The 72089-nt window shown below is 38.2% G+C and overlaps 3 protein-coding genes and 1 long non-coding RNA gene across 4 annotated transcripts in view; 2 read left to right on the top strand and 2 right to left on the bottom strand.

Moving 5' to 3' along the window:
• Window positions 1-3949, bottom strand: part of LOC310736685 (solute carrier family 25 member 53-like) — a 7415-nt gene extending 3466 nt beyond the window's left edge. The window contains exon 1 of the mRNA XM_083560447.1: window positions 1515-3949. The gene's annotated coding sequence lies outside the window, so the exon portion shown is untranslated. The remainder of the gene's footprint in view (window positions 1-1514) is intronic.
• A 1760-nt stretch (window positions 3950-5709) lies between these two features.
• Window positions 5710-8554, top strand: LOC310736733. The gene is made up of 2 exons (XR_014536637.1): window positions 5710-6739; window positions 6853-8554. It is a non-coding gene; the product is annotated as an uncharacterized lncRNA (long non-coding RNA).
• Window positions 8227-22925, bottom strand: prps1b (phosphoribosyl pyrophosphate synthetase 1B). The gene is made up of 7 exons (XM_083560446.1): window positions 22529-22925; window positions 16526-16709; window positions 14185-14283; window positions 13959-14083; window positions 13368-13541; window positions 12073-12232; window positions 8227-8990 (listed from the first exon to the last, which is right to left on the bottom strand). Exons 1-7 carry the CDS (start codon window positions 22648-22650, stop codon window positions 8898-8900), a joined length of 957 nt encoding a protein of 318 aa, XP_083416572.1. The 5' UTR covers window positions 22651-22925; the 3' UTR covers window positions 8227-8897.
• Window positions 22926-30755: 7830 nt separating this feature from the next.
• On the top strand, window positions 30756-34121 carry kctd12b (potassium channel tetramerisation domain containing 12b). Its single transcript, XM_083560453.1, has one exon. It carries the CDS (start codon window positions 31423-31425, stop codon window positions 32263-32265), a length of 843 nt encoding a protein of 280 aa, XP_083416579.1. The 5' UTR covers window positions 30756-31422; the 3' UTR covers window positions 32266-34121.
• Window positions 34122-72089: the final 37968 nt, after the last annotated feature.

Genomic DNA, 72089 nt, shown 5'->3' on the forward strand with positions numbered 1-72089 from the left:
TGGAAGAGTCGGACCACTTATGTCTTAGGCTACCTGAACCAGTTTTCACAATTTGAGCCCAATGAATCCTGGCATTGTCATCTTGGAATATGCCTTTGCCATCAGGGAAGAAAAAAAATCATTGATGAAGGAAACTGTTTACTCAGTATATTTAGATAGTCAACTGAATTATTTGACATGTAATGTTACTGAACCTAAACTTGGCAAACAGAAGCAACCTCGAATCATTACCCTGCCCCACACTGCTTGTATAGTAGTCAATAGGCATGATTACGCTGATCACTCTGGAACAGGGTAAAACTGGACTCATCAGATTACATGACCTTTTCCATCCTCTTTATGCCCACTGATTTAATGCTCAGTGGTTTTCCTTAGGCTACACAACCTAATCCTTTGAGTTTTCTTTGCTTTGTGTGTAAAAATACTCTTAATTTTACAAGTAAACATAATTCGACCCTTTTGAAAGAGAAGACATTTGTTCCATGACCATAGGCTATGTCTTTTAAATGAGTCTCCTGGCACTGCATCAGTCAGGGGTAATAACTTGTGGCCAGATAAAAATAATCACTGCAGTAACCCAGTAGAGCTCTTACCCATTTGCTTATTTAAATCCAAGTGATGGCTTTTTTTTGGCCAGACAGTGTATGTTGTTCAAAATTTGAAGAGGTGTGTTTACTTCTTTGAAAGCAACAACTGCAACATGTTCTTCCTGGAAGCATTCTGCCTTTTTTTCACATTGTGACTGGTCAGCGTGCCCATGCTGAAGCATCAAACCTGAACTGTGGAGCCATGAATAAAGGGAATGAGTCCCTTATCAGGGCAGAAATGACACCAAGTTTCATTGTAGAAACAAGGCTAGCTGGTGAAGGCAATGTGATGCTCTTTTGCTTGTTCTTATGGACATGGTTTATAAATGATGATGCAACTTCCTATACCATATATATCATCATGCTCAGAGGAAACCGGTTTTATTACAGGGTTGTACATATTAAATGGGGCACAAGTTGGTTTATTAATGGATTGGTAATTAAAAGAATAATCAGTAGTAAAGAATAATGTTTTTATCAGGAGATTCAATGGGAATTAATGTAATAATACTGTTATGATGGGAATGCAATGAAATTTTAATTATAATAGAAAGATTCAATAGCAGTGCGATGCGACTGTCTGGTATTTGTGGCCTGTGTTTAGATGGGTGATCATCTAAATTCTATTAGTTTTATTAGTATAAACCTTTCACAGGGTGAAAAAAGATTATTTATTGCCTTTAATGAGGTGATGGATTAAATTTCACTCATCACAAAATACAAAAACAAAACATACAAACAAAAAACAGCAACATAGGCCAACTGTTAATAAAAAGCAATATAACGTTTTATTATGATTATTTTTTATTTTTTTGGTACAGTAGATAATTGTGTACAATAGATAACTGTTTAACCTGTTTGATAACAATAGATTCACTGATTTATATTTTATTAAACATGTTGGATATTATTTTATATTATTCCTACCTTCAAACAAATGTCAATGAGGTAGACAATGGAAGGGTGGATTTTCTTGCAGACTGTATCGACCGGGAAGAAATTGAAGAGAGCACCTTATTTTTTTCCCTATCCCCTGCACTGTTCCAGTATTACTCCTTTCGGTTTTATTGATAATGGCTTTTTGAAATTTTTATGTATTTATTTATTCATTTTTACCGACAATCGATTACAATTTTAGCCGTAAATCGAACACGTGCTAATATAAAACCAGCCCTGGTCCTTTTACAGCCGCACACATCCCCCGAACAGTGCAACAAATCAGCGCACCGCACAGCCAATCATAAGAGTGTGACGTCCCTGACACGTAATCCTATCATCATTTAGTGTATATTCAATATGCATGGAACAGACTGCAAAAAATCCTCTATTTTCGCATTTTGAACCCTGTTTTATTTAATCAGGGCTGGGTTGCTTAGTTTTACCGAGTTGGTGTTGTGATGTTTGTTGGTGCACTCCGGACTCTATAAAGGGTGACACCAGTTTAGTGGTAACGCTAGAAAGGACTTGATGTGTCTGATCAGAAATAAAGAATAGAATGAAACAGTTGCCTAATATTAAACTAAAATCTATGACCAGTTCTGTCAGATATGTGTGCCATTCTATTCATAAATATCACACTCTTCCTAAGTGAAGTGTGGAGTCTAGGAGAAGACCCAGAGCTGTTGCAAAGTATTTGGTGGCAATAATTATGACACACATATTAAATAAATAGATAAATATATATACAATGTGATATAAATATATATGTATTGTGCTTGCAATTGTTTGATATTGGTATTCTTTGTGAATATTCTAAACAAAATATAAAAATATAAAGACAATTTTTAACTACATATTTCTTTGATCATATTATCATCATATATTGAGAGCCGATATAATTAGAAGGCACTGTAGGTAAGTGTCCCATTTTGAAATCTCGCTTGTCAAACATGTCATACACTATATTGTCAAAAGTGTGCGGACACACCTGTTCAGAAGTATGGGATGTGCTTTTTGAGCATCACATTTCACATTTAACATTTAGTTCCAATTTGCTCTTATAATTCCCTCCACTCTTTGGGGATGATGTTCCATGAGATTTATGCTCATTCAGACACAAGGGTGTTAGTAAAGTCAGGTACTAATGTAGGTGAGGTGAGGTGAGGTGAGGTGAGGTGGCCTGGGGTGCAGTCAGCTTTCCAATTCATCCCAAAGGTGTTTAGTAGGGTTTAGGACAGATCTCTATAGCAGGAGATCATCCAATCCAACCCATGCAAAGCATATACTCATAGAGTTTTTCTTTGTGCACAGGGGCATTGTCATGCTGGAACAGACAGTATGGGTCTCCTCGGTCAAGTAAAGGGAACATTTTATGCTACTGCATCCAAACACACCCTATACAAATGGTTGATTTCAGCTTTGTGATAACAGTTTGGGGAAAAAACACATATGGCTGGTAAAGTCAGGTGTCCCAACACCTTTGTCCATATTGTTTACATTTGGCCCTGTCACTATAGCCATCATTCTGAAGTCAGTGAACATGACACTCAAAAGACAACTCAATCTGGCAAACCAGTTTTATGCTATTCAGACACATGCTGGTAAAGTATATTACAATAAATAGGGATTTTACAATTATTATAATTTTTGTGAAAAACACATTATGATGTCATTATAATTGTGTTTGTAACAAACTGCAATCAACAGTCCTCTTTATCATGAAATTGTTCATTTTAGGAGTCCAGAATTCCTAAATTCCAATCAGCCAAGCATTTGGCAGAAGCAAAAGGATTAATTAAAAGAATATCAGAATAAGAAAAAGGGTGACCTCTTTAACTTGTGGCATGGATGCTGGTACCAGAAACAGCTAATCCCATTTTTTTCCCCCCACAAAGTGTTTATACAGAAAAAATAAAAATAAAAATAAAAATAAATAAATAAAAAGTGAATAGGGTTTGTGGAATGAAGCACTCTGTTGATGAGTGAGATCAGAGTAGAATGACTAGTAATCCAAAAAAGCACTCTTTACATCTGTGGTAAACAGCAAAACATCTCAGAATGAACAATACATTTACCTTGAGGTGTTTTTTTGTTTGTTTGTTTCTTTGTTTCTTCACACCATTTTGTGTCAACTCTAGAGACTGTTGTGTGTGAAAATCCATATTAGTAGTTTTCGAAGAACTTGAACCAACTCCACCTGGAACCAACAACCAAGTCAGAGAGATCACACTTTTTCTTTATTGACCAGTTTTTGCACAATTTTTGCATTGTGTTGCCACCACATGATTGGTCGATAAGTTAAGTGCATGAATGTGCAGGTTTTCCTAACAAAGTGGATGCTGAGTGCACGCTTTAATGAACACCTTTACAACTCATTCATGCAATTACCCAATCATCATGTTCAAGCAGTGTACTATGTACACTATTCACAGTGTCACTTTATGTCACATTATACTGCATATGGTCAATATGTAATATGTAATGCTGTTTTACTGTACTAGCGCTGCATAAAATTTATAGCTAAATTGAATTTAAATTATTAAATATATATATATATATATATATATATATATATATATATATATATATATATATATATATACTTAATAGTTATACTTTATACTTAGTTATTTACATTAATTTTATCCTTACAGTGAGGAGAATAAGTATTTGAACACCCTGCTATTTTGCAAGTTCTCCCACTTAGAAATCATGGAGGGGTCTGAAATTGTCATCATAGGTGCATGTCCACTGTGCGAGACATAATCTAAAAAACAATTAAAAAATCCAGAAATCACAATATATGATTTTTAAACTATTTATTTGTATGATACATCTGAACACCTGTCTATCAGCTAGAATTCTGCCCCCTCAAAGACCTGTTAGTCTGCCTTCAAAATGTCCACCTCCACTACATTTATTATCCTAAATTAGATGCAACTGTTTGAGGTTGTTAGCTGCATAAAGACACCTGTCCACCCCATACAATCAGTAAGAATCCAACTACTAACATGGCCAAGACCAAAGAGCTGTCCAAAGACACTAGAGACAAAATTGTACACCTCCACAAGGCTGGAAAGGGCTACGGGGAAATTGCCAAGCAGCTTGGAGAAAAAAGGTCCACTGTTGGAGCAATCATTAGAAAATGGAAGAAGCTAAACATGACTGTCAATCTCCCTTGGACTGGGGCTCCATGCAAGATCTCACCTCGTGGGGTCTCAATGATCCTAAGGAAGGTGAGAAATCAGCCCAGAACTACACGGGAGGAGCTGGTCAATGACCTGAAAAGAGCTGGGACCACCGTTTCCAAGGTTACTGTTGGTAATACACTAAAACGTCATGGTTTAAAATCATGCATGGCACAGAAGGTTCCCCTGCTTAAACCAGCACATGTCCAGGCACGTCTTAAGTTTGCCAATGACCATTTGGATGATCCAGAGGAGTCATGGGAGAAAGTCATGTGGTCAGATGAGACCAAAATAGAACTTTTGGGTCATAATTCCACTAAACGTCTTTGGAGGAAGAAGAATGATGAGTACCATCCCAAGAACACCATCCCTACTGTGAAGCATGGGAGTGGTAGCATCATGCTTTGGGGGTGTTTTTCTGCACATGGGACAGGGCGACTGCACTGTATTAAGGAGAGGATGACCGGGGCCATTGCAAGATTGCAAGATTTTGGGGAACAACCTCCTTCCCTCAGTTAGAGCATTGAAGATGGGTCGAGGCTGGGTCTTCCAACATGACAATGACCTGAAGCACACAGCCAGGATAACCAAGGAGTGGCTCTGTAAGAAGCATATCAAGGTTCTGGCGTGGCCTAGCCAGTCTCCAGACCTAAACCCAATAGAGAATCTTTGGATTCTCAAACTCAAACTCCGTGTTTCTCAGCGACAGGCCAGAAACCTGACTGATCTAGAGAAGATCTGTGTGGAGGAGTGGGCCAAAATCCCTCCTGCAGTGTGTGCAAACCTGGTGAAAAACTACAGGAAACGTTTGACCTCTGTAATTGCAAACAAAGGCTACTGTACCAAATATTAACATTGACTCTCTTAGGTGTTCAAATTCTTATTTGCAGCTGTATCCTACAAATAAATAGTTAAAAAATCATACATTGTGATTTCTGGATTTTTTTTTTTTTAGATAATGTCTTTCACAGTGGACATGCACCTACGATGACAATTTCAGACCCCTCCATGATTTCTAAGTGGGAGAACTTGCAAAATAGCAGGGTGTTCAAATACTTATTTTCCTCACTGTATATTTAAATTAAATTTTTCATATTTACAGGTTGGACAGTCGCGAAAAGCATTTCACTGCATGTCGTACTCAGTATGAATGTGTATTTGGCAAATAAAGTGTTAATTTTAATTCAATTTAGCTATCAATTTTATGCAGAGCTAGTACAGTAAAACAGCATTACAGGATGACAGTTTGGTAAAGCAATATGGTGTGAAAGGTGGCTGTGTTTTAATTGAAAGGTTGAGACATTTTCACACAGTTGGTGGTTTTCCACCTGACATAATGCATGACCTTATGAAAGGTGTTATCCCCAATGAAATGTCTATGTGCATTAAAATCAATCTTGAATCCATTAATCAAGCTAAACGGCAATTCCCTTACAAATTCTCAGACACAGTTATTCAGCCTCATATCATTACAGCTACATTTGCCTCTCAAAGTAATGCCTATGAAAACTGGGCACTAATTAAACTTTTTCCTCTCATGATTGACTTTGATATCCCTGAAAATTCTGTTGATCCTGTACTTTACCACTTTTTTCTTTTTTTTTTTTAAGTTTAAAATGTTTCAATAACAGAAATTGATATTTTATTTGTTTTTTTGTATTTTATTTCCTGAGTGCATTATGTGCAGGTTTTCTTAGTGTTTTGATGTCATGATTTAAGAATTGTTAAATGGAATAAATAAATATCCAAACGACTTTGAGTTTTGAGTACAACTTGAGAAAGATGACAGTTTCCACACATTTTTCAAGTAATGTGAACAAGCAGACCTGTTAGGGTAACTTCTTTTTGAAAGTTTAACTTAACTAGCTAGTCAAATGATAAGCATTGCAATCTCAAAATCCAAAATATCACAAGTACAGGCAACATGCTGGAATTCTTACAGCCTGCACTGAATCTGTCATGCCAGCTGGCAGGAATGAACCACGGTGTTAAAGCTGATTAGAAGTACACTCCAGCTGGAACCATGTATGTTCTGTTCTTTCGGATTTCCTGTATTTAGATATACCTCAAGATCCCTAGATTTTTCTACTGTTAGACGATTCTATTCTCCAGCTTGAACCTTTTTTTAAAAAAATGAGGACAATATCAGCTGCAAGTACTGCCACCAAAAATTTTTACATTTTGAAGCTCGTAAATTTTTTATCATAATTCAGAGATATTGTCTTGTTAAAAGGTACCACTGCCAGGCTTAGCACGCAAAGGACAACACTATTTGGAGTTGGACGAATATTGCTGTGATGTTGCTAAATAGGCTGGAAAGTACTACTATACCTAGATGACTTTTGCTTTTGTTTCTATCTTTCTTTCTTTATTCAAGTGGTCGGCTCCATGGCATCTGTCTGTACTTTTGAATGGTGATCGTTGATATGTTTCTGCAATAAAACTAATTTTGAATAAAAATGTTGATCACAAAAAAAGAAAGCACACTCAGCTGTATAGGACACTTGGCCAGGATGCAAGGTGACTTTTAAACCAACTTATCTTAGATATAACAGCTGAATTGTCAGCATTTTCTAACAATTCCATGAAGCATGCCAAAGAAAAATGAATTGCTGATACAGGATTTATTCACAATGGTTAATATGTGAAGTGGTCTTGAACACAGATGTTTTCTAATGATTGTGTTTCCATGGCAGGCTTTCTAATTCAAAATTCTACCCTTCAGTCTTTCTCCAGCAAAGAGAATATGCATGTGAAGCATACAGGCAGAGTCAAAAGGGCACTGCTGTTTAAAGATGATTGGCTTATGTTTTCCCACCAGTACAAAAGCCACCTGAGACTCATCCATTATGAGTGCATGGTCTCAATGTTAACAGGAGGAAAAGCCCGCTTGTACCAGCGCAGTCCGCATTAGCATGGTGCTAGATTCCTTGAGAACACCGAACACTCTGTAAAGTCACAAGGTTAATGAAGAATGTTTTGAGTTCATTAATCTGATATAAGATCAGTCTATGTTTGACTTAGCTATTAATTGTTAACTAATTTTAGTTAATAAGCTATTAATAAAGAGTTAATGTAACCTATATACTTCTCTAATTCTGAAAAGACCAAACACTTAGCTATGGATGAAGACTTTTTAAAAAATATTAACGTGTCAAACTGTCACTTTTAAAATTGTTATTTGGTGATGAGAATTAGTAAGTGATTCATTTATTTGACTGGTGCACTCTAGCTCAATACTGTGGACATTAGTTACATCATATAAAAACATGGCTCCTTTTTTTTTTCTTTTTCTTTTTATATATACACTGCACATTATGTGTACAGGGTCAATAAGTAAAATGCTCTGGCCAAGTTAATTAATAGATCTGAAACACATTTCTACATGCTGTTACTCAGCACAAAACTACATTTCAATGAGATTTTCCAGAATTGTAATAAAATATTTACAAATACAAAACACAGCATTTACTTTATAAAGTCAAAAAAGTAACCCAAACCAATGTCCTCGCTCTTTGTCACAATTCTTTAATAAGAACAAGTTTAGCAAATTTGAAATGAAAAATAATAGAAACTCAAAATATATAAAAGTGAAACAGAATTCTTGGTGGATCCTAAGAAAGTATGGCGAAATTATTTTTATAACAATACATTTAAAATTAAAAAAATAAAATAAAGAACATGGAAAAAGAAAACTACCAAGGAAGCTCCAGCCTGCAGAGACCCTAAGTTACGATCCCCCAGCATCTACTAAAACAAACAAAAAAAAGGAAGAAGGAAAGGAAACAAACTCACTCAACTAACTTGACTTTCTTGCCTGTGTAGATACATGTATTCCAATCAACTTATACAAATCAAACCCAAATAAATTAAAATGTAACAGATTGTCACCCGAATGGTCAAGCATCTAGTCGAGCTAGTCGCAACCCGTGTAAGGTACTAAACAGAATGCGTTTAAGACTAGGAACTAAATGTTCACAGTCTTTTTAAAGACTTGCTAGAATCCTCAACTAGAGATGTACAGCTCAGACAGGTAGACTGGGTGCCAGGATTTCGCAGAAGGCAAATTTTCTTTGGGGTCTCAATCAGCTTACTGAGGTCTTAGGGTCAGGCTCTCTTGTTTCTTTCTTTCTTTCTTCTTTTGGTAATAAAGCACAATAAAGGGATATGCGCTGAGAAGAGGTTACAAGGGGACATGACTGAAGAGATACGAGACAGACTCGCCGTTGTGGGTCCTCCGAATAGCCTCTGCAAGGATCATTGAAATGTCGATGACCTGGAAAACAGAAAACAACACAATCATCTTTGATTAGAAGTAAAGCATTTTCATAAATATAGCCTTGTTATTGAAAGGTTTCTTGAGTCTTGACTATCTAGTAAAGTTAAAATAGACTTAGTATGCATCAATACTATACACATCAACGACAGTGTATAGACAAAGAACACAATGTTCAGTTTTATAGACAGTGGCCAAACTGTTTTAAATAAGCCAAAAAATAAAAATAAACTTGCAAAAATTGCATTCAATATAAGTCATATGACAGGACTGAGGTGTAAAACACAATAGCAAACTTAAAAACATGAAATTCTATTTTGGTATATTTTACTGGTGTATATATTGATCAAGGACATGGTTCATCAACTTATTATTTATCATGTAAAATGACTTCCATGTTGTTCTACAGTCAAAAGGATTGCAGCAATATTAGATTATTATTAGTCTAGCCAAATAATGAATAAATTTTCCCAAACAATAAAACAAGCTAGCTAACTTATACTGTATACAGTTTCAAGACCTGTCAGAGTGTGGAAACGGCTACTTTTTTTTCTATCATTGAGACACGTGCATGTTCCTTTTGTTAATATGTAGCAAACTGGATAAAAGGCCAAAACATGCAAGAATTGGTTGCTCTAAGAAAGGCACTTCTGTAAGACAGTAAATAAGAAAGAAAATGTTACCAGGCTGCCTCACAGCCAAACATAGAGAGGAAAGCTTAATGGTTTGGGGTTGTTTTGAGGCAGGGAAGGTTAAAGACTTGTTACAGCTAAAAGGAATACTGAACCAACATGGCTACCGTTCCATATTTCACTCCTATGCAATTTTATCTGAATGATGGTTAATTGGAAGCAACCTCACCTACAATAAATCCGTGACCCGAAGCATATGGGCAAGTATGTAAGTGTTATTTAGAGATCAGACAGTCAGCTGGAGTGTTATCTGTTGTTGAATGGCCAGCCCAGTCAACAGACTTAAATCCTATTGAACTTCTCTGGGATGAACTGTATCGCAAGATCACCTTTGGCATGTTTGACTATTCCAACCGAATAAAACTTTCTTTCGGCTTTTCCCATTAGGGGTTGCCACAGCGGATCATCTATATTCATGATCCGCATGTTCGATTTGGCACGTCTTTGAATGTCTGGAGAAAACCAATGAAAGATTAGGTGTTTTTAAACTTTTGACAGGCACTATATCCCCACTTTTCTTTCCTTCTGCCAATAAACAACATTTTTGGACAGCGTTTAACCTGCACCAGCTATAACAATACACAATAAAAATCTCTAATTTTTCATTATAAGAAAGTAGCTGTAAATATCCAAATTGTAATTGCTTTCAGTGCTTCTCTGGTCTAAACACAAACTAAGTAGACACAAACTAAGTAGAGGTCGACGGAAATGGGTTTTTCTCTGGCCAATGATGATGCTGATATTTGGAAATTGGCAGCTGGTGGGCAAAAATCTGGGAAAACTGGGAAATCAGGGCCCCCCCATGTCATAAAATCTAATTCTTATTAAGACATGATACAGAAAATTGTTTAAATTAAAAATATATTGAACATAACACAAGCCTCTCTAATCAGTGCACTAGTTACCAGGTTTTTGTAACAATACTGTTAGCAATACTAATAATAACAATACTCTAAATGTTATTCTCTTACTCTTCTCAAATGTTATAGTCATTCTCTCTCCAAAAGTAGAAATTATTTAACCAATAAAATATATAAGGCAAGATTAAGTACGAATGATATGAATTTTGAGTGTCGGTCGACTTTAGTTTTTTCCGCACCGTTGGCTATGGTCAGACGGCATCAGCTGTTTCTGAGCTGATTCTGCAAGCATCAGCGGCGGAGCTCGTCGGCGAGAAAGAGAATACGATTGGCTATTTAGCTTAGCGAATAAGCACACAATAAAAATTTTAATTCTTGCTCTTGTCTTTGCAACTTAGAGGACATGATTGAAAAAAGCTGCACAAGTCCATTAGTAACGATTACAGCAGGTGAAAATGCTGCTTGCTTTACATATTTACAGTTCTAGCTCTTTTCCGGTTTCCCTGTTTGGATGCTGAATACAGACTACTGCCACCTGCTGGTAAGGGAGAGTTATGTTCTCTCATCCAAGCTCAGAATGTAAAAAGCATAGTTGGTGTGCCACCTAATAATCGGCCTAATTTGCAGCACAATCAGCCGATGCATGAATAATAAAAAACCTGCAAAAATCTGCCTGATTAATCAGCTGGCCTATCAATCGTTCGTTACACGTTCGTTACACAGTGTAACGGGTGAAATATGTTGTGGCTACTTTAAGAGCAGAGCGGCATTTTGGGAATAGCCTGCCAACGGCTTTTTTCCGGTATTACTGCATTGTGTGCAAGACCGAGGAATATGTCCTTATTATTTTCTGATGCTCATTTCTAAGTTTCTTTGACTAACCTGTAATGCTGTTGCCAAGAAAAATAAAAAAGCACAAGCTTTGGAAACCTGTCTGTGCTCATATGATTTCTGTTGCAACTGGAGTTTTAGTGAGCTCTCCCTTTACCCAGACTCAACGCGTTACAACGGCTTGTATCTAAACAGTAGCCGACCAAGAAAGTTATTGTTCACTGTCTTCCTCCTTCCTTTCACAACTATTTATCTCGGGAGTTTATCTTTTGGCATTGTCGTGCGTTAAAAAAAAAAACTTTTTTTCTCCCGATGCCATGCAGCTCAGAACACAGGTGAGTTGCGTTATTTCGTTTCCGTTTGGAAATTTCATTGGTCTAATGTTATGGGGTTCAGTTTTTTGGCTTGAAGTTTGTGAAACCGGGAAAAACCTAGGAAAAATTCATAAATAAGCCGCTTCGTTGTTTAAGCCGCGGGGTTCAAAACGTGGGAAAAAAGTAGCGGCTTATAGTCCGAAAAATACGGTAACTTGACATGCTTCAAGGGTAAACAGCAACAAAAAAGGTGTAACTGTGACCCTTTAACAGTGTATTTTTTTTTTTTTTTAGGTGCCATCATGTTTGCTAAATTGTTTTGTCGAATCACACAATTGTACACATTTGTACATACATTTTAATATATGTATGTATGGCATCCAACCTGTATTTTAGGACAATGCTTCATCTTCTCTTCCTGTGGAATGGTGTTGGTCACGACTACAGCTTCAAAGCAGGCATTGTTGATGCGCGATATGGCAGGCCCTGAGAAAATGCCATGAGTTAGGATGGCATACACCTTGGTGGCACCAGCTGATAATAGCCTAAAAAGAACAAGAGAGACAAAACAACTTGCTCAGTTTCTATTTACAGTACACTGTTCGCATTACATGTAGACGGGTGTGCACATGTATACTGATTGACTCTCTAGTATACAATAAATGTATGCAGGATTGTCCGATTCGTAGGATTTAGTTGAGTGTACTTTATTCATTTACTCGTTGGGCCCTATTCATGGAAGATATGAGTCAACATGGAGCAATGAGCACGGAAACTGGACCATCCTGTAAACACTCCTCAGAATTCACAAATGATTCTTAGATCCCTCAGATTCATTAGTTAGGCCTGTTTATGTTAATCAATTTCAATCACTTTGCACACATGCTCACCCATTTACAATTTGCATAATACCCTCGCATAAGGTATAACAACCTTTATAAAGATATCACCACAGATAAGCAGCAAATTTTATATATATATGTGTGTGTGTGTGTGTGTGTGTGTGTGTGTGTCTTTTTGAGGTGCAAAACAAAACATTTCTTTTTCAAATGTACTCAGGTTTGTATCAGTCAGAAGGTAATAGGATGTGTAACAGCAAATGACAATTGTTAGCACTCTTATGCTACTTGACCAGTCCAGCAGGTTAAAAGTAAATGGCTTGACATGAAGCTGGATTGGAAACATTAGCCCATAAAACAAATGATGCATTAGCTCACAAAAAAGGTTCACCATCATCAAGGTGACCCAGCTGCATGACCAGTACAACTGGTGAAACCTCAGTCAATTCCCGATGGTGACAGTGATGCTGTTCCCCCTAGCAACCAGTCATTACTTAGCAAATAAACCTTTACTCTAAAAACACATTCATCACACAGAGCTCTTTCTGCCACATCATGCAAAAGCACCATCAGTGCCAGTAAATGTTCAATATTACGCAGACTTTAGTCTTTTTTATAGTTAAAAAAATAATAATTAAATAAAACAAAACAGAATGGTTTTACAAACCATGGGTAAATAAATGCTTAATAAAATATAATACTTTATATAATATAATAAATAAATGCCTTCTCCCAGTCATGATCATTTAAACTTCTCACTTGTTTACATTTTGGGAAATTAGTCAACAAGGTTAGTCAACCCAATCTTCGTGTGCAGAGGAAAAGAAAAAAGGTGAGTTACTTGTCAGCGGCATGGCAGACGGTGCCACATGTGTCAGCCATGTCGTCGACTAAGATAGCCACGCGGTCTTTCACGTCTCCCACCAAAACCATGCGATCCACCTCATTAGCCTTCTTTCTTTCTTTGTGAATGAGGGCAAAGTCAACATTCAGTCGATCTGCTATAGACGTGACCCTGCCGGTGGAAAAACATTAAAATCTATGTTTAAAAAAATGCTGACTTTAAAAGAACACATAGCTGAATTAACAGAAAGGGAAAATAAACTAAATGAGTGTGTGTGCACGCAAATTAGCTTCTGACTTCTCTTTCTTACAACATTGCACAGAAGAGCACAATTTTCACAAAATGAAAATGATCTGTAGCATCAGAAATCTCTCAAATATACAAAAAAAAAATAAATTATAAAATAAAAGATGACATGCATGACTTCAAATTAACACAATAGATTCATAATTTGCCGTATATAAGTAATAAATCCCCAACATTGCTAAAACCATAGTTATTTGCCAGGGAACTCACTGCATGTCCTGAGATTGTAAAGGTGACACAAACACCGTTTTGAAATGAGTGTAATAAGTAGCCTATGCAGACCTTTTAGCTCCTCCAGCATCTGGAGAGACAATGGTGCAGTTCTTCCATTCAGGAATATTTTCCTTAATCCACTTCAGCACAGCAGGCTCAGCGTACAGGTTGTCCACAGGTATGTCGAAGAAGCCCTATAAACACACCGAATTTAGAAAGAGTATTCAGGAAGATCCAGTCAAAGTGATTAAAATTCACTCAGCGATCAGATTCAGTGGAATCGGTTCTGACTCACCTGTATCTGAGAGGCATGCAGATCCATGGTAATGATATGATCTGCTCCTGCGACAGACAGCATGTTGGCCACCAGCTTGGCAGAGATTGGCGCTCGGCTCTATTAATAATAACAAAAAGGAGGAGAAAACATGTTATTAGATAAAACACCATCTGAAATGTAAAAGTATGAATGTTCTTTTTTTGACATTTCACAAAACAGAAAAAAAAGAATTCTAATCTGTTTTGTGGTAAAAAGGTGGAGAATCACTAACTCTCTGTAAGTAAAAATAAAAAAACCCACTGTACATTAAAATGGAATACAAAATCTGTAGAACTGAAATGATGCCACGAGTTAATCATGTAATATAAATAAAAAAAAATAATAATCGAGGCAAATTATTTATTTTATTTATTTATTATGCTTCATTTAACTCCATTTAACTACATACAGAGCATTGTGTTTCCCCACAAACCATTATTATAGACGCACCACCCGCTACACTAAACTCTGGAGCACTCTGGATGGGTAAACACAGAAGACGCGGCCGAATTAAAAACATTTGGGGATTATTTTAAGTTAAAGCAAAGAAAACACCGAACAATGCAATCACTTTTTTTTTTTTTTAAAGAGTAGATTTTTTTAGTATTTTTTGATATTTCTATTAAAGATATTTTTATTTATATATTTGTATTCACATTTTGTAATATGTATGTACTATGGAAATTAAATGGACTAAACAGGCTTAGTTTCCACAAATATTCTTGTATGCAATTTCAGCAATAAAAATTAAAATTTTTTCTAAAAAAGAAAAAAAGTCAAGTCAATTTCTATAGCGCTTTTCACAACAGACATTGTCTCCAAAAAAAACTTTTATGTTGTTGATTTTAAAAGACTTGTCTTATTTTTTCTTGTATATTTAGTATTGCGCTTAAAGAAAACATACTTCTTATCCGATTACTCGATTAATCGACGGAATAATCGGTTAAATACTCTATTAACTAATTGATAGCTGCAGCCCTAGCGTGCTGTTATGACGAATATGAAGTGGTGTTATTTACCACTCAAAAGTTGATTGTTGGCCAATAACTACACATCCTGAAGTGTTTTATTCCTCTTAAACCACTGCTATTGACCAAGGAAAACAAGTTGCAATTTATTAATGGATGCCACCACAGAACCCTGTTTTCGACATCATTGAGTCTGTCTGGGATTACATGAAGATACAGAAATATCTGAGGCACAGATGATGAATTTATTTAAAAATCTGTCTGCAAATGTACCAAACCAAACATGTGTGTACTTGCACCAATCCGTGAACGACTTCAGATTTAAAGGCATATTTTTAAGTAGCTTGGAGATGAAGATAGTCAGTATCTTATAAGCTATCCATAAAACACTTCAATTTGTGTCTGTTGTGTAGAAATATGTGTGAACAGAGCAAAGTTATTTTAGTTAGTTGGATTAAAGTTATAACTCTTTACAGTGGACTCCCTGGACCAAATTACTGATAAGGATTTGCATCCAAAAGCTCTTAAGAGTCTCTAAACTTGTCAGACTTTCAGCAAAAGCAACTCAGAAAAGCATTAGTCATTATTCTAAGAGAAGACATTTATTCAATACTATTAGAGGAAGTCTGCAGTATCAGCATATTGTAACAGTCAAAGGTAAAGCTGTTAATTTAAGTGTTCAAGCTGAGGGAATGTTGGTTAAGGAACTTTGTTGTTACAAGCGGCATTTCCCGGGATCATTAACTTCCAATGAAAGTGACAGTAATTAACAGTAATTAGCATGTTTTGCATACATCCTACAAATTTAAATGTAGCTATAATCTTATCTTTCTAACATATATCATATCTATACACAAACGTGAATGTGAAATATATATATATATACACACACACACGCACACATACACACACACACACGCACGAGAGGGTTCTGTGCTTAAAAAATATTAACAAATCTAGAAAAATATCAGAAAATGAAAGCTAAAAATCTTATTTACCGCTCAGAATGGCTTTAGTGTTGAGCAAAAACAAATGAATTGCCTTTGTTCTGTACTTTCAGAAGGAACTGTTTAAGTGGGTGGTCAGTTCCATTATGTGAATAAGAGGATCTATGTTCTACGTAAGTGCATGCAAATAATAAGTAATAAGCAACTTCTAACATTTGCGCCAAATAGAAGACATGTAAAAGTAAAAATTTTAACTTGAACATGACTAACATGAATTAACTTTTAACTGCTTATTCAGTGAAGACGGACATGTACCTCACACCCAAAGTCAACACTGTATGCAAACAGCAGATGTGCAAGTGTATTTGCATAGGACTTTCCTATGCGAGACACAAACAGCCTTACCTTATCCTTCTTGTCTTGCCGAGCGTAAGGGAAACAGGGGATGACTGCGCTGACACGGGAAGCTGATGCTATCTTGCAGGCGTTGATCATAATCAGCAACTCCATTAAGTTGTCGTTGATCTCGCCACAGCCACTCTGTACAATGTACACGTCCTCGCCGCGTACGCTTTCTCCAATCTCCACACTGTGCAAAAAGAGCATATGACAAAAATAAGCTTTTGCTATTTAGCATAAGTAGGAACAAAACAGGTACATTTGAGGCAGCCTTAAATTGCAATCAGCTGTCAGTGTTCTAGAGCAGTGTAATCTGAGTAGAGTGGCAAGATGCAAATTTGAGAGAAACAAACGCAAAGCCCTCAGACACACACGATTACAATGACTGTACCTGAAGTGCCAGTAATATAAAATGTAGATAACCATTTGGGGCAAATTATTCTTAAGAAATATGGCCAATATAGACTCACCATCCACTTTAATTGGAACGCTTGTACACCTGCATGCATGCATATATGCATATATATATGGCAACCTATCAATCTGGCCATTCTACAATGGCATTTCTGATTCCACCGCCAGAACGCTCACTCATTCACAAATGTTTTGCATCATTCTGTGCAAACAATAGACTTTAGAGATAAGACATTTATGAAATACTTAAACCTGCATTTCTAGTTCTTACAATGCTGCAGTAAAAATCTCAGCTGTCACTCTCTCTACTATTCTATTGTTTGATGTAGATCAGGGGTCACCAACCTTTTTGAAACTGAAAGCTACTTCTTGGGTACCGATTAATGTGAAGGGCTACCAGTTTGATACACACTTCTGAAATAACAACCAAATTGAACCAAACAGGCTGGCAACCTTCATTGCTGCTGTGCATACACTACTGTACTTTTCAGGTGGATGTCATTTTGCAATGTTACAATTTCGATTTCCACCAGCATCCAAGCTCAATGTTGCACTTAGTTGCTCAGCAATGCATGTTGTGTCCACGTTCATGAAAGGATTGGAAATTAACAACACACATGGCTCAAACTGATCAAGGTCACAAAACCTGTTCTCAAACTCCTGCCCAAGTCTGTTAATGACTTTAAAAGTACTTTTCCGCAACTTTGTCAAGAGTCTCAGACGCAAAAGCAACATCTGCACAGAGGGAAAGTGCAGCACCTTTTTTCTTAGTAAATGCACAGAGAAAATGTTTATCTGGGCTTTAAATGCATTTAAAGCACTTATGTCAGCAACAGTCTTACCTTTGCCTTGCAGCTCACAGTTCAAATGGTTCAGTTTCCCAGTAATGTCCGTTAAAAATTAAAGGTCAAGTGTCCACTCAGTGTCCTCTAACAGCGCCTTTGGATTGCATGAACTCTTTGATCTCACTCAAAAGTGACAAAAACCATATTTAGCTGACAGCTCCTCCAATAGCACCTTGAATGTTCTGTGCTGTTTAGCTCTGGAGAGGATGCTGTTTATGATTGTCACCACGGGAGTCATGACGTGCCCAAAGCCGATCACCGTTGCACATAACGCCTGCTGGTAAGTGATGCAGTGGTAATGCATGAAGATTGGGAACTTTGGGTCACCTTTACAGTGAGCGATGAATCATCATAGCAGGAGCCCCATCAGTAGTCACTGATACCAGCTTTTCCAACTGCACTTTTTTTCTGTGAAAAACTCCTTCACCGCGTTATAGAGGTCAACTTCCATCGTCGTTGTCTTTAGGGTCAGTAGTGTCAGAAGTTCTTCTTTTGTGGAGAAATCACCAAACACCATCCGGATAAAGACCAACAGCTGCGCTGTACTGCAGCTGTCCACAAACTCGTCACACTGGACGCTGAACCGCCTGCACTTCCCCAGATCCCGATCGAGCTGATCGGCCAAGTTCCCGGACATTGCAAACACTCTTCTTACCATTGTAGTTGTTCCCAGTTGGACATTGGAGAGAGTGGAGATTATATCCGTTCCATATTTCTCGTCTTTAAGCACAGTTTTTGCAATTATCATCATTGCTTCTTTGAAAACCTCCCCGTCTGAAAATGCCTTCTTTTTCTTTATAAATAAATGTGTAGCTTTAAATAAGACTGTTTGCTTTTTGTGAGTTTTTCACCGGTCTTGTGAAAAAAGACTGCTGTTTTTTTTGGTTTTTTTTTTTTATATTGTAATTTTTAAATTCACACTAATGCAAAGTGTGATTAAAAAAAAAATAGATGCAGCTCACTGGTATGTGGCGCTATGGTGAGCTATTTTTAGAAAAGGCCTCCGGCCGACTCATGTGGTCCTCGCGGGCACCATGCTGGTGACCCCTGATGTAGACATTACCTTGTGGTCTGTACCTGCATCACTTTATGCAACTGTGATGTTGCCACATTAGATAACTGGATAACTGAGCAGGTGTACAGATTTTCCTATTCAAGTGCCCCATGAGTGTATGCGAACTTTTGTCCAGAATACCTATATATGCTTGTTGAAGATCTCAATCCAGAACTGATCCCACTTTCTTCTAATAATCTTGATAATATCCTTCTGGAAAGGCTTTCCTAGAAGAATGATTTGAGTGTAGCTGTTGTTGATTGGGGGTGAGAAGGTGCTGTCTGCATTCCACCTCATCCCAAAGGTGTTCAGTAGGGTTGAGGGGAGGTTTCTGTGCAGATCACTCAAACCTTCCTCATACACCTGAAGATATTAATGGTGTTGCTTTAACACTGTTATATTGGACCATTCTTGGACCTCATAGTTGCAACCAAGTGAAATGTGAATGCAGCTGAATACAAAGACATTCTCACGTATATGTGCTTCAAAATTTGCAGAAGGTCCACCTTATTTAGCATATAAACATTTACACTTTTTCAGTTCAGTTCAAGCTCTGACGTGATTCTATTCACCGAGTCGTTTCTTCCACATACACAGATATAAAAAAATAAAATAAAAAACAAAAGTTCACATAAACCTCTCAAAACAAATTGCTACTAGTTTTAATAGCCTTTTTACCAATGTTGAGTAATATATACCTTGGCTTAACCCTACCTCGGGGTTCTGATGTACAGTATCTCACAAAAGTGAGTACACCCCTTACAGTTCAGCAACCATTTTAGTATATCTTCTCAAGGGACAATACTATAGAAAAAAACTTGGGTATATTTTAGTGTAGTCTATGTGCAGCTTGTACAGCAGAATAGAATTTCTGTCTTCTGAAAATAACTTAACATACAACGTACACCCCAAGCGACAACAGCTGTACATCGTGTAGCCATGAAAAGCAACATGTCCTTTTCATCATGTTCATGTTTTTGTCTGCTTGACAGGGCCATAAAAATGTGTGTATCTTGCATTAGAGCAGTATAAATTTGGTGCTTTGAGTACAATTCTCTCGTACTGACCACTAGATGTTCAACATGCACCTCATGGCAAAGAACTCTGAGGATTTAAGAATTAGAAGTGTTGCTCTTCACAACGTTGGCCTGAGCTATAAGAAGATTGATAACACCATGAAACGGAGTTCCAGTGCAGTGGCCAGAGTCATACAGAGGTTTTCCAAGAAAGGTCCACTTGGAACAGACATCACAAGGGTCAATCAAAAAAGTTGAGTCCTCGTGCTGTGCGTCGGGTGCAGAAGTTAGCTTCAAAAAAACAGACGCATGAGTACTGCCAGTATTGCTTTAGAGGTTGCAGAAGTGGAAGGTCCACTTGTTAGGCCATATGCCACACACTGCATCAGTTTGTCCCAAGAGGAAGCCTAATGTTGGCTCACAAGAAAGCCCTCAAACAGTTTGCTGAAGACAAGAATGAATGAATTACTGAAACCAAGTCCTGTGGTCTGTTGAGAAGATAAACTTGTTTGGCTTAGATGGTGTCCAGTGCGTGTGGCGAGAGACAAATGAAGAGGGTTGCGTTAGGACGGGCATCCAGCGTAAAATATGCCAAATAAAATATGAGGATCACAAAACTGAATTTCATACCGGAACAGTCGAGGGCCAGGTTACCAACAACCGCCACAGGTATCATTAGGACAACCTACTTTAGTCCTCGGTGTTCTGTTATGTAGCACCAGGGAGATGCGGCAACAGGTAAAAAGGGATGAAGCAAACGCTAAGGAAAAGGTATATGAAGTTGGACACTAAAGAAGTAGAAAAGGATTTGTAGCGATTGGCCAGGCAGAGGGACCGAGCTGGAAAGGATGTGCTGCAAGTGAAGGATGCAGATGGAAATGTGTTAACTAGTGAGGAGAGTGTGTTGAGAAGGTCAAGGGACTATTTTAAGCAGCTGATAAATTAGGAATATAAGAGAGAGAGAATGTTAGATGAGGTGGAGATGTTGAAGCAGGAAGTGGATAGGATTAGTAAGGCGGAAGTGAGAGCAGCGATTAGGAGGATAAAAAGTGGAAAGTCGGTTGGACCAGAATGACATACCAGTAGAAGCATGGAGATGTGCAGTTCTGCAGTAATTACAAGGGAATTAAGTTGATCAGTCACATTATGAAGTTATGGGAAAAAGTAGTGGAAGCCAGGCTGAGAGAAGAGGTGACCATCTGTGAGCAACAGTATGGTTTCATGCCGAGGAAGAGCACCACAGATGCCTTATTTGCTTTGAGAATGTTGATGGAGAAGTATAGAGAAGGACAAAAGGAGTTGCATTGTGTGTTTGTGGATTTAAAGAAAGCGTACAACAGGGTGGAGAGAGAGGAGTTGTGGTATTGTATGAGGAAGTCAGGTGTGGCAAAGAAGTATGTGAGGGTGGTGCAGTGAAGTGTGCAGTAGGAACGACAGATAGAACGACAGTAGTGTGAATGAGATGGAGGGCAGTGGAGTGGTGCGGTTGCAGGGAGAAGAGGTGAAGGAATACAGGTACCTGGGGGTCAACAATGCAAAGTAATGGAGAGTGTGTTAGAGAAGTGAAGAAAAGAGTGCAGGCAGGGTGGAGTGGGTGGAGAAGAGTGGCAGGAGTGATTTGTGATAGAAGGGTATCTACAAGAGTGAAAGAGAAAGTTTATAGGACTGTGGTAAAAACCTGTGATGTTGTATGGTTTAGAGACAATGGCATTGACTAAAAGACAGGAGGTGGTAACTCTTTCTATTCAGGAAGGTTCCACTGACAGAACACATTAGGTCTAAAGACTGGGTTCAAACATATATATACACACATTTATATAATATATATAATATATATATATATATATATATATATATATATATACATACACACACACACACACACACACACACACACACACACACACACAAAAAGAGTTATATAAATAACACAGAATGTGCACACAAATACGAAACCCTGAGTCTATAATGATTCACAGAATTGCAGAATGGACATGGTGTGTGAGAGGATCGGATCAGAACAGTCAACTATCAGTCAAAACACACACTTGACATTGAAGAGTGCACTCCAAGTCTCCAGCATGCGTTAGCAAAAAAATGCATTGTTTATTGAAATCGTTTCATTTGTAATGTTTGAAAATGTTGTTTTTACAATATTTGTGCATCATTTGCAATGAGCAGTGTGTGTGCATTACTTTATATTATATAACTTCAGTACGAGACCGGCTGCGCGTGACATTCACGATAAATCCAGCGCGATCTGAACGCACCCGATAAGAAGAATATTTCCTCCTGGAATAATATATTTCCTCGTTGTATTCCAAATACAAGTTATAATTGTTAACAGTGTAACACTTTGGTGGGTCTTTTAAAAAGATGACCTTGTCTGAGTTTTGCAGAATTATTCTGTGCCAGTTTTTACGCTGATAGAAATCAAATAAAGCACGGCAAACCTAACGCACGCGCTCACAAAACGGATTGATAATTTCCCATATAGAGTGCACGAGTGCCGCTGTCGCGCGATGCATTATGGGAGTTGTAGTGTGTTGCAGCCTTATGTTAAAGGACCGACATGATGAGCGAAACTACAAGTTCCGTGAACACCCGGCTAACGGCAGCCTGGCTGGCACGATGCAAAAGCAACACGCGACAATTCTAGAAAGTCGTTGCTCCTACTTACCATGTTTCTTGGTTACTGAATTTTTTCGTGACGACCTTTCCCAACTCGAGTCCGAGCCGGTCGGCGATTTTCTGAGACAAATCCTGATGGGAGCTCCCGCTGAAAATCTTAATATTCGGCATCGTTGCGTGTTCCAGGTGCCTGACGTGGTGCACAACCAAGAGTGTAAGGACAGAAAGTCTGCTCTAGAACAACGACTTCCGCTTGAGTAGACTGAGGCTGGTGTGTCGGTCCGATTGTATCTGGCTGATGCTGAATCCCCTTGTTAGCGTCTTCCTCACCTTTCCGCCATAGTTGTTCTGTCTGCTCTCCGATGGCGCGCGAGATCTTACACACAGACACACGCGCGCTATTCCGGCGCGATGACGTCATATACCCGCCCACTGGCGTTAGACGTCCCCATTTGTCGCGCGCGTTTCGCTTCTCACCAACTGCCCCAAATGCATCAACTGCACAGGAACAGATGTGCATCAAACTGCCACCTGTCTGTCAGTAAATAACCCCGCCTATACTGTCATAAGCCCTGTCCACATTAAACGGTATTTATTTAAAAAAAAAAATTATTTTGTGGTATTTATAAACACACATAGCAATGCCTTTTATTGGGAAGTGCTAGCTCAGTGGTTACTGCTCTAGTTTACTAATCAGAAGGTCAGAGGTTCATGCTACCACTCTTGGGCTCTTGAGCAGGGCCCTTAACCCTTTGTGCTCAGGTAGCACTGTATAATGGCTTAGGATAGGATTCACTCTCACACAAAACATATGGCTTAGCATGCTGAATTTTATATTTTAGAAACATCTTAATTGAAAAATTAATAGGTTTATCAAAAATTAATTTTTTTGGTTTTTATTAAAGTATTATTAAAATGTAGGTACAAAGATGCAGAAGATCCTTCAAAAACAAAGTCGTATGTGCCATTCCCAGAAACGAATATCTGTGTAAAGCTGCTTTGAGACAAATTTAATTGTCAAAAGCGCTATACAAATAAAAATGAATTGAATTGAACATCAGGAAATATCTTTAAAAAATCAAACTTGGCAGGATTGAAGAGATTAAGTATTTTATAAGATACATCAAGAAGACAGAGTCAACATTTTTTTCTATAGAAACCTTCAGCTTTACTATTTAAAATGAACCACAGTAATTTCTGTTCCTGTTCCAATCATTTCTGTTCTGTTTCATGTTTTAATAGGTAATTCATAGGAACTTAATGTATAATCTTTGTTATGGTAAGGCTTTCTGCAAGGTATTTAACATTTTTGGACTAAACACTCTGGTGTCAGGTCTGTCAGAGGAAAAATGTGCAGCAAGTTCTCCATGATATGATAGATGTCAGGACAAAGCGTTTAAAAGAGAATTTTTAAAGAGACTGATGAGAGAATTTTCTAGTTTCTGGTTCTGTGTGGTAGAAGAAATAAAATGTTATTAGAAATGAATCCACATCAGGGTTTTTATTTTGTTACAAACATAGTTATATGCAGGATACAATACATGCAGTAAAAAGAAAAGTAAGCCAGCTTCAAGAATTTCTCCTAAAAGGAGAAAAAATCCTGACAGTTCCACATATTCAAGTAGTGAATGCATTAAGGATGAAAGGAATGATGACAATTGGTAAAGTATGTTAATATAAGTAGAACAGTTAAGTGTATCATGTCTTTAGAAAATAAAAATGTAAATGTAAAACACACTTACATATACACACCTGTATTACCCAAATGGGGTCTAACAGTTTTTTATTTTATCTTTTATTTAATAAATTTAATTTGTGCCAATTTAATTGATTACTCTTCCCGTGGGCTCACCACCTGCAGGAGGGACCGTAAGGGACGGTGCTGTGAGGATTGGGCAGCGGTCGAAGGCGGGGGCCTGCTTAGACTGCTGCCCCCGCGGCCCAAATTACGGATAAGCGGGAGAAAATGAATGAATGAATAATTGATTACTCAATCAATATAATAAAAAGTGTAATGCTTTCATTTTATTTTTTATAAAATATTATTTATATATTATCAACAAAGCAGGCATTTTATGAAAAATTGTTTTACAAATGTAAATTGTTGATGTTCACAAATAATAATAATAAACCTAAATGAATTTTTTATGTTTTGCATTTTTTCCCCGTATCTATATACCTAAATTGAACTTTAAAACCGAGGAACACACCGAACTATGAATTTTGTGTACCATTACACCCCTATTATATACTGATTATTTTGAATAACTATAAATCACTTATGGCATTTGGCAGACACCCTTTTCCAATCTACATTTTATTTCATATATACAAGTGAGCAGTTGAGGGTTAGTTACCTTGCAATGTACATATCTCATATTGTAAATGTATATATCTCATATTTTTCTACATATGTTGCCTTACACCTTCTTGCACATATTCTAACTTCTTATTTTTAATTAGAGATCTTATATACATTCATACTATACTTGCTCAACAGCTTCTGTACCACTGCCCATAGCCTTTATAGTTATTTGTTGTACATATATTTACCTTTAGTAGACGATAAACTGCATTTCTTTGCTGTTTACCTGTACTATACAATGACAATAAAGTTGTGTCTTTCTATCTGTCTTGTTCAAGGGCCCAGCAGTGGCAGCTTATTGGAATTTGATCTCAAAATTCTGATCAAAAATGTCTTAACCACTGAGCTACAACTTAATACATATTAAATATTATTGCTGCATTTATTGCACCTATAAGATAATATATAGCTCATAATGACAATCAGCTGTATTTATTTTGAAAATGGGTTACATGATTTATATGATTTAAAACATAGACTGCTGAGCATTGGATATGCATTATTCAGATTTGCATGTTGCAGCATTTTTTTGCGATATATACTATTACAAAATAGATAACACTAGTTTCTAAAGAAAAATCAAGTGAAGTCTAAAACTGCAATGCACATTTTTCAGCTAATACTGCTATATAGGCATATTTTGTAGGAATAGATTTACAGACTCTAGCCCATTTTGTGTTGTCACACTCTTTCTACCTTATTCATTAAAGGAAAAGGGACCAACACTGATGACAAATTGTCTGTACTTCTTGCCTTTTTTTGTGGTGCATCCTGGTACCATCAGGTAAGCAACCTAGCCATTCACAGATGTACAGGACCAAACCATCAAATCATCCACCATCTTTTATTTTTCCATGATCCAGTTGTGTATTGATACCTTTTTTATCAGAGCTAACATAAAATTTTTTCAGCAATCTGTGCTACAATAGCTTTTCTGTGGGATCAGACCAGACAGGCTAGCCTTCACTTCCCACATGTGTCAATGAACCATTACCCTGTCACAAGATCACCAGTTCCTTGGATCAATTTTGGTGGGTACTAACCACTGCATACTATGAACACCGCACAAGACCTTCTGTTTAAAAAGATGCAGTTGTCTACCAATCACCCATTTCAAAGTTAGTTAGATTTATACACTTGCATATTATACACAACATTTGCAGTGTTTATCTAACCAAAATTCAGGATGCAACAGGGAGTATGGAGAAAACAGGCTTTATTAAAAAGTAGCAAGCAAAAGAAAAAGCACAGTCCGATAAACCAGTCCAATAGTCCGAAAACCAACAGACAGAGCAATGAAGGGAAAACCAACAAACAGTTAAAAAATCCAAAAGCCAGGAAAACAGAGCACAGCAGGGAGATCCAAAATCAGCAGTCAAAAACAGTCCGGAGTTCAGACACGGCAACTGAGCAATAGAGAGCAGATCAAAAACACAAACCAAAAACAGTCCAGAATCCAAATTATTGAAGAGGCAGAGCAGTGCAGAGCAGGGGTCTGGGTTAGGATCAGGATTAGGAGTAGGGAACAGGAACTGGAACAGGAACCGGAACCGGAACAGGCAGGGTGGCAACAGTACTCTTAAGGATGTAGGAAGCCAGTGAGGTACTGGCCCCTAGTATATGTCCTTTGTGTGCTAAAAATACTGGGTGGCACAGCAAAAATAGACCTTAAGCTTTTGTACCAATTAGCCAGGCAGAAGGACCGAGCAGGGAAGGATGTGCTGCAAGTTAGAGCAATAAAGGATAGAGATGGAAATGTGTTGACTAGTGTGCAGAGTGTGTTGAGAAGATGGAGGGAGTATTTGAGCAGCTGATGAATGAGGAAAATGAGAGAGAGAAAGTTGGATGATGGTGAGATGGTGAAGCAGGAAGTGGATAGGATTAGTAAAGAGGAAGTGAGAGCAGAGATTAAGAGGATGAAGAGTGGAAATTTCAGTTAGACCTTATAACATACCTGTAGAAACATGGAAATGTTTAGGAGAGATGGTAGTGGAGTTTTTAAGCAGATTGTTAAAAAAGAAATTGTGAGAGGATGCCTGAGGAATAGAGAAGGAGTGTGCTGGTACCAATTTTTAAGTATAAGGGAGATGTCCTGTCCTGCAGTAACTACAGGGGAATTAGGTTGATCAGTCACACTATGAAGTTATGGGAAAGAGTAGTGGAAACCAGGCTGAGAGAAGAGGTGACCATCTGTGAGCAACAGTATGGTTTCATGCAGAGGAAAAGCACTACAGAGTAAATATATGTTTTGAGAATTTTGATGGAGAAGTATAGAGAAGGTCAGAAGGAGTTGCATTGTGTATTTGTGGATTTAGGGAAAGCATATGACAGCGTGCCGAGAGAGGAGTTGTGGTATTGTATGAGGAAGTCAGGTGTGGCAGAGAAGTATGTGAGGGTGGTGCAGAACATGTATGAGGACAGTGTGACAGCAGTGAAGTGTGCAGTAGGAACGACAGACTGGTTCAAGGTGGAGGTGGAATTGCACCAAAAATCAGCTCTGAGCCCTTTCCTGTTTGTAGTGGTGATGTACAGGTGGATGGACGAGGTCAGACAGGCGTCTTCGTGGACTATGATGTTTGCAGATGATATTGTGATTTGTGGTGAGAGTAGGGAGCAGGTTGAGAAGAGCCTGGAGAGCTGGAGAGAAGGGGAATGAAAGTCAGTAGGATTACACGTGTGTCAATGAGAGGGAGGGCAGTGGAGTGGTGTGGTTGCAAGGTGGAGAATGTGGAGTTCAGGTATCTGGGGTCAACAGTGGAAAGTAATGAAGAGTGTGTTAGAGAAGTGAAGAAAAGAGTGCAGGCAGGGTGGAGTGGGTGGAGAAGAGTGGCAAGAGTGATTTGTGACTGTGGTGAGACCTGCGATGTTGTATGGTTTAGAGACAGTGACATTGAGTAAAAAACAGGAGGTGGAGCTGGAGGTAGCAGAGCTGAAGATGCTGATATTTTTAATGGGAGTTACGAGGATGGACAGGATTAGAAACAAATATATTAGAAGAACAGCGCATGCAGGAGGTTTTGGAGACAAGGCATGAGCGGCTAGATTGAGATGGTTTGGACATGTGCAGAGGAGGGACATGGGGTATATTGGTAGGAGAATGCTGAGGATGGAGCCACCAGAAAGTAGGAAAAGAGGAAGACCAAGAAGGAGGTTTATGGATGTGGTAAGGGAAGACATGCAGGTAGTTGGTTTGAAAGAGGCAGATGTAGAGGACAGGGGGGTATCGAGACGGATAATCCGCTGTGGCAACCCCTAATGGGAGCAGCCGAAAGAAGAAGAAGCAGAGACCTTAAGTTAACATAAGGGTTGAAAAAAACAAATAAACAAACAAACACACCTTCTGTGCCATCTGTATTGTATAAGCACCAAGTAGACGTTTCTTTTTCACCCCACTTCCAACATTTGCTTAATAAGAATTTGAGGAGTGGCCTAATCTGCAGATTTAAATAAAATGAGAATGAATACAGTAAGAAAACAAATAGGTGGTCAATATCAATTTTTAAACACATTTCAAACTGTGTGCAAAATGTATAGCATCTGAACTCAGATTGACTGTATACGGTTGTGAGGTCTGGCTTCCATTAAGCCATTCATCAGGAAGTCAATTTAATTTTAATTAGATTGTGTGATTAGATTACATAAAGAGTGTAAATTATGTCCTGAATAATCAGCAGTACTATCTGAATTAGTGTCAGCAGCTTCCAAGGTCTTTCATGCATTTTCGGTATCTACAAGATGTCACCCTCAGTTAAGCCCAAGGACAGTTATAACAGTAAAGAGAAAATCAAGCAAGCAGTCAGTCCTTTGCACTGCTATCTATCATTGTATCTGCCTCTATTACAATGATGAAGCTATGCATTAATGCTATATCACATATAGGATATACAAAAGTGCAAATAAAGTAAATGCAGTTACTGGAATTTTTTTTTTTATATATATATTGAGTAATGAAGTGGTGTAATGAGGTCCAACACAAAGCATAATTATTACTGTTACCAGCCCATTTTCTAATTTCACCAATTCTATCAATTAACAAAGTGGTTTATTTCTCTTACAAACACAGCCTTTTGCTAATGATACAAATGAACTTTTATTTATTCATTAGTGACATGTACTTTGACCTCTTTTTGCTATCACTCCTGTGATAGTTGTTAATAGTAGTTAATAATACAAGCAAATAATAAAAAAATTTAAAGCTTGGCATCAGGGGTATAACGGTACACAAAATTCATGGTTCGGTAACTACTTTGGTTTTTAAGTCATGGTTCGGTACAGTTTCGGTACGGTTCTTCTTCTTCTTCTTCTTCTTCTTCTTCTTCTTCTTCTTCTTCTTCTTCTTCTTGCTTCTTCTTCTTCTCTCGGCTTCTTCTTCTTCTTCTTTCGGCTTCTTCTTCTTCTTCTTTCGGCTTCTTCCATTAGGGGTCGCCAAAGCGAACCGTAAGCCCTGTACCGAAGAATTTTAGTCAAATACGTGTACCGTCACACACCTATTCGGCATGTTTGTGGAAAACTACAAAACACACCTTTGATTTACCTTAGTGCTGAGACAAGCGGCTCCTTCCAAAAATCCACAATAAATGTCTCTTCACAGAAAATGCTACCAATATTTGTACATTTGAATGATTAGCAGCTTGTATTAAAAACATGTAGTATTATTATTTTTTTTAGGGTCAAATACTATTATCACAGTTACAGCCTCTAGTGTTTAATGCCACTGCACCATGGTCTTTTTATTTGTCCATGCCACAGTGGAGCAGGAAATATTGCCACTTCGCAGATTCATTGTCCCTCATTTAGTTCTGAACCTAAATACTGACATACTGTCTGTGTTTTCCTCTAGGACAATGCCAGCAGGTGCACTGGTTGTGTTGTGTGTCTAAATGTATGTATATGTGTGTGTTTGTATGTGTACACTGCTTCTATTGGTGTTTCATCAATGGTGTATGCACATTCCCATCACGCGCATTCCCAGAATTCACAGCAACACTGAGGAAAATAATGCGATTCTTGAAGAAAAAGGAATTAATTAACAAAACAACTCAACAACTCTTACCCTAGGGAAACCGGTCTACCATGTCCACAATGCTACCCTTAATAACCACCCTAAAAAAGGAAACGATCACAAATATTCTAATGGTTTCCACTATGAACATCATTACAAACCATTAGTTGTTAACTATTAAAACCATGACGAAATGTTTTTTAATAAGCAGTACGGTGTTTTACATCTTTAAATCCTCATCATCAAACCAAAGAAACCAGTGGAGGAATTTAGTGAATTGTAAATGCCTAATGATGTCCTGATAACAGTGATGTTCTTTTAGTCTTTAATAGCATTTAGATTAGACATAATACAAGGTAGTAGAGTACCAGTAGAGACCCAAAGGGCCACAAGGACCATTAGAGTTTCCATTAAAAACTAATTTACATCCTATTATAACCATTAAAACCATTACACATTTTATGAGGCGGTTAATTTTTTAACAGCTTTGCATTCAGGCAATACATTTTCTGTCCAGTAGATGCCAATGTTTCACACAGAAAGGTCTTTCCTCTTAGTATTAACGCAGAGGGGATTTGTTTTTAGAGAAATCAAACAAACAAACATAAAAACAAAAACAAATGCAAACGTAAGAAAACAATATAAAAATTATACATACGGTAAACTATTTCCCGTTGAGGCATATTTACAAAAAATATAAACTATAACAATGTTTTTTGTATGCTTTTGTATGGAGTGCGAGAGAATACGTACATATTTAAAAAAAAATATATTTAATAAATTAAAACACGACCATATCCCAAATTTATCGAGGAAACCTTTATTCTAAAGTCATAATTAGGAAAAAAAAAAAGACTAGTAAATTATTTTCGTGGCGTCACTACACTGTGGGCGGAGCTAATCACGGGAATATTGTAGCAGAGAGAGAGCGAGAGAGAGAGAAGGAAACAGCGCTTTAGTCTCATACGGCATCAGTTATGGAAGGTGATCATCCCGGGGTGTATGCATTTACCTTTGTTTCTTTTTTCGTTCCGACTGTTTTTCTGCACTATGTTTACATTTCACGCCACGTTCTCTACAGTTGAAGTTCAGCCAATTTGTGTGCTTTGAGGCTGTGAAGGCTGTGAAGGCTGGACGTACTCTAAACGATTATGAAGAGACCTGTGAAAGCGTGGAAATAGTATCACGGACTTCTGAGATAGCTTAATGTAAACATTTAACATTTATTTTTTCCATAATTGAGTGCAACTGCATGACTAAAAGACGGAGAACAAGAAGGATTTTTTTCCAAATCAGATTTCTGTTTTTAGCTCTTCTCTAAAAAGGACTATTGAACTTAAATACTGTGCATCTGCTTTTGTGAAGAGGGTCATCGTGCATTTTGTGTCCAGTCTTAATTTTATTCTTGTGATGTGATCCTGTACGTTAGAACGAGAACTCATCTAAATTTATTCATTAGCTCAGTGTGAAATTCAGCACCACTTTATCATTAGAGTGGTAGAAAGAGGCTTGGGGTTTCATCCTCCGCTGCAAAGTTTTTCCTACTGAAGCCTTACCAGCTAATAATTTCAACAGCATGGCTTTGCCTGATAATTCCAGTGGCATTTCAGAGGAACTGGCCTTTCCGGAAATTATTGAACTGAATGTGGGAGGCCAGGTATACATAACACGGTACTCGACTCTCACCAGTGTTCCTGAATCCCTCTTATGGGAGATGTTTAGCAAGAAATCTGCCAAGAGCCTGGCACGTGACACCAAGGGACGCTTTTTTGTTGACCGTGATGGCTTCCTATTTCGCTACATCCTGGACTATATGCGTGACCAGCAACTTGTGCTGCCTGACCATTTCCCAGAGCGAGGAAGACTAAAACGAGAGGCTGAGTACTTCAAACTTCCTGAGCTAGTCAAGCTTCTGGCTCCAAAAATCAGCAAGCAGAACTCTTTGGCTGATGATGGATGCCAGAGTGACCCAGAGGAGTCATCACCAAGTGCTGATGCTAGCCGCAATTTGGCGTCTTTAGGAGCAGCAACCTGCAGTAACCTAGCAGCCAGCGATGGCAAGCGCACTGGGTTCATTACCATTGGCTACCGAGGTTCCTACACACTGGGCCGTGATAGCCAAACCGATGCTAAGTTCCGGCGTGTGGCCCGGATCATGGTATGCGGAAAGACGTCATTGGCCAAAGAGGTTTTTGGAGAAACCCTTAATGAAAGCCGTGACCCTGACCGGCCCCCGGAGCGATACACCTGTCGCTACTATCTGAAGTTCACTTTCCTCGAACAAGCTTTTGACAAGTTGGCTGATGCTGGTTTCCACATGGTGGCATGCAACTCGACAGGCACATGCGCTTTCACACATGACCAAACGGATGACAAGATATGGACAAGCTACACGGAATACGTTTTCTACCGTGAGTGAGACGAGACCATGTTCCAGACCCTTTTTCTCCCAAATTCTACTTGCTTGTCTCTGAGATTGTGCTCCCTTAGATACAGACGCTTTTAGATCACCATCCCAAACCTCCAACCAAACTTGCCCCTGATGCTTCTTGTCATGGTTTACTACTCCCCCCCCCCCCCCCCTTCTTCAAACCAACTGTCCCCTTTACTAGAAACAACTCATGATACTTGTGTAACCATTTCTTGCCTTTGTGAAGTACTGTGTCATGCTGTTGGGTTTTGAGTATATGTGGTGTTCTGTTGCTTTTAAACTGGCAGAAGGCCAGCTGAAAGGGCTTGGAAAGGAGTCTCTCTGTATCTCCAAGTAGCCTTGGTACCAAAAGATAACAATGCCATTCTTCTCATCAGTTCATCACATCAGTGGACTTCCATTGCTTTCTTGAATGTTGGTATCTCTAATGACAAGTTATTCAGTCATACTTTTGTCAAGCTAAATGTGTAGGACAAAGCCATTAGGAAACCAGCAGGTTGACAGGCTAGGAGTATGGACCATTAGGGTAATCCCTTTGATTGAATGACAAGCACATAAATATGAATCTGCAATGCGACTGCATGTAAGTAAGTTATAGATGCAACAAAGGCTCAAGATTATGGAATAATCTGCCATGTTTGTTTTTTTGTGTCAAGGCCACACCAAAGTGTGTTCATAAAAAAAAAAATATTGTGTTGCTTTTGTAATTCTAGCAAGCACAAAGTGTTACACCAGAAGGGGAATTTGCCTTCTTGGCAAAACACATCAAGGGCTGCACCCTGAGCAGGAGGCTATGGAACACACACACACACACAGACACACAGACACACACACACACACAGACACACACACACACACACACACACACACACACACACACTCACACACTAGGATTAAGGTATTGCCTGAAATCGGCTCAGTAAATCCTGATGACATGTATTGATAGTGACATGAAGCATTTTGTTTTCGGTTTATTTGTCTGTAAAGAGAAATGTCAAATGTCAATGTGCCTGGTTTTCAGCAAAACTCAATATGCCATTATTACAATACATATTTTGTTTTTGATTTCCCTATCACATTTATGTAACTATACACCATTTCAAATTTTATCTTTTTAAGAAGCACACAGCAGTTTTATTAACACATTTTCTTTTCTATTTAAAGATAAGTTGTAGAGTTTGTTCTGTTGACAAAACATACAGATTTATGTATGGAACCTTTAGGTTAAATAAATACTCATCTTTACAACAAAGAGTATTAAAGGGTGTGAAAAAAAACAAACAGAGCAGAAAAACACATTTTCAGGTCCACCCTCAGGATAATTATGGATTTGCACAGAAGTTACCTCAGATCTATAGAAAGTATTAAGGCACAAATCTTGACTAGTTGAGTAAGAGTTTTTCACTAAATGCTTTTATTAGGCATCTTTATTTTGGTCACACCTCTACTATTGCCTGACAAAGAATCGTTTATATTGAGGCACACACATCCTTAACTTGGATATAAATCGTCCTGTGACTCTTATTCTGTGTTGTTAGCAGCAAGTAAGCAAAACAAGTGCTAAAAAGTACAGCATGAATAAAATCAATTTTCTGTCATTTGTGGTTAATTAAAGTACCAACCAGTTGTGTATTACTGTTTGGAAGTACAGTTCTCAGTATCTAATCACTGTACAATTTTAAAAGGTAAAAACAAAGAATTTGGTAACTAACATAGGACCGAGATGTGAACCAAGATCGGCACGTGAAATACAGACTCATATTATTAAAATTTGCCATGATGATGATGTTGCAATGTATGTAGTTAATGGTGGAGATGGAAGCATTAAACTGGTTTATCATGCACATCTCTTCTGAACATATGTCTCCTCTTTTGCAATGTGCTCAGCACTTCTGAGGCTTTCTGCTGTTTATCCTTCTTCTCTCACCTTATCATTTTTTTCTCTGGTGACTTCAAAGGCAAAATGAAGGAATGGCCAGAATAGGAATGAGGGCAAACAGAAAAGCAACTCCTGCAAAGTAAATTGTGTAGCTCTAGTAAACAAATGAATGAACCCATAAATTCAATAAAATAGTAATGATTTCATTTGAATCGGAGGAAGTTGAGCATTGTAATGCAGTTGCTACTTCATTATACTGGCAATCCATCACAACCTGGATGCATCACAGTCATCAATGATTAACAAAATTTTTTGAAAGAGATTATTTGTCAGAGAAAACTAGTCACTTTTGGTTAGCAACCACATTGATTAATCAAATTACAAATCATCTCAACGTATTCAGTATTTCCGCATTTCATTTGTTTTCAGATTTGTTTCTGTTTTTTTGACTATAAATTCAAGAATTTCATGTTTTCATGGAAGATGTGATTTATGATTTTAATGAGGCGCATTAACTCTGTTTATCGTAGGAAAAGCACTCTAGATTTCTCGGTTAGTGCTCGGTCAGTGTTCAGTCAGTGCTTGCACTACCCAGCACTGACCACTTTCTTTTGTAAAGTGTACATATATTCTAATTTTAATTTTATAATATGATCATAAAATATGAACAAAATCCTTCAAAGTAATACATTTTCCATTTTTTCTAAATTTAATTAATCCTTTTGCCTTTATTTCCGGATGTAAACAGCCCATTGTAGCCAATATGATCCATCACACTGTCTCTGACCTAATTAAGTCCATTAATCAAATTATCTGCATGTATGGTAGTGTCCTTGGTAGGATTAGGCTTTAACAGGCAGTTACAATCAGCTCAAATCAACCCATCAGCTCAAACATCAGTGTAATAAAAAAAAAAAAAATAATCTACTCAGCATGTGAATTCATAATTATTTCAGACTTGCATACTGATTAGCTTTCTGCAAATAATTAGCTGATTCACATGTTTATTCACTGTTAACCACCATTTGAGAGGGGATGTTCCTTTAATCTGGCGGCATATGTAACAAACAGAATGCACAGTTAAAGGCTTTTGCCCAGAAATCCCAAAAACTGTGCTGCTGGACTTTATTGAAAAATTCATTAATTCCTGGGTATTACACAATATGCCATAATAGTCACACCGATTGGCAATCTATCATAACCCATTGACTTAGCTGCAGGTTTTTGGATATTGAAAGGAAACCGGAAAACTTTAAAGGAGATCCACACAAGCACAAGAAGAGCATGCAGATCACTCCAAATCACTCGAGTTCAGCATTGAACCCAGAATCCTAGAGCTGAAAAATGCTGTCTGTTGTACCACCATACCCCACACCCTCCACCCCACCCTGAATAAATGAAAGAACAAGCAAATAAACATATAAATAAGTGTGTTATATAATGATAAAATATCAGGGAGCTCACCAGTTTCTTCCTTCCTCTCTTGATGGCTATGAGCACATGCAGAACTGAAAGCAGCCCAAATAAAAGTGCCAGCCTGTTAATTACCTAGCATTCAGTGGCTCTTTGTCAACAAGCTCAGCAAGAGTACAGACGTGCTCGCTAAGTCTGAAGTGCAAGGCAAGAGTGGATTATTTTTTTAATTTTTTTAATTTTTTTATATCAGCAGCTACTCAAGCACAACTGATTTCTAAGAACTTTGCTGTAATTTGGCCTGTAGGCATTATCTCTAAGATGTGCACCTCATTTTTGCTCCAGTCACTTCCTCAACACCTTTCTGGCCAGAGATTAGATCTGCTTACACAGAACAATGTTGCTTAGTTCTGCCAAATCCCCCAATTTACAACCCACAAGGCATATGCAGTTTCAATAGAGGACTCGAAAAAACATGCAAGTGCAACTAAAATCCACCACACAGACAGCTGAGTGCTTTTAAAATGACTAACTGCTCCCATATACAAAGGATACAGTACATTCTTTTAAAGTACTAACAGTAAACAATAAAGATATAAGAAATGTTTATTTTTATTTATTATTAAAAATGAACAACATCCTCAGATCAGAATAAATTATAATTAAGACTATCAATTTGCATGTTTCTTTTTTGCATGATTATTTAACCCACAAAGCTACAGAGGATTTTGAGATTGCTTGTAACTCTTAGCTCTAAAAGAGAATGTGACATTTCAGGGTAGATGAAGTTGGAGTGTTTTATTTCTAATTAAAAGAGAACAGAGAGAGAAGTAATGTAAAGTGGTGGTGAAGAAAGGTTGGCAGATGATTTTTCAATCAGTTCCTTCTATCTACTCATCTTCAGCCCCGCCAACCACTTACACTTACATTTACATTTACACTTCATCTCTGTCTCTGTTTTTTCCTACAATCTTTCAATGCATTAATATTTTTAATCCAGCAATGCAACAAGCATCTTGTCCAACAATCACCAACCAACAGATGTGTGAAAATCTCTCTCTTTTTCTCTCTCTCACTCATCCACCTCCAAGAAGCGTCTGAACTATGCGGCAGCTTGCCAGCAAAACTCAATCTTTTACAAATTTAATAGTAAACCACGAGGAAAGCAAGCACAGCACATTCACCATGTGGCAACTCCGGAGTCTAATTTTCATTCTGATCAACAATTGGCTTGAACCCAATAAGATCTGCAAAGCTGAGCAGCTGTCTTTTGTCTGCCTGCAATAACACAACCAGTAATCTAATTTAGTACACAACACAGAAAACAGGTCAGAAAATTATTGAAAATTAACAGTTCACAAGCAAAGAAGACTATATTTTGTATTTTTTCTTTACAATTCTGCTATGATGCAGCCTGATACTATAATCATTCAAATGTACTTTTTTCTCATTAATCTACACTCAGAATCCCATAATGATAAAATGAATACAGAATTATATATATGTCTCAAAAGTATGAAATACAACATGTATGTGTGTATATATATATACACACATACATGTTGTATTTCACATTATATATATATATATATATATATATATATATATATATATATATATATATATATATATATATATATATATATAAAATGTGCAGTTTGTTGACATCCATGGAGTTTCAGTAGCTGGATCAGCATTATCAGTGCAGGTTTGGACAGTCTTTCTTTATAAACTCAGTGTGAGGAAAAAAGGTGACAGCCTCATACCTCAGAAATACCTCAGAATTCAGTTTGTTTAGATCAGTTTGGCACTCCCACTTTCCTGAGACTCCAGGGATTCATGCCACCCTGGAAACACATGCACTTATTATTCTGTTGGGCCTCCTGTGTTCTCCAACTGCTAGCAGTCTTGAGAAAGATGTACTTTCACCCTGTTTAGAAAACCCTGGGGTGTGTAGGATAAATAAACCATGACCTTTGTGGTATTCAAGCCATTGATCCACTGATTATGATCTGGCTATCCACTGTAATGGAGAGTAGTATGACAAAGGAAAAGGTGTCTGATAAAGGTGACAAGCCACATGATGAGGTAATCATTTGCATTCTGAAAGGCTGTCACTGAAGAATCTTGGAAAAGTGTGTGTAGTTTGTTTGGGTTTGTATTTGGTTAGTATGGCTCATATAGCTCCTGTGTCCTCTCCTACCATGTGCAGACCTTTTGTCAGTCCACTAATGAGCCACCAGCTGGGGAAGCCTGATGCACTTTTCGCCCTCCAGGTGTGAGCACTTGGGATTAGCACAGCTCAGGAAGCAGATGTACTTGTTATTGTTTTGGTGGCTGGGCTGTGGTGTCACTGTTCATAGTGCTGAATCCATATATCCACTCCAGAATGCTTAGTTTTTATTAGCTGTTCTAATCACATAGCGAGACTCATTAGATGTTTTATCTGATGAAACTACTATATAGGTATGCTGTACTGACTGTATTACTGATCTACACAATCAAACAGAAGAAAGTAAGCTGCACTGAAAAGCTGTTATTTGGGTGGTGGATAACTTAAAGCACAGCTGTGACACTTTACTTCACTATACTCTTTACTAGCATAGCTTTCTGACCATTACACTACTGTTAGCTTGTTATATTGATTGGTAGACAACATTTTTTAAACAGTGACATTTAGATATCTGCATCAGCAGCTTTACCAGCACCATACACACTACTACATAGTGTTACAGCAGTACTAAGAACAGTCCACCACAGTAATAAAAATTTGATAAGTTCTGTGGCTCCATTTGTAATGGCAATTATGGTAGAGGGAAATTGATTGGCATATTGGCAACAGTCAGAAGTTGTCAATCTACAAAGTGCTGCATGAAATCCACACAGAAGTTGTGCCTGATAGAATGACCAGTTTGTTTATAAAATGGTGGTTTAAAATTAGGTTACTGATTTGTTGATATTTTAGGAAATAGAGTCAAATCAACTTTTTTGAATATATCACAGGCAGGTATAAATAAAAATACAATAGACCTGCTCATATCTCTCAAGTTATATGAGGTTGAGGAACAATCAGAAACAACCCTCACACGCCATGTTATCTACTGGCATTTCAAAAATAAACCTGTATAATGTAGATGCCAGTTAGGCCTATTTAATTTTTGGAACTGGCTGAGTGCATGTATGAAAGATTTCTGCTTCTACTTCTAATCTTACAAGCCTATTTTACATGTGCATTTACATAATGGACTCACATGGACACCTGACTATCATACACCAGTGTTCTGGTTACTGTGGTGACTCCACTCTTCTGGAAATGGTTTCCTCTAAGTTGTGCAGTGTCTCTGTTGGGAGTTGTGCCCATTCAGCCACAAAAACACTAATGAGGTCAAACACTGATGTTGAGTAAGAAGGCCGATGCACAGTCTGCATTGCGGCATTGAGTTCATTGAGGTTGAGGTTGGCGTCTTTTACACCAACCTACATTGTGGGCTTTTTAGTTCCAATGAAGAGAAATTGCAAAAATACAACAAACAATGTGTGTGCTTCCAAATTTATGTCAAAAGGTTGAGCAAAAGTACCACATACTGTATGGGTTTGATACCCAAGAGACCACATACACATACACATCCATAGCCCTTATCCATAGCAGATTACAGACAGAAATACATGTTCAAATTCATGGTATAATACTGTTAAACACTAATCCTGTTAGAGAAACATTATAAATGGCATTAGGACAGCTACAAAAATAGGATTACCAGTAAACATGGATTTTTGTAAAATGCTGTGTTTTCTCAATAAAGTAGGTCTTCATTCTTAATTTAATGTTTTCTGGTGACTTCACTGTTTGGACAATTTGAAGAAAGTGTGTTCCACCATTATGTTATCTATAAAGAGAAGACTCCTGATGCATGTCCTGCTTTACTTTGAGGAATGGTGGATTCAGATCAGCTTTGATTGTGGCTTGACATATATGTGGTGTGTATCAGCTTTGTTATGTGTTCTTAGACAGATTTAAGCTTATCTATATTTAAATTGGTCTTTATATATAAATATGCATATGCACATATGTCATTAGGGAACACAATGGATAAAAATGTTGAGGTTCTAACACACTGAACTATAATGGTGAGGGGTAACCATAGAGACAACAGCCATTTTTTTACTCTAAAAAGCTTCCCACATCCCACTCAAAGTACATTACAAGGCTCTTAGCTGTTTAGACGTACACTGAAGATCTTCTCACATGGCTCTCCAAACACTTCCTTATGCAACTGAGCTTACAGTCTGGTCTGTTGTTGAGATGGTACTCTGGATAAGAAGGAGACACTGTTGCTAGTTGAAGGATCCATGATTTAAAATAAAAAATAAGTGACATATGACAGAATATAAATTTGTAACTAACAGTCCTGTTTCGACCAGGTCACAAGACAACATGAACTGGAATGGGATTTGCATTGAGGTTTGAGGTGATTTTCTGATGTGTTTTTTGCTGATAAACATCAGGCATATGCTGATAAACAGGTCCAGATATTTAGATGATAATCATTTTTTTTTAAATCTGTGAGTGGAAAGTTTAGTGGACTTGATTAAAAAAAAAAAATCCACCCTGAAACACAAAATATTTAGAATCACTATTTGATTCTCAGTGGTACAACATGTTAATTTTATGATTACAATTTAGTTTTTTTGGTTGAAATCTTTCATTAACAAGCTGATCTTTTTTCACTATAGTTACATTTTATAAAGCACTTTGAATTTGTTTTTGTTATTTTGTATAGAAAAGTGCTTTCTGATTAGAGTGATGTTAATGGAAATGGTAATGTACATTATTATAATTATTATTATTATTATTATTATTAGTAGTAGTAGTAGTAGTAGTAGTAGTCGTAGTAGTTTTATTATAATTATTATAATTATTATAATTATTATTTTAAAATGGTTATTATGCTCACTGTTCTCCTGTCTGTTGATTGTATTGTCAGTGGAAACGCATCAGTGATTCATGCAGCAGGGCTTTATTTCTTTAGTCTGTCCAGCTTTCTCTCCTCCTTTTCTGTACACTGCTCTGAGTACTAAAGCTTTTATCTAAATACAAACCAACCAATTAAAGTCTCTGTTGTAACTCAGTGCCACTCTGTTGTATTGCTGCATTGCATTCTGAAATTTGTACTCTTCATTAATATGACATTGAAAGTAGTGAACATTGAAAGCATCGCTGTGTTTAGGAGCTGAGGGCAAATCCATATTGTAACTGCTCTAGCAGTGTGTCTAGTAAGAGTAGCAAACAACCAAGAGCAATGACAATACAACTGCAAGAAATACATTTCACATTTCCTTAAAATCTGAATATAAATCTGGATACTGAATGTCATTATTCAAGTTCACGTTTATGACTGTTGTGCATGAGCAATCACACATTTTCTAATGAGAGGCTGGTTCTGGTTAGCACATTAGTGCTGCTAATAGCAGTAATGATGGTTTAGTAGAAAAAAGTGCCATTGACAACAGATGGGCTGCATGGAGAGAAAAGGAAAGGATGCTACAGTGCGTTCATATTTTATCAGACTGACAGGAAAATGGAAGGGTATTTTTCTCTTTACTCCGTACGCCATGAAAGAAAAATGTGGCCCATCCCCCTCTTTCTCTAATTCCAACAGCACTCAGAAGCCCCCCACACATGCCCACAAACTACAGCCTCCTATGAAGCACAAACACAGCCATTATATACAAGTTGTCTTCATATTCAGTGAATACAAGCCTATATTTACAGCACCATTCAGTCAATTTAGAAATATGTTTAAAACTTAGCTTGCACATTAACTCTGCGACTCTAAATAAATTATCACAAACATATACAAACACATAGACACATTTAGAAAAAGGGTTTTATAATTTTCTCTTCCTTTTCAGAGATGGGGTACCTGCGTTGGAATATGTTTTATGTACCTTTAATATGTTTTTATTGCCTGAAAATACAGCTTGCATCTGTACCTTTAAAGTGTACCTATATAAATCAAAGGTAAATCAATGTACAAGATTTACAACAGTTAATTATGTAAATGTCTAAATGTATGCTAGATTTACATTAACAAATATAAAATACACATTATAGGTGCAATGTCATGTAATAAGGTATCCACCTTATTACATGACATTGCACCTATAATGTGTATTTTATATTTGTTAATGTAAATCTAGCATACAAGTGCAGATCATTTTAATAACAGTGAAAAAATACAGCAAAAGTGTACATGAAAACAGAACACAGAAAAACAAATAAGAATAAAAAAATATATACCGATATACAGTGGGTACGGAAAGTATTCAGACCCCTTTAAATATTTCACTCTTTGTTATATTGCAGCCATTTGCTAAAATCATTTAGGTTCATTCTTCTTCCTCATGAATGTACACATAGCACCCCATACTGACAGAAAAACACAGAATTGTTGACATTGTTGCAGATTTATTAAAAAAGAAAAACTGAAATATCACATGGTCCTAAGTATTCAGACCCTTTAGTAGAAGCCCCCTTTTGATCTAATACAGCCAGGAGTCTTTTTGGGAAAGATGCAACAAGTCTTTCACACCTGGATTTGGGGATCCTCTGCCATTCCTCCTTGCAGATCCTCTCCAGTTCTGTCAGGTTGGATGGTAAACGTTGGTGGACAGCCATTTTTAGGTCTCTCCAGAGATGCTCAATTGGGTTTAAGTCAGGGCTCTGGCTGGGCCATTCAAGACCAGTCACGGAGTTGTTGTGAAGCCACTCCTTCGTTATTTTAGCTGTGTGCTTAGGGTCATTGTCTTGTTGGAAGGTAAACCTTCGGCCCAGTCTGAGGTCCAGAGCACCCTGGAGAAGGTTTTTGTCCAGGATATCCCTGTACTTGGCCGCATTCATCTTTCCCTCGATTGCAACCAGTCGTCCTGTCCCTGCAGCTAAAAAACACCCCCACAGCATGATGCTGCCACCACCATGCTTCACTGTTGGGACTGTATTGGACAGGTGATGAGCAGTGCCTGGTTTTCTACACACATACCGCTTAGAATTAAGGCCAAAAAGTTCTATTTTGGTCTCATCAGACCAGAGAATCTTATTTCTCACCATCTTGGAGTCCTTCAGGTGTTTTTTAGCAAACTCCATGCGGGCTTTCATGTGTCTTACACTGAGGAGAGGCTTCCGTCGGGCCACTCTGCCATAAAGCCCCGACTGGTGGAGGGCTGCAGTGATGGTTGACTTTCTACAACTTTCTCCCATCTCCTGACTGCATCTCTGGAGCTCAGCCACAGTGATCTTTGGGTTCTTCTTTACCTCTCTCACCAAGGCTCTTCTCCCCCGATAGCTCAGTTTGGCCGGACGGCCAGCTCTAGGAAGGGTTCTGGTCGTCCCAAACGTCTTCCATTTGAGGATTATGGAGGCCACTGTGCTCTTAGGAACCTTAAGTGCAGCAGAAATCTTTTTGTAACCTTGGCCAGATCTGTGCCTTGCCACAATTCTGTCTCTGAGCTCTTCAGGCAGTTCCTTTGACCTCATGATTCTCATTTGCTCTGACATGCATTGTGATCTGGAAGGTCTTATATAGACAGGTGTGTGGCTTTCCTAATCAAGTCCAATCAGTATAATCAAACACAGCTGGACTCAAATGAAGGTGTAGAACCATCTCAAGGATGATCAGAAGAAATGGAAAGCACCTGAGTTAAATATATGAGTGTCACAGCAAAGGGTCTGAATACTTAGGACCATGTGATATTTCAGTTTTTCTTTTTTAATAAATCTGCAACAATGTCAACAATTCTGTGTTTTTCTGTCCATATGGGGAGCTGTGTGTACAATTATGAGGAAGAAGAATGAACTTAAATGATTTTAGCAAATGGCTGCAATATAACAAAAAGTGAAAAATTTAAGGGGGTCTGAATACTTTCCGTACCCACTGTATATAAAAAAATATATATACCGATATATATATATATATATATATATATATATATATATATATATATATATATATATATATATATATATATATATATATATATATATATATATATATATGATTAACACTGATTATCTTTTCATCAGGGCATTATTTTGTGGGATATATTAGGAAGCAAGTGAACATTTTGAAACACAAGTTGATTAACACAAGTTGGTGTGTTAGAAGCAGAGAAAATGGGCAGGCGTGAGGATTTAAATCAGTTTAACAAGGGCTAAATCATGATGGCTAGACGACTGGGTCAAAGCTTACTCCAAAACTACAGCTCTTGTGGTATGTTCCCGGGCTGCAGTATCTATCAAAAGTGGTCCAAGGAAGAAACAGTGGTGCACCAACGGCAGGGTCTTGAGCGACCAAGGCTCATTGATGCCTGTAGGCTCGTGTGGTCTGATCCAACAGATGAACTACTGTAGCTAAAATTGCTGAAGAATTTAATGCTGTTAATGCTTGATGGATCAAGACTGTTTTGCTAGTAAAAGGGGGACCAACACAATATTGGGTAGGTGGTCATAATGGTATGCTTGATCGGTGTATACAGTGCTTTCAAACCCCTTCACTTATTTTAGATTTGTTATGTTGCAGCCTGACATTACAATTATGCTAATGTATTTTTTTTCTTATTAATCTACACTCTGTATCCCATAATGACTAAGGGAAAACAGAATAATGGAAATGTCTATAACCTGAAATATCACAAATAAGTACATAAGTATTCAGACCCTTCGCCACAACACTTGAAAATTAGATCAGGTGCCTTCTAATTTTTTTGATTGTTGCTGAGATATTTCTACACCTTGATTGAAGTCCACCTGTGGAAAATTGTATTTGTTGGACATGATTTGGGCAGGCACATATCAGTCTTTAGAAGGCCTCACACCTGATAATGCATATCAGAGCAAAAAGCAACCCATGAGGAAAAGTTCCAGAATGACAACCAGTCAATCAATGGAGCCCTACACCGATCTAGGCTTCATATTAAAGAGTGACAAAACAGAAACCTTTCCTCAGTGCAAATCCCATGGAAGCCCACTTTTGGTGTTTGCATACAGGCACCTGATGGACTCTCACATTGTGTGGACCAAGATTTTCTAATATGATGAATCTAAGATTACATTTTTGGCAACAAATCTAACTGTTAAGGACTGGAGGAAATCAGGAACTGTTTATCACCTGCCCAGAACTATTCCAATTGTGAAGCATGATGGTGGCAGCATCATTCTGTGGATTTTTTTCTGCAACAGGGACTTGACAGCTGGTCAGGGTTGAGGGAACATTGAATGGACAAAAAAGTAGAGAGATATCCTCAGTCTTGGGACCTCAGTCAAAAAACCTTGAAAAAAGTGAAGGGGGTCTGAATACTTCTCGAATGCAATGTATATATGCTGTATAATTAAATCTAATTATTTGTATAAATTAATCTAATTATTCGTAAATGTGAATCGGATGCAGAAATCATTTGACTTTTGGTGCTTTTGGGAAAAGTGGTCTAGTGTCTTTGAATATTCTATTCAATTTGGGTGTTATGAATTCAGACTCTTCCTGAAGGTTACAGTACAAATTAATCTCTAGGTGAGTGAGTATATGTATAAACCTTTGCTTGTGTGTGTGTGTGTGTGTGTGTGTGTGTGTGTGTGTGTGTGTGTGTGTGTGTGTGTGTGTGTTTAGTGTGAAGTCCAGACTAGAAATAAATGCTTCCTCAAAGCGAAAGGCTATAATGATTCAGAGCCATGTTTCTCTAAAAGATGGCTGTGCAAGCCTCTCACCTTTGCAAACTCAGCTGACACAGCATAAACATACCTAAACAATGGTGCAGCATTTTCACCATTCTTCCATATTCATCATATGCCATCTTAAATATTCATGTCTTCTCACACTCTCTTCTTCATGTTATTTCAATCTGATCTCAATCTATCATTCCCTGGTTTGTTGAGGAAAGCAGTTTTAAGGGCAAACATGAAAGTGGAGATTGTGATCAAATATTCTTTGTGAAGGAAATAATCTTTCTCATTGTGTTTCAATTTTCTTTGTTTTTGTTTCCTCACCTGATTGTAAAAATACATTTTGAAACATTTTCTTTTCTTCATTTTGAAGCACTTAAGCCCAAGTAAAAAACAGCATTCAATATTTTATAACAATGCTTCTGAAAGAGGAGTATAGAGTCCTCCAGAAGTTTTTGAATTCTAGCCTGGAGGTTTTTATTATTATTTTTTTTTTATGTTTTTAGTTATAATGATAAATGTCATCATAACAATGTCATAAATAAGCATCATTTGAAATCTACAATATCTACTTGTTTACTGATTTACAGTAATGAAACCTTTTGACTGAACACTTTAATTTGTTTAAATTCATATTGGAACAATAGAAAAAAGGAGGTCATGTCAACTTGAACCTATTGTGTTCTGTCAGTGGAAAGTTCAGGAACAGGATGCTCTATGAATACTATAAATAACCCTGGAGTGTGGGAGGTAGTGACTGTGACTCAGTCCTGTAGATTGACTGATATGGTCACTAGTTCAGCTATGTTTGCTTCTATAATTTCTAAACCTCTGTACAATCTATATGTTTTTACAGGTGGCAAATCTTCATCCCCAGCACTTACCTCTGACCCAGGTTTTGTCCAGGCAAAGGAAGATACATTTCATGACATATTTAAGGACATGATCAGTGCAGACCTGGACTTGCAAGATGTTCCTCCTCCAGACCCTGTTCCCCTTTTAGAACCCCAGGACATCCTTGACCTTCCACTTCCTTCACCTCCAACTCCAGTCTTGGAACGAGCCACACCTACATATGACATTTCTGTCAGCCCTCCTCCATTTTCAGCCATAAGCCCAGTAAAGTCCACCACTCTGGCTCTTAAGACAATGCCCCGTACCACTGGCAACAAAGAAAATGGAGGATCAACATCCCAAGAACCAGCAGATAAGGAGAAAAAGATCATGGAGGACGAGCTTAAGAAGTGCATTGATGATTTCCACAGGATCAGAATTCCTAAACTCTTTCCAGATCGCAAGAGGAACTGGCAGAATGACCTCCTGAAAAAATACAATGCATAAATCACGTCACCTCAGATCAGAGATCAAGCAAATGCAATAGAGACTTCATGAAGTAAAAAAGTTCACTCTTTCTGCAATGCGTTAGTCTACATAAGACAGAATGTAGTATGCACTCTAGTAGCAGGCTACTGACAGGAAGTCTGCATATGCAATCATGATGGATTGTACAAAAAATGATGGATTATGTATAGAAAATACATAATATACATACAATATTTAATGATATTATTATTATTATTATTATTATTATTATTATTATTATTATTATTATTATTATTATTATTATTATTATTATAATTACAGTGGTCACCTGATTATTATTAATATTATTTCTCAAAATCTAGTGGGTCTAATAAATAACCTTTTTTTGTTTTGAAAGAAAGTATTCTGAGGAAGGGGAAAAGGAAAGTAGTAGGACTGGGGTTCGGAGAATGACTAACTTTGTGCTGACTGCTGATTGTGCCACATTCCATCTAGCGTTTGCTGATTGCAAATCATAGCTGGCAGCTGAGTAGTTGATCATATCATTACACAGAAGCTAAATAAAGCTCATGTGTTTAAAGAGCTATTCAACGTCTGCACTGTACTTTGGACTAAATAAATGCATCACATGAGCATTGTACACACTGATTGTCATTATGCACAATTGTTTATTGCGTACAACTTCTTCTTCTTCTTCTTTCTGTTTATTGCTTACATAAATGTCTTAATTATAAAAAAAAAAAAAAAATACATGAGATGTATATTTACAGAAATACCTCTGAAAACCACAAATGTTTATGCAAAGTTACAATGAAAATATTTGAATGGGCTAGAATCAATAAAAATTCAGTGTGTATTTAGTTATATTGTTTTAAGCATCATTTGATCATTTTCTAAAAACTTAGAAGAATTTTATTTTGATTATATATTATGCTCATGCTGCCAGTAATTCTTTCAACTGGCAAGAACTTCTGCCCTGTAGCCTTCTTCTCTTTTAATTATGAAGCGCCATATGACATTCAATTAAAAAACAAAAACAAAAAAAGCAGACAGCTTTTCATGCAGAAATCTGCAGTTGTGGTTGTGAGAAATTTATAAATTTTTATAAAATGCATATTTTATATGCCCAAAAGAAACTCATCAATCTAAAATAATATTCCTTTAGAAGTAGTGAACACAAGGTTATGAGCCATAGGCAGACTTACAGGCCTGTTCTGTCCAGCCTCTTGCTAAAGCTCCCACAGAGGCTTTATTTTATTCACTTCCAAGCTCCTCGGAGCGTTTTCGATCTTCAACTGTCAATTCGTTCAGTACTACAGCTCATCAGAACGTATTGCCTTATCAGCTTATTCTCTCTAGTTTGTATTAGTATGCTGCCTGATGTCCTGGAGCAAAAGACCAAAGCCAAGTCATTAGAAGGGTTTAAACTATTAATCAAGAACCTGCTGCAGAAAGTAACAATAGCATTAAGTGATTTATACACACACATGCAAATCAATAATGCAGAGTTAAGTGTGTGTAGCAGGGATTTAATATGAAAATTGCACACATCGGTAATCAGTCCTCAGATTTTAATACAAACTTAAGCTTTCCAGACAGTTGCACAGGCTTGGAATGTGTAGGGTTTGTGGGAAACAGAAGCATGTTTTTTAATTAAATGTCATTCTGTCCGTGGAATTATATTTTATTGTGATTTATTTCACTATGCATTGTATTTTTTAAATATTTTGAGCTGTCTGAAAACATTTGAGGCCACATTAGTATGTCCTCAATTATTAAATCACAATTAAGTTTTAATACAAAAAGAACTTTTTACGCAGATACATGCAGTACATTTATCATAGACATTTTCTTTAATAAATAAAATTATAAAATATGGTTAATCTTTCATACCGTGCCAGAATTTTTTATTTACAGCAGAATTCACTGAATCAACCAAAACATGCTATTATTATTCAAATTTGATAAAACACAATGGCAAATACATTTAAAACAATTAACAAACAATAACAACAATAATAATTATTATTAATATATCAGTCATCAGTGATAACTGAATAAATCACAAATCTTAATACTACATTATCCCTGTATAATTTTTAACTGGAAATAACCCATTGTAGCAAGCAGCATATTTAACATGTTGCATGACATTTATTAACTGTTCATACCATTCTTGACATGCAGTAAATACATTTTTTGCTTATAAATGTTTTTTCTGACATACTTTGTTTTATTGTGCCAATCCTCGGATAAATACTGAATGTAAACATGTAGTTTAGATGTTACAGTGTAAGATCTTAAACATTTATATTCTTCGTTTAAGTAGCTCACTTTGGAAAAAGTTTCTGAACTTCAAAACTCTGTTTTAGCATATTCTTTTCATAAGGTACTGTATCTAACAAGACCTCTTAAGGTCCAGCCTTGCAATCTGAGACCACATGTAGAGATACAATAAAGCTGAGCTGTTGAGAATTATACATTAAAAGAGGTCTCTCTCAGTCAGGCAACAATATGGCTCTTTGCAGTATTATCAGTTCCATTTGCATGGTTAAAACCTCCACACTAATTGCAAGCTCTTGATATAATATTGTAATTCCCACTCCCATAAAATAATCATGATCTCAGTTTTATATCCAGTAAAGAAGTTGAACTTGAATTTTGCAGCAGATTGGAAGATCTTTTTTTAAGGCAGTGAGTCAAGAAAAATATTCAGTTTAAATTTTAACACTATAAAATGTATTTATTTAAATATTTAAATATATTATTTTCTGCCCTATTGTCTTCTGTGTTCTCAGAGAATAAACATCAACTTAAAAGTATTTACCAGAACTCTCTTTTTAGATAATGGTTTAATTAGTTAATTTTTTTTTTACTTTATGAAAAGCAATGAGTCTCCCACTGAGAGTCAGGGTTCAGTAGGCAATATCATCAGCTGTGAGTGCTGAATTCTGGATTGTAAAACATGGCTAGAATGATCTTTAATCTACACTAATGATGCCAATAGTCTTCCCTACAAGGAAGATGGGATCACTGAGGCTTCACAAAGATAAGAGATTTAAGGTTCACAGAAATATGTACAAATACATAGTCAGGCTTAACACAAAATGTCTCACCTGAATCAGCTTCCCCAGGCGCATTAAGGTTTAAGGCCTAATTGGTTTAAGGGCTTGTGGATATCAGTTTGTGCATGCAAAATGTAAAAAGTACAACAATAAATGGAATTTCTCCATCTGTGAACAAATATAAGGCAAAAGAAAACTCTCATCCTGAAAATTAAAAGAACAGAATCACCTTTGAGAAAGCTTGCATACTGGATACTCTTTACAAAAATGATAAATAAACATCTACTTAAAGAAATTTTAATGTCTTTTACATAGAGACATAGTGCATTTGCTATACAATAACAATGTACTAGAACAAGTGTCACTAACTTTCGGCTTCTCCCATTAGGGGTCACCACAGCAGATCATCCGTATTCATGAACCGCATGTTTGATTTGGCACATGTTTTTAGGCTGGATGCCCTTCCTAACGCAACCTTCCCTATTAATCTGGGCTTGGGACCGGCACTAAGAGTGCACTGGCTTGTGCAACACGGGCCGCAGCGGTGAGAGCGCCGCATCCTAACCAGTAGACCACCAGGGAACTTACTAGAACAAGTGTATTCAAATAAATCTTACAGCCAAACTATTGTCTGAGTCTTGCTATTATATAGTCGACAACAAATTCAAGACCTACTGACTAATCACTATCGAGATATTAAAACCAGCACTGCATAATATATAGCTTAATATTATTCACACATTTTAAAGCATGAAATATGGATGATGATGAACACTAAATAAAAATGTGCAGTAACATGATGGTTTTGATGTTGATGTAATGACGCACCACAGACCTAGGCTACCCTGTGAAGCTAACAACGAACAAGGCAGAAGGCAGCAAGGAGTATGGAACTAACATGGATGAGACAGAGGAAGTCAGCGATATAAACATGACTGAAAACAGAAACGTTCCTAATCACCTGATCATTATCATATTTTCTCTGCTTGTACTCTATACGGTTGTTGTTCAGCCTGGATACATTCAATAAATAATTTTGTATAATTTAATAATATGATTTTGAGGTCCAGTTACAAGTGTGACACTAAAAGAGGTAGTAGCAATGGCTACTTTTTACCTAAGTACATGTCAGAGCCCAAACTTAACTTAAACTTGAGTGAAAAAGTGTATTCAGTACTTCAACTTTTACCAAAATCTTTTATAAAAAAAAAGAGTATCTGTACTTCTACTTGAGTGAAGGATGTGTGGACTCATCTCTGCAGATAATCAAAGCTGAAGTGTTAGCTCAGTTATTAAGATGTTGGGTTTCTGATCAGAAGGTTGTCAGTTCACATCCCATCAACATCAAGCTGCTACCTCTTGGGCCCCCCTGAGCAAGGCTCGTAACCCTTAACTACCGAGTCTAAATTAGATAATTGTAAGTCTGTATGGATAAGTGTTTCTGCCAAATATCATAAATGTAAAGTACATGTAGCACTTAAAGAAGGCTTAAATATGATAATGACATGTGATAGTCAAGTGTCCACATCTTTTTTTTTTTTAGCTATATACATGTTTAAAACAAAAAGCAAAATAAAAAAACCTTGATTATATGTATTATCTAAAAGAGAGTTTAAATGTTTTCCTGTGCAATATCAAGACCTGAAAAAAAAACATTCATCTTCAAGCCTCTAGGTTTACCAGATAAATGAATATTTTAGACTGAGCCAAATATCACTCGGTGGAATCTTACTACCTGCAGCCTCCATCAATAATACGATAAAGAAATGCCAACATACACACCCACACAGTGCCTTCCTGCACTGCTTTGATGTTTTCACTCTTAAGCACAACAGCAGAGTACAGAAGGGGTGACTATCCATACAAATATCTTTCTCTCTCACCTTTATGCAGTACAGCACATCCACAAAGCTGCAAAACATAGTCACCTCATAATATATGCTACATACTTAGATTTTAAGTTGGCAAGAAAATCATTGCATTTAATAGATTTTTGTTTATTTGTTATTTAAATACATGCATATTAAGTAATGCTAATTACATAGTTCTATCAATGACTAATGTATATAAAATGTAAATGAATTGGCATAACTCAAAGCAAGTTATATAATGTTGATAAGTGAAAATAATTCTCTGAGCGGGTGTGAGTTCATCAATTTTTATCTCTGACAGACAGGATATTTAAACCAATAGTTCATGTTGCCAACCGGGAACCTATTTTTTAAATACATGGTTAGGTATATGTAATGAATAAGTTTATCAATGCTAAATTATTATTAGCATATAAATGTTTATTAAAAAAAAAACAAAAAAAACATTGGCAGCATGGTGGTGCAGTAGCTTTGACATCTTATAGCTGCAGGGACACAGGTTCAATTCTGATCTTGCGTTACTTTCTGAAGAAGAATAAATTTAAATATTGATAGATAATACAGTGCTTTGCAAAGTCTAAAGTTATAAGCAAAGTCTAATGTTAAATGACTAGTTTGTGGGAAGTATTTTGTCTGTTCCTGTATTCACTCCTAAATATGTGTGTGAATGGTGCCCTGAAGAGTAAGTCTCTGCTTTTTGTCTACTTTTTCTGAAACACATCTAGACCTATGACCTTGGGCAGGACAAAACAGTTAATGAAGATGTATGAATTTAAATTAATAAAAACGATCTTTCTTAAGAGTAGGAAATGATACAGCATTTGATGAATGTACCATGGATAAATCTGTAGCATTCTTTGATTGAGAAAAATTCTTAATACACTACTGGATAATTCATCTTTTTATACAAACCTTACACTGACATTTAAATTCACCAACTTCTCTCTTCCTCTCTCTGCCTCTGTGTGTGAGTGTGTTTGTGTGTGTATCTGCATCTGTTGCCACCATGTCACACTGACGAACAGAACTGATACAATGCAGACATTCTCTCTCACATAAACACTCTGACAGCGTTGTATCCTGTTTAAAAGATGAGCCACTGCAGCATCCTCTGGCAGCCACACTCACCTGGGATCTGCAGATAATCTTCTCAGACATCATATCATATCTAAATAATATAAAAGCATAGTAAAAAAAACTAAATAACCAATAAATTCAAAAAACACTTATAGCATATGAGAACCATTCAGATAGACCCCTGTAGCCTGGTCTTGCTGTCTGCTTTGCCTTGAGCCTATTTTTTCTTTAATATTTTATTTATCGGTCAGCTTGGTATTAATGTGTCAGTTAAATGATTTATGTACACTTGAAGTTTATCATAAGATTGGTTAGTTTAGGTTATTGTCTGGTCTTAGTCTCAACAGACAGAACACTTCTTGTTGGTATCAACAAATGAATTACACTGGTGCTGGAAAGCCTCAGCTGAATGTTCCTCTCTCTGACCTCCCTTCTCTTGTATTAACATTTACATTTATGGTATTTGGCAGGCACCCGTTTTCAGAGCAACTTGCAAAGGGCTTTGAAGTCTCTATCAATAAATATATTCTGATACTGGCTCATTAGGTCACAGACTAAGAATACCATCAGTCAAAAACTCTGTTGGGAGGAAATATAGTAAGAGAAGCAAGTTTTAATTTTTTATTTCTTTTTCATGAGTTTGAAACAATGGATGGCTTAAACATCTTATGAACAATGCTAGTGACTCAGCTGTTTGGATATTGAGTGGAAGTTTATTTTACCAACTAGTTCTTAGGAGCATCTAGAGTCTTGAAGCTTGACTTCTTTGTATCGTGAGAGTTGGTAAAATCAGTTAAGCATTGGTTGAAAATTGGAGGGAGCATGGTGCAGTGCTGGGTAAGATAAGTTATTTGAACTAGATGGGTGCTGGACTGTTTTTAGCTTTGTCAGCGAGCATCAGCGTTTTAAATCTCATGCAGGCAGCTACAGTAAGCCAACATAGAGGGCATAGCAGTGGGGTGATGTGGAAGAGTTTTGGATGCAGCTGCATTCTGGATCAGTTGCAGTGGCCAATTGACCCTCGGAGGCAGATCTGCCGGAATCATGTTGCAGAAGTCCAGTCTAGAAATGATGAGGGAATGAAAAACTATCTGACTGGCCTTCATGAATAGACATAGATGAAATCTCCAAAAGATTTTAGGGAGAAATCAACATGAGTGTCAGATAATGTTTAAGGAAAATGACAGTTAATTGTCCATGATTGCTCAAAGGTTGTGTGCAGTGAAAATCAGAGAGTTGTTGATAGAAATTATAACATGATGCCACTGCAAGAGCTTATCGGTTTATTCTAGGTTACCTTAGACCACTTGTGATATAATAGTAGTTCTTGTGATATAATGATGGTTTTGAAGATTGCACCACAGGCAGTAGTAGTCTAGAATAGAAGACGTAATCTGGAGTTGCTAAAAGCATGTTAAGCAAAGAACAATACAAATAATGTAAAACAGATTAAAAAGTGCAGTCTTGAAGCATCTAAAATATACAGACAATTAGTGGTATAAGCCAATGTGGAACTAAAAGAAATACAGGAATTATCTATATCAAATGGGTCTGCACACTTTCATGGCTAGTTAATGCCTCATAGTAAAACATACCCTCAACAGGCAGACCATCAAAAAACAGACTATCAAATATACTCCCACACTGGACATACTTTAATTCCTGACATTGACCAGGCTCTTGTGCAGTAGAATGCCATGCCAAGTAGTTCCATTTCATTCATTTCAAGTATATTATGAATTGTTATTTCAGACAATTTCATTACATAACCCAAATACAGTTGGAAAAATGTAACGTATAAAAATTATAAAAAAAAAAATCTAAAGTTACAGCACACAAGAGAGTTAAGTAAAGATTAAAGTAAAGGGGGTGTGGTATTGTATTATATTGTCTTGCTGCCCACGACTTCACTCATTTCAGTTATTTACCTGCATTGTGGTCGGAGGGCAAAGTCATGGGGTGGTTGGTGACAACAGAAAATTTTGCCTAGGGTGCCAAAAAAAGCTAGAAACGGCCCTGGAGGTGATTACTCACACCAACAACGATGTGATGTTTAGAAATCATGGCCTCTGAAAGCAGTGAATGGCAATCAGTACAAGTCATGTCTGAGTTGAATCTAAAAAGAAGTGAACAGACAAGTATGCTGTTTAACCTACATAGAAATACATTGCTTCATTGTTGGTTACATGACTTGTCATTTATTTCCAAAATATAGAACCAAATTGATATACTATATTTAAAAAAAACTCACACAACCTTAATGTAAGAGACATAGCCAAAACCCAGTTGCGCACCCTGATCTACAGAATGACAGTTTACATGAATATTTGTGACATTTGTGAGGTAGACAAGTTCTGTTCTCATTGCTTTGCTCACCAGCCTCAAATACATCAGTTTAGTTTTTGAATAAATACCTTGTATTGTTAGACTGTCCTAAAATAGTTAATGATGATTTGTTAGGCATCATATAGGTTATAGTCCAACTGTAGAGCTCCATCATTGTTAAATGCCTTATCAATGGCAGATTAAGATCCTGCTTCCATTATCTGCATGGATTTAGCAGTCGTAGGCAGATTGTGAATAGAGTGCAAGTTCTGCAGTGTCAGGCTGAGTCACGCTTTGGCTCTGTGCTGCGCTGATGGGGGCTACAGGAAAGCGGCAGACTCATACATCATAATTCACTTCTATACGGCACATGGCCAGCCCCCATACACCTTCAGGGACTCACGAATAACAGATATACATTGCAGCAAGTGCACAGCTTCTCATTTGCCACTCCATAACCAATACAGAAACAAGCAGAAGCAAAAAAAAAGCAGAAACTAGTTTTGAATTCTGGAAACTCACACAAAGAACATCAGAGCAATCTGAACATTAAACAAACATAAAAAAAATAAAAAAAAATAGCAGAGGCAGCAAAAGACTGAAAATGTCAGCTCTCATTATTAGTCACTTAATCACCCCATATGACATGCACATTTGTCTTTGACTATCCTTGTGAGGACTAATTCAGACATGCTTATAATTGTAGCTAATACGTATTATGCCTGTATCTAACCCTTATCGTACCTATTTTGCCCACACAGCGGCCACCTGGAGGAAAGAAAAATCTGCTCTTGTTTTCTTTTCTGTAAATAAATAATCAGTTGTAACTTAAATGTGGAATAATAACCACTGTGCTTTCTCACAAATTAACCTTCTCTGTAAAAAAGTAATCCTCATTTTTACACATGACAAAACTCATTGCACATTAATAACAGCATTCTACTGTAAAACCTGTTGTATTACCCCTGAATCCTAAAAAAAAGCCTATAAATGCTTTGATATTGCAACAAGAGATGGCAAAAATAGGAATAAAAACCAGCAAAATTTTTTTTTATTTCTGCATCAAAATAATTCCACAGCAATGAACATTGTATGTTTTATTGTATGTGTTTCAACATCTATACAGTAAGATCCACTTATGCAGTTAATTTTAATAATGTGCAAACATACAAAACACAAAACGAAAAAGACAACGCAATGTAAAAATGCACCATAACCGTAGCATGAAAATGAGGACCATGAACAATAATGATAACAAAGTGCTGTGAAAGTTAAGACTTACACACATGCTAATTACAAATTAGTTATCAAACCCGCAACCCTGTTTAGCTGTCCAAATATACGCCAATATGAAACCTCCTCTTTCTCTTTAGTATTCTGGAAAATGTAGTAGCACGGCAATTATGCTGTTACTTACATAGCAATGACATACAAGAAATGTATCTGTCAGGATTCAGTCTTTATTATTGTACAGAGTACAGAGCACTGGTTAAAATAGCTGATCTCTGATCAGGGTTGAATCTCCTTGTGGGCATTGCTTGACCTTAGTGCAACTACTTATATCATTGATGATACTATTCTTTGTGATAGACTAGAAAATTTAGGAGTTAAGGAATGTCCCTGTTGGCTCTGAAATTCTGATAGCACGAAAATTGTTTTACTGAGTCTAGAACCAGAAAATATGACAACATCACCCATGTCTTATTCAAATTTACTAACATACAAAGCACTCAATAGTCTCTCCTGAAAGTACTTGAACAAACCTTTGTTTTTTTACAATCTGCTAATAGAATTTAATAATGAATTGAACACCTTGAATTGTGAAGACTGCAGCAGGGGCTGCAGCAGAGTTTTCTGATAAAAGGCCCCACATTTATGAAACAGCCGTCCAATTACTGTTCAGGACTCAGACACAGTGTCTGTGTTTAAATCTAGGTTTAAAACAATTATTTAGTTTAGCCTTTTGTAAATAATGTTTTTTTTTTAAGTAAAGGAGCAGATCTGGAGGGATCAAGGTTACAGAATGCTTTGGTGAACTAGATTTTTTGGGTTCTGCCCTCACCAATGTTGACAATGTTGTGAGGGACCATCTTACATACCAGAGCTGTCGCATGTCAGTGTTACCTTCTATTTACAGTGTCCTTTTAGTTATGCAGTCACAGCGAGTCTTGCCTGAGTCCGTTCATGGCACTTTGATAACATTGCCCAGTGTCCTTAATTATTATGTGACTATTAGGATAACTAATAATCCACGGTTCTCTCTTTCCCTGTGGCCCCTGTCCTCTTTTTGCTCTGTTGAGCTGAACATGCTCCTCAGGTACCGGCGATCCCGTCCCTTTCTTCTTTCCAGACCTGCCTGTTTTATCCTGATGCCACTCTTTGATTGGAGACCACTCAGTGCAGCTGAGGATGACTCCACATGAACAGCTTAAAGATCTCTGAGCTAACTGTGAAGGGTTAAACTCAAGAACCATGAAGATTGATGTGGACTAAAATCAATATAAACATTATAAACTAATATAAACTGCAACAATGGCTTAGGGCTGCAATTGCAATTGAAGAGTTTTGCAATCAAATATCAATCAGTGAACAGTTGATAACATCAACAATAATATAACTAGAACATTTAGTGTCACCCAGAAGAGAATCAGTTCCCTTCTGATTCCTCTCAATGTCTCGATCTATCATTTTAAGGGAATTTTTGCTTTCAGCTTTTGCCGCTGGCTTGCTCATTAGAGATAAACTTAAAGTGGCTTTTTTGGATGCTGTAATTTATATTTGTATTCTATCTTTTTCAGTGAAGCTCGATTAGGTCAATGTTCATTGTATAAAATGTTATTAAATTGAATTGAATTGAATTGAATTGAATTGAATTGAATTGAATTGAATTGAATTGAATTGAATTGAATTAAATTGAAGACAACCAAATTTTTGTTCAGAGATAGTTCAGTGTGATAATGGTATGTGATGGTGCAGTGACCAAAATCCTGACAGTTCCACACAGGCAAAGAACTGTAAATCAAATTTACAGTATATCGCAGGTCTGATTACAGTATTAAGTGAAACTTAAGTATCCATTAGCTTCATTAAAACAACAGAGCTTTAAATAAAAAGCACAACACAAATAAAAGCTAACATAAAAATCAATTAGATAGTAAATAAATTGCATATTGTATAATAAAGAATTCATTATAAATGTAACAAGAGGAAAAACATCTTTTAATATGTTAATATTTCCAACCCCTATATATAATAGTTTTTAGTGCCATTTTTTAGTCAGAACAGACATTTTACAGGGTATTTTGAACAATTCTAGTTCATCATAAAGGTATTAGGCAGCCAGTTTTACAATTTTGGAAACACTTGTAATGTTTGTCTGAAAACAGAAGCGATTGACATGCAATTTTAACCTCAACCTTTAGAACTGCTGAGTCTCAGATAACATGTTTTCACTGTGGAGTAATTACTAGTGTGGAAATAGCTAGTTCTATTTAAAAGGTGACCTTTTTGGTGCAATTGAGTGGTTTTAAATGCTTCCTGCAGAAAAAAACAACAACTAAGCATCCTAAAAGAGCTTCTTAAATCTAGCTGACCGAGGCCCCGACAGGCAAGCTCACACTAGACTGACTGTGATAGAACAAGTGTAGGCTGCACTGCAACCGAGGTGCGAATTAGAATGATTTATACACACCAAGCTTGTGATTGGAAAGTAAACAGAAACATTCAGACCTCAGCAGAATCAATCAACATGCAGTCCCCAAGAGAAGCATGCTCCTTCATCACCCCGATGAGACCCGCTGAGCCTGCCTCAGCGCTAAAATGCTAAATGCCTACCCTACTGGTGCAGCAAAATTGATTCTCAAATTGAGCTGTAAGCAACGCCATTACTTTAACATTCTATAAGTCACTACTCCGACCATGTGACCCTGAGAGGGCATTCATAACAAAGGAAATTGCGATATTAAATATCTAAAAAAGTGTGCAAAATAATGAAAGAAACGTTTTTATTTGTGAAAGTTTACACAAATTTCTCAAAATCAGTGTTGATTTTCCTTTAGAACTGATCTGCTTTGACATTCCTGATTTTTTTTTTGGGGTGGAAGGTTGCATAGATTTTAAATTCTATTAAAAGTAATAAATTAAATAATGAATTAGCAAATTTATAATTTCGTTTCCTCACATATGTGCCCCTGTTTTTGTGTTTAAGGATACAACAGTTTATTCAGATTGTTCTTGACAATACTTTTCAAAATATGAATGTTTGAATGTATTTTTGTTTTTATTATTTATTAATTTTTTCTGAAAGACCTGTTTAGATAAAACTATATTGGTTAGTCAGCAAGGCTTTCTCTCCTCGTCAGAATCACTGCCATATGTTTGACCAACTGATTTGGTCGCAGATACAATTACAAAAACATTTACAAGATGAACTTTTTACGGACAGGTATACGCTGTGAGAAAAGTTCGGCCAAAACAGAATTTACAGAAAAACACACAATTTGCCTAAATTTCAAATTGATAGAAAAACATAATGCAAGAATAAAAAGCATACAAATGCTATGAAAACCCCGGATAATTTTATGAGGTTAATATTGATGCTTCATATCATAAACCATATCATAAAGGGCTGATCACATGCACATGATGTCCTGTCTTTATTTCACCATTCCACAGGTTGGTCGATTGTTTGTGTCACTCTGCATGACAAGAAAACATGCTAGTACATATTACATGCTAGAAATGTATTCGTTCTGATAAAGGTTTGAATGTTTAATCACAAGATGAAATGCGATTTGTATGTCTTGTTAATTGGATGTGGATGTGTTTAAATATGTTCTAATATCAATTTCCCTTCTGTTTATTTCACTTTAAAATGTACGTGAGTGGTCTATAATGGGTAAAGGATTTATAAAATGCCATGTTTTAATATGTATTTGATGCTGTTTAATCAAGAGAAAACTCTTGAAGTCCCGTGGCAGGAAAGCATTGTGAGTATGCAAATAAGTGACACAGTCATTGGCTGATGGAGAGAGCTTTATGGAAATGCTGTGTATTTAACAAAAAGAGACTAAGACAGTGAACATTGACAGAAGCAATTGATCAGTACAAAATATATATGACTTTTGTGTTTGTTGTAATGTGAACATTTGGCAAAAATAATCATAACCCAGCAAGACTGGAGCTGATCACACACACACATGTTGTCCTGTCTTTATTTCACTATTCCACAGATTGCTGGGAACACTTAACTACTAGCTTCTACAGTAGTGATGTCCGGTTTGTAAACAAATCGTTCATTTTAACTGGTTCTTTTTAGTGAACCAGTTCACCAAATCGGACTGAATCGTTCAAAACAGTTCGCGTCTCAAATCAGCACTAATCAACAAAATTACTCAAGTTACTCACTTTTGAATGTGTATGACCATCTATCCGACTCAAAATAAATCAATATCCCTGAGAATGGGGTTCTTCTCTAGTTTCTCCAACAGTACACACATTAAACTGAAACATGCTGCTGAACAAGTGATCATTACTGAGCATGCGCATACTTGCCGATTCCGAGCAGCACACATACTGCTGTTCTCGAGTCACCAGTACTGTATCAAGAACTGTTTCTTTCGGACATGTCCGATATACTGAGAATGATCATGAGATGTTAACACGGAGCATTCGTGGCTAACCAAACAGTACACATGCTGGTACCGCGGTTCTCGAGACTCGATTCATATACTGGTTGCTAGTTTTTAAATCTGCAGTACACAGAATCAAAAACCGACACGTTCGATATATAATAACGATACTGAGCATGTGTGTAATTTCAGCGGGACGAAATGGATTGTATATTTTAAAGTAATTTAATAAACACCAGTAAGTGGAAATATGTTTATGACTTGATTACTTTCTGATCGCTGTAAGAGGATCTGAAACGATCTGTCCAAAAGAACTGATTCGCAAAAAAGAATCGGACTTCCCATCACTATTCTACAGTGGTACCTGCAAGCGCCATCTGCTGAAGGAGTGGAGTTTATCCAATAAAATCTGAAAGACCAGCTTTTTGTGAATCCATGAATGGAATCCCTGCTGTCATTTGATTGTTGCTAGCTGTGGTTATGAGGTCAGTACAATGACAAACAAGAGAAGAAACCTGGTGAGGGAAATCAGGAAAGCACTTCATGAACTGTCTGAGAGAACAACTATTCCTTATCACTAAAACATTGAACAAATCGATGATGAGGAAGAATCACAAGTGGAACTGAGAATGAAGAGGGATGTTTTGACTTTATAAGTGGGTTTTGTGTTTTAAGAGCCTGTTAAGAAGGGAAGATGAGGGAATGGCTGTTACTTGATCTAAGAGACAAAGTTGCACAAATTATTCAGTCCCAGAACATTGCAGCACAAAAAGCCAAGACACCTGTTATACGTACAATTCAAGCTCAGGTTTACTCTATTCACATGACATGTGGCACAGACTCAAATACTAATCACATCCCCGCAGACATGGTAGACACTGAATACCAGCGGATGTTGAAGATGTACAAGGAGCTTAGCCGAAAGATTCAAACTAAGAGTTCCAATACTAAGACTCTACAGCCCAGCCCTCTCCCACTCCCTATTTAGACTTACCCCACTCCATGCAATACCGACAACCAGGAGATCAGTAGAGAACCTTCATACCTCATGGAGGCAAGATTGGTGATTCTACCTGTGAGATTAGCTTATAATAATAACTTGTGCCAGCAAATTGAAGAAGGTCTACAAGAACACTTTAGTGAGAGTGAAATTATCAGAGGGGTTCTAAAAATCTCTAAACCTGGTCACTTTAAGGAGATGTTAATGGAAAAATAGGATTTGACAGTGCAAGAGTTAAAAGGACCTTTACAGTCTCACGTAGGTGACAAGAGAAGCACTGAGCTATTTCAAAGTTTGATGTGTGCACGGCAAGGAGAAAAACGAAAATCCAAAGGAATTTCTTTATCGTGTCAGTGGTTTTAAACAAAATATTCAGTTTGCTTCCAAACACAGCACTGCTGACATAATATATGATGCTAAGACCATTTAAGAAGTATTTTTCCATACAGTTTATCAGGGGTTGGGGCCCAATCACAGTGAGCATTGTTGTGAACTTAAACAACTTGTCGCAGCAGGATATGTAACCAATGATATGCTTCTTAGACAGCTTGTAAAAATTACAAGTGAGAAGGAGGAGAGAAAGCGTCAGCCGCAGCCAGTGCCACGGTCCAAAGTCACTCATGCTTGTAGTGCACAGATTGAGAAAGTCTCAGAAATTAAGGCAGCAGCTGCAACAACTTAAAAAACTAAAAAAGAGATTCACAATCTTAAGCCAAGTGAAATCACTAACAAATGTTGTCAGTTTTCTACAACAGGCCAAGAAGACCAAGCAGTGCCAGTGCACAGCTAAAGTACCAGAAAAGATGGGGAAACCAGGTTTTCCCAAATGTAAAAAGAGGAAAGAGGCAAAGAGGATAGCTGCAGTCACTTTTTCTCTTGTGTTGAGGAGGGTCACAGGGGTGGTGGCTGCCTGAACAAGTAAAAAAGGTCAGCACCCATCACCAGGCCAAAGGAGACATCAAGGAAACAACATGTAAGACAACCTCACAACTCCATGTCCATGTAAGGAGAATGACAGTTGATTGTCCATGGTCACCCCAAGGTTGCAAGCAGTGGTTAAAGGGGAGAGCAGAGTTATTAAGAGTTATTCTGAGATCTTGACCTGGAGATTAATCACCTGGGATGACCAGCAGTTCTGTTTTGCTAGGGTTGAGTTTTAGTTGATGAGCACTCATCCATGAAGATATGTCCACCAAGCATGCCAGGATCTGAGTGGAAGCTGTGATATCTGAAGGAGGGACAGTTGAGTGTCATCAGCATAGCAGTGGTAAAAAAAACCCATGTGAAGATATGACTTCACAACTAGAGTGTGTATAGAGGGAGAAAAGCAGGCGACCAAGTACTGAGCCTTGTGGGACACCAGTGGAGAGTCTGCATGGGGCAGATGTGGACCACCTCCATGTTACCTGGTATGAGTGACCTTTTATGTAGGAAGCAAACCATTTCCATGCTGCTCCACAGATTCTGAGGCTCCTGAGGGTATACAAGAGAGATTTGTGGTTGACTGTGTCAAATGCTGCTGAAAGGTCAAGGAGGATGAGTACAGCTAATCAAACAGCATGTGGTTCCTTAGAGACAGCCAAAAGGGCTGTCCCTGTGGAATGTGCCGCTTTGAAGACAGACTGGTTTGGATCATGGAGGTTGTTCTGTGAGAGATAGTTGGTTAAAAACAGTGTATTCCAGAGATTTAAAAAGAAAGGAGAGAAGTGATACCTAGTCAATGCTGGGGAGAAGGTGAAGGTTTGGAAGATTTCCTTAAGCAAGATTTCTGAAGTCTGTCAGATGGGAGGTTCAAGAACTGTCAGAGGGGTGCTGTCAGAAGGGAAAATAGTGAGAAGTATGTCCATCTCTGGAAGTCTCCAAAAGGACCAGAAGGGCAGAAACTGAATAGAATGACATGGTTAGATGAGACAAAAGAGAGGTGTAAAACACCAATTTCATGACAACAGTAAACCCATACCACCATCTCTACCAGTTTCTCTTGGAGACTGTGAGAAAGCATAGGCAGAAGACAGAAGAGCAGCTGGTGGAGCTGTGTTCTGTGGGGATATCCAGGTCTCAGTGAGTGCCAGAAAGTCGAAGGCATAATGGGAAGCTAAGGCTGTTATAAAGTCAGCTTTCCTTACAGCAGACTGGCAATTTCAGAGCCCACCTACCCCCACTGTTTGAGATTGAGAAAACTACTGGAAATGTGACCTCTGTGCTGTGGATGAGAATGTCTGTGTCTGTAAATACTGCAGCCGGGAAAATATTTAACAACTTCATACCTTGTTTCAGATTCCCTGCAAAACTACATCATGACCAGGAGTGTCAGTTTGGAAAAAAAAATTCCACACCCTACAGAAGCTCTCTGGAGTGGGTCACTCCAGGACTTCTCCTGGTTCAAATGCCACATAATGTAATTGGGGTGATAATCCAGATCCCCGAGACATCACAGGCTGCCCTGATTGAGCTGGAACATACTGCATACTGGTGAGTATCCAAGGGGGTAAACACCAGGCTGAGGTGGATTCAGGCTGTGAGCAGACTGCCATCCACCAAAACTTGGTTCTTTGTGAGGCTTTGAATACTGCATGCCGGGTGAAGGTAAAATGTGTGCATGGGGATATCCACGAATATTCATTAGTGGCCATTACTGTACAATTCGGGGAAGAAAACCACAGCATTGAGGCAGCGGTTAGTCCTCGCCTTACCCATCGCCTTACCCATCCACTAATGGAAAAGAATTGACCTGCCTTTTCACGTTGGTGTAGGGAAATGTGTGTGAATGAGTCCTGCTACAAGGCGAAGCAGTGTAGGATGTGCGATATGTTAGCTGGGGAGGCGGTGACTGTGCTGTTGACTTCAGCTCCATGTCCGACAAACACCAGAAGAGAGGAGGCCTCCGCCCAGCCCTCTCTCCAGGGAATACCCCTCCACTAAAGGAAACCCTCCGGCACACCTTCAACCAAGTGAGAGTAATCAATAGTCCAGCCAGACATTGAAACATTCTGTTTCAGCGTGTACGGCTGTCAAAGACCTTGGTGTGATTATTGACTCGAGTCTTTCCTTTGAGGCTCACGTGAATAATATTACCAGGATCGCCTTCTTTCACCTTAGAAATATTGCTAAAATTAGAAATATGATGTCGTTACAGGATGCAGAAAAACTAGTTCATGCTTTTGTTACTTCTAGATTAGACTACTGTAACGCTTTACTGTCTGGGTGTGCGAGTAGGTGCATAAATAAGCTTCAGTTAGTTCAGAATGCAGCAGCAAGAGTCCTCACTAGATCTAGGAAATATGACCACATCACCCCTGTATTAATCAGTCTACACTGGCTCCCAATCAAATCTCGCATTGATTATAAAATTTTACTACTGACATATAAAGCACTTAATGGTCTCGCACCACCGTATCTGAGTGAACTTCTGTACCAGTATGATCCTCCACGCCTACTTAGATCAAAAGGTGCAGGCTATCTGTTGGTTCCTCCAATAATGAAGATTACAGCAGGGGGCAGATCTTTCTCTTATAAAGCCCCGCAGTTATGGAACAGCCTTCCTATCAGTGTTCGGGACTCAGACACAGTCTCAGTGTTCAAGTCGAGGTTGAAAACATATTTATTCAGTCAAGCCTTTAATCAGTAGATTTTTTCTCAGGTAAAGGCTCAGATCTGGAGGGAACATTGATATAGAGTGTTTGGTGAACTGGGATATTTGTACGCTGTCGTCCCCTCACATTCACGTGTTCACTCAGGTTTGTTGATGGTGGTGTGGTGGGCCGTCTCTTATCCCAGAGATCCCTCATGTCTGTGTTGCCTTCTGGTTCTCCCTTTTAGTTATGCTGCCATAGCAAGTCTTGCCGGAGTCCAAACTGCACAGTGACTTTAACTCTCATGCAACAATAGGTACACTTAATAATCCATATCCTTCTCTTCCTGTCACCCTCTTCTCTCTCTCTCTCTCTCTCTCTCTCTCTCTCTTTCTCTCTCTCTCTCTCTCTCTCTCTCTCTCGGTCGAGTTAAACATGCTCCTGAGGCTCCAGTGACCACTGTTCCTGCCCCTCTCCCCCCCGTGGATCTTCCCACTTCATCCAGGCCTGCCTGGATTGGATGTCAACAGTCTCCTACACTGATGTCAACAGTCTCCTACACTGACTCAGAAATACACTTCGCTTTTGATCATCATCACTGCACCCCGCAACATTGTATACCCGCCACAAATGGACATTCGGTGTAACCCAGATGAGGATGGGTTCCCTCTTGAGTCTGGTTCCTCTCAAGGTTTCTTCCTTATGCCATCTCGGGGAGTTTTTCCTTGCCACAGTCGCCAGTCGCCACCGGCTTGCTCATCAGGGACAAACTTACTCATAAAGAACATATTCATTTTTAATCACCGCATTATCTGTGTTAAGCTGCTTTGAGACAATGTTCATTGTTAAAAGCGCTATACAAATAAAAATGAATTGAATTGAATTGAACATTGTGCTTTCCTACACATACTTCTCAGTTTTTAAAGATAAGCTGTACCGAGGGACGCAGGGAACTTGTATTTCATGCGGCTCACCATAACCCAATGGCTGGACATTTGGGACACGAGAAAACGAGTAGACGGTGTGTGGCATGTCGCGAATGTCAGCTCAAGTCAAGTCAAGTCAAGAAGCTTTTATTGTCATTTCAACCATATATAGCTCACACATTACACAGTGAAATGAAACAACGTTCCTCCTGAACCCTGGTGCTACATACAACAACAGTCACAGAAAACAGAAAAGGGCTAAGGACTAGTAAGTGTCCTCGCCACATAGTGAGTATTTGCTAGAAGATTTAATTGTGATGCACAGACAAAGGCATGTGTAAAACCCAGCCATTAGGGGGGCACAAGCCAGTGTACTCTTAGTGCCGGTCCCAAGCCCGGGTAAATGGGGAGGGTTGCGTTAGGAAGGGCATCCAGCGTAAAACATGTGCCAAATCAAATATGCGGATCACAAATGAGAATTTCATACCGGATCGGTCGAGGCCCGGGTTAACAACGACCGCCACAGGTATCGTTAGCCGACAGGGTACCGGTGGAAATTGGGCTACTGTTGGCCGAAGGAGGAGAAGGAGAGGAGGAAGGCGTCTACAGAGACGGCAGGAAAAGGAGCAGTGTAGGAGAGTAGAGGTTCGGGTTGGTACTTTAAATGTTGGTACTATGACGGGTAAAGGGAGAGAGATAGCTGATATGATGGAGAGGAGAAAGGTAGATGTGTTGTGTGTTCAGGAGACCAAGTGGAAAGGGAGTAAGGCCAGGAACATTGGAGGTGGGTTTAAACTGTTTTATCATGGTGTGGATAAGAAGAGAAATGGTGTAGGGGTGATTCTGAAGGAAGAGTACAGTAAGAGTGTAGTGGAGGTGAAGAGAGTTTCTGATAGGGTGATGATCGTGAAGGTGGAAGTTGAAGGGATGATGATAAATGTCATCAGTGCCTATGCTCCACAAGTTGGCTGTGAGATGGAGGAGAAAGAAAGATTCTGGAGTGAATTAGATGAAGTGGTAGATGGTGTACCTAGGAAAGAACGATTGGTGATTGGGGCAGACTTTAATGGGCATGTAGGTGAAGGGAACAGAGGTGATAAGGAGGTGATGGGTAGGTATGGTTTTAAGGAGAGGAATGTGGAAGGGCAGATGGTGGTAGATTTTGCTAAAAGGATGGAAATGGCAGTGGTGAACACGTATTTTAAGAAGAAGGAGGATCATAGGGTGACGTATAAGAGTGGAGGAAGGTGCACACAGGTGGATTATCTTCTGTGTAGGAGATGCAACCTGAAGGAGATTGGAGACTGTAAGGTGTTGGCAGGGGACAGTGTAGCTAGACAGCATCGGATGGTGGTCTGTAGGATGGTTTTGGAGGCGAAGAAGAAGAGGAGGAAAGTAAGGTTTGAAAGAAGAATAAGATGGTGGAAACTGAAGGAGGAAGAGTGTAGTGTGAGGTTTAGGGAAGAGGTCAGACAGGGGCTTGGTGGTGGTGAAGAGGTGCCGGATGATTGGGCAACTACTGCAGGAGTGATGAGGGAGGCAGCTAGAAAAGTACTTGGTGTGACATCTGGAAATAGAAAGCAAGACAGGGAGACGTGGTGGTGGAATGAGGAAGTGCAGGAGAGCATTAGGGGAAAGAGGTTGGCAAAACAGAAGTGGGATCGACAGAGTGATGAGAAAAGTAGGCAGGAGTACAAGGAGATGCGGCAGCAGGTTAAAAGGGATGTGGCGAAAGCCAAGGAAAAGGCATATGAGGAACTGTATAAGAGGTTGGACACTAAGGAAGGAGAAAAGGATTTATACCGATTGGCCAAGCAGAGGGACCGAGCTGGGAAGGATGTACTGCAAGTTAGAGCAATAAAGGATGGAGAGGGAAATGTGTTGACTAGTGAGGAGAGTGTGTTGAGAAGATGGAGGGAGTATTTTGAGCAGCTGATGAATAAGGAAAATCAGAGAGAGAGAAGGTTGGAGGATGTGGAGTTGGTGAAGCAGGATGTAGATAGGATTAGTAAGGAGGAAGTGAGAGCAGCGATTAAGAGGATGAAGAATGGAAAGTCGGTTGGACCAGATGACATACCGGTAGAAGCGTGGAGATGTTTAGGAGAGATGGCAGTGGAGTTTTTAACCAGATTGTTTAACAAGATTCCCTGGTGGTCTAGTGGTTAAGATGCAGCGCTCCCACCGCTGCGACCTGGGTTCGATTCCCGGTCAGGGAACCATCCCCAGCCACTCTTAGTGCCGGTCCCAAGCCCAGATAAATTGGGGAGGGTTGCGTTAGGAAGGGCATCCAGCGTAAAAACATGTGCCAAATCAAACGTGCGGAGGATCCGCTGTGGCGACCCCTAACGGGAGAAGCTGAAAAGAAAGTTTAACAAGATTCTGGAAGGTGAGAGGATGCCTGAGGAATGGAGAAGGAGTGTGCTGGTACCGATCTTTAAACATAAGGGAGATGTGCAGACCTGCAGTAACTACAGGGGAATTAAGTTGATCAGTCACACCATGAAGTTATGGGAAAGAGTAGTGGAAGCCAGGCTGAGAGAAGAGGTGACCATCTGTGAGCAACAGTATAGTTTCATGCCGAGGAAGAGCACCACAGATGCCTTATTTGCTTTGAGGATGTTGATGGAGAAGTATAGAGAAGGACAGAAGGAGCTGCATTGTGTATTTGTGGATTTAGAGAAAGCGTACGACAGGGTGCCGAGAGAGGAGTTGTGGTATTGTATGAGGAAGTCAGGTGTGTCAGAGAAGTATGTGAGGGTGGTGCAGGACATGTATGAGGACAGTGTGACGGCAGTAAAGTGTGCAGAAAGTCTGGTACGACAGACTGGTTCAGGGTGAAGGTTGGACTGCATCAAGGATCGGCCCTGAGCCCTTTCCTGTTTGCAGTGGTGATGGACAGGTTGACGGACGAGGTCAGACAGGAGTCTCCCTGGACTATGATGTTTGCAGATGATATTGTGATTTGTGGTGAGAGTAGAGAGCAGGTTGAGAAGAGCCTGGAGAGGTGGAGATATGCGCTGGAGAGAAGGGGAATGAAAGTCAGTAGGAGTAAGACAGAGTACATGTGTGTGAATGAGAGGGAGGGCAGTGGAGTGATGCGGTTGCAGGGAGAAGAGGTGGAGAAGGTGGAGGAGTTCAGGTACCTGGGGTCAACAGTGCAAAGTAATGGAGAGTGTGTTAGGGAAGTAAAGAAAAGAGTGCAGGCAGGGTGGAGTGGGTGGAGAAGAGTGACAGGAGTGATTTGTGATAGAAGAGTATCTGCAAGAATGAAAGGGAAAGTTTATAGGACTGTGGTGAGACCTGCGATGTTGTATGGATTAGAGACAGTGGCATTGAGTAAAAGACAGAAGGTGGAGCTGGAGGTTGCAGAGCTGAAGATGTTGAGGTTTTCGTCGGGAGTGACGAGGATGGACAAGATTAGAAATGAGTTTATTAGAGGGACAGCACATGTAGGATGTTTTGGTGACAAGGTGAGGGAGGCGAGATTGAGATGGTTTGGACATGTGCAGAGAAGGGACATGAATTATATTGGTAGAAAAATGCTGAAGATGGAGCCACCAGGTAGGAGGAAAAGAGGAAGGCCAAGGAGGAGGTTCATGGATGTGGTGAGGGAAGACATGCAGGTAGTTGGTGTAAAAGAGGCAGATATAGAGGACAGGGTGGTATGGAGACGGATGATCCGCTGTGGCGACCCCTAATGGGAGCAGCCGAAAGAAGAAGAAGAAGACAAAGGCATGTGTAAATGAAATGTAATTGAATGCAATCATTTACCACAGAACAAAGTTAGATGAAGGCTCATTTGTGTAAGTGCTTTATCGCCTTTTCTCATTTTGGCAAAAAAACGAACAAAAGTGAGTTTCCTGAGGGGCTGCAGCAGGAATGAGAACAGAGGATGGAGGATAGATTAGCTGAGAAAGAAGGTATTTTGCTCCACTGAACTGCACTGTTACACATCTGTCCCTGCCATTAGGTTCACCTCATGTAATGTGTCAGTTCACTGAATGTTAATGTGGATAATTCTCTAAAATTTGTTGTTGTTCTGGGGCATGTAAAGCTGATTGTGGACAATTAATTTTTGTAATTAGAGTTCTTTTCTTCCCAGAACTTCACATTGCAGCTACTTTATACCCCCTATATGGAGAAGGCTTAAAAAATAATGTCGTTCTTGCTTAAAAATTCAAGCACTTGAATGTGCAGATAAACAACATTGTCTGGCTGTGTTTAGACAGACAGTAGACTAGTGCTAGAAAGCTGGATAAAGCACAGACAGGAAAAATATAGCCTAAGCAACAAACATTAGGATTAAGAGGATTTGGCTTCCTCTAGAGTGAGCCTTGCCAGAGTCCTGCAAGAAAAACATTTAATTTGTTAAATTATAAATTGAGTTTGTGTTATAGTAGTGGTAAGTAGAAGCCGACCCGCAAACATCCCGAACCATCTAGAGATGTACCAGCACCATTTGGATCCCACATGATGTTGAGTTTGGCATTAAACCTCTTTGAATGTTTAAAGGATTTGGCATGGAGGAGTTGGTGTTGGATCTATATTAATCTCAAATGTTGAGCTATTTTATGAGTTGCTCAGTAGCACCTGTTACCACAACATCAACTGACTGTGTAAGACATTACTCATGACTACACACACTCCGGTACTCATGGTGATTCTCACTCTCCGGTGTTTGTGTATTGTTTTAAGATTTATAATCACACTCTTGATATTACCCAGATGACGATGGGTTCCCCTATTGAGTCTGGTTCCTCTCAGGGTTTCTTTCTCATAATATCTAGGGAGTTTTTCCTTGCCACATTCACCACAGGCTGCCCATCAGGGAAAAATACTTATAATTCACTTTAGTTCTTAATTTCTGTAACGCTGCTTTGAGACAATCTCAATTGTGAAAGTGCTTTAAAAATAAACTTGAACTTAACTTTATAGAATGTATATATAGGAAAAGTGGTGGCTCCAGCGGTTAAGGCGCTGGGTTGCCGCTCGGAAGGTCTGGGGTTCAAGCCCCGGTATCGCCAGGCTGCCACTCTTGGGCCCTTGAGCAAGGCCCTTAACCCTCTATGCTCCGGGGGTCCCTTACAAGGGAAATATCAAGGTCCGTGACGTCAGAGTGACGTGGGGCCGCCTTCCTGTGGGCTCACCACCTGCGGGAGGAACCGTAAGGGACGGTGCTGTGAGGATTGGGCAGCAGTCGAAGGCGGGGGGCCTGCTTAGAGTGCTGCCCCTGCGACCCGGATTACGGATGAGCGGGAGAAAATGAATAATTGAATGAATATATATATATAAAATGTCCCATAATAATTCCATTTTTACCTCTAATATAAGAACGTGCTATTAATATTTTTGAATGCATTTATTTAATTTGCATATACAAAAATGTATTTTATACTGTGTATTTACAGATTATGTTTACATGTAAAAATATTGAACAGATGAGACAGTTTTTTTGTTGTAACACATGCCATGTTCAGGTGTGTTCTAAATTCACCTCTAAAATTAAGTATGTGTCAATGAAAAAGAAAATAAGTAAATAAGTGCACCGGCAGTGTTTCAGCGGGAATCATAACCTCCACACTTGTCTCTCCTGACATGACAAACACAAATAGAGGCCCCATAAATGTGATTGAGATGGCACTTAGGTGATGTGGCTGCCTGCCTAAAAGCTCTGCTCCCGTCGGAGATTATAGCTCCATTCATTGCAAACAGAGTGACATTTACAGCTGCAAATCTGTGGGAGGAAACCAGGCTTTTATTTGCACTAGCATCTAGGTCACAGGAAAAGCTTGCATCTACACAGATGTCACGTTGTTTATACATTACTAAGTAAAGTCTCGACAGTACAAATGCTGTAAGTGTGAAAAATATAAAAAGTTAATAATGGAAAGTTAATTCGAAAACATGATTGGTTGCATAAAAGGCAGTGTAAGATTCCATACACATTTAAATTAGGTGTTTTTAATCGTGTTAACGCATATACGGTGAGATTAAGACCATTTACATCACTGAATGAAAA

Source organism: Silurus aristotelis, assembly GCF_946808225.1.
Source record: "Silurus aristotelis genome assembly, chromosome: 14".
Taxonomy (NCBI): Eukaryota; Metazoa; Chordata; class Actinopteri; order Siluriformes; family Siluridae; genus Silurus; species Silurus aristotelis.

Bases quoted from the DNA above. Each gene is read 5' to 3' on its own strand.
- prps1b (XM_083560446.1), bottom strand. From the start codon at position 22,650: ATGCCGAATATTAAGATTTTCAGCGGGAGCTCCCATCAGGATTTGTCT. The intron at 13,542-13,958 runs GTCTGCATAGGC...TTCCACCGGCAG, and splicing joins GATGCTGGAGGAGCTAAAAG to GGTCACGTCTATAGCAGATC. The intron at 8,991-12,072 runs GTTGGATGCCAT...TCTGTTTTCCAG, and splicing joins AGCATTGTCCTAAAATACAG to GTCATCGACATTTCAATGAT.
- kctd12b (XM_083560453.1), top strand. From the start codon at position 31,423: ATGGCTTTGCCTGATAATTCCAGTGGCATTTCAGAGGAACTGGCCTTT.